The 63,959-nt window shown below is 36.3% G+C and overlaps 2 protein-coding genes across 2 annotated transcripts; one reads left to right on the top strand and one right to left on the bottom strand.

Annotated features, from left to right (window-relative positions):
- Window positions 1-4,040: 4,040 nt before the first annotated feature.
- On the bottom strand, window positions 4,041-23,359 carry LOC121420167 (GPN-loop GTPase 1-like). The gene is made up of 11 exons (XM_041614712.1): window positions 23,171-23,359; window positions 19,158-19,251; window positions 18,304-18,448; window positions 16,700-16,778; window positions 15,785-15,879; window positions 14,343-14,535; window positions 12,853-12,935; window positions 11,434-11,473; window positions 9,426-9,528; window positions 7,723-7,809; window positions 4,041-6,813 (listed from the first exon to the last, which is right to left on the bottom strand). Exons 1-11 carry the CDS (start codon window positions 23,336-23,338, stop codon window positions 6,701-6,703), a joined length of 1,200 nt encoding a protein of 399 aa, XP_041470646.1. The 5' UTR covers window positions 23,339-23,359; the 3' UTR covers window positions 4,041-6,700.
- Window positions 23,360-29,029: 5,670 nt separating this feature from the next.
- LOC121420166 (phenylacetaldehyde reductase-like) lies at window positions 29,030-49,310 on the top strand. The gene is made up of 8 exons (XM_041614711.1): window positions 29,030-29,108; window positions 36,077-36,278; window positions 39,999-40,180; window positions 41,435-41,572; window positions 44,377-44,583; window positions 45,805-45,885; window positions 47,492-47,613; window positions 49,065-49,310. The coding sequence occupies exons 1-8, from the start codon at window positions 29,090-29,092 to the stop codon at window positions 49,182-49,184; spliced, it is 1,071 nt and encodes a 356-aa protein (XP_041470645.1). The 5' UTR covers window positions 29,030-29,089; the 3' UTR covers window positions 49,185-49,310.
- The last annotated feature ends 14,649 nt before the right edge of the window (window positions 49,311-63,959 follow it).

Raw genomic sequence — 63,959 nt, 5'->3', positions numbered from 1 at the left:
GATAAAATCAATTTGGAAATGAACATGGAAATGGACTTATTGTTGGAATATCATATTACCATGTACGTGTGTCAATTTATGATATTTTCAGATTGACAGTCTAGTATTTTAAAATAGGTGTTCCTCATGGATCTACCTTTTGTTCATTAATGTTTAGCCTCTACATATACTTGATATCATGATTCTAATAAATGTTCTTCTGCTTGAAAAAATAACAACACAGTGTCATACAATTTGCTCACAGTGTCCAAAACATGTTCACATAGTAGACTACGTGATCGCAAAGATGTGGGTAACATTGCGAAAATGTTCAAATGTAAACTGTGAAGATAGTTGTACACTGTTGACTGGACGCATCTACTCTATAGTGTGTGTATTTGTAGTGTGTAGGTTACACATAGTGGAAGGTGCGATTCGCATTCTCAAAATAATCAGGACCCCGTCTTACAATAGGTTACGATCGATCCGATCAACCACAACTATGAAAAGCCAGCAACATCTAAAATGTATATTTGTTCAAAATCTTTTTAGATGTGATGTGAAATCATACACTGATTGTTTTCTTGAAAATTTAGTGTAGTTGTCTGTGTTTACAAAGGACATTATGAAAATTTCTTGGAGAAAAATATGAAATTGTTGGATTTCGATATAGTTTAAGATGATCGCATCAATCATAACTCATTGTAAGACGGGGCCTTGATTTAAGAGTAGGCCAATGATGATCATTTCACATTTGTATTTTTGTTTCTCTCTTCTTTTTTGTTGGTGTTGATATTGGGTTTGGTTTTACCTCATTTGCATCTTTTACAAATCAAGATAAAAGAAATCTATTCTTTCGTCAAACACGTCTGAAGGCTATCATGGTGAAGTATACTCGAATATCGTCTAACATTCCCATATTAAAAAAAGTGTAGTGAGTTGTTCATGTCTTTCAGCCGTTGGATTCCAAGTTCGGCTTGTAGCGCATTTGTCTCGGTGATGTTGAAACTAATTATTACTCCCGCTGTTGCTGACCATATAGCCGCTTATTAAGAATCGTACCACGTGGCCCCACTTCGGTCGAGTGCAGAACAATAAGAATAAATTCCTTGTTGAAGGGAATTAAGATGTAGTATAAGAACCAAAGAAACTTTACTCCATGATAGTTTTATTTACATTTTTATGTATGTATATAGTTCTTCATATTTATATTTCAATGGCCCGCATTCTCCAGCCAGGATTAACTCAGGCCCTTGCCTTACTCTGTGTGAAAGTTATGGAAAGTCAGATATTTCGAAATTGCATTTACATATTTCTATATTCACTTGGCTCTTTCTTCATGCCTTACAGATGAAGAAATTTTTAAGTAATTATTCCCACATCAGTTATGATCGGATTTGAGTGTTAAAATAATGTGCTGACAAATTGAACTTTTCCTGTTAAAGATATACCTCTCACATTTGGCTATCAATAGTTAGGGGAAGGCGGGGTAAGTTGTGACAGTTTTTGCCTTTTGCATGTTAGAATTGATATGATCAATAATCTTGTCGAAATAAGTACCTTGCCTTGAAATTTAATTCTTCTGAAATATTTTCCACCTATATATAACTTTCTATCCCCACACTGAAAGTCATCGTGACCTTTGAAAAAAACGATGTCAAATGGTTCAACTTGCCCCTATGCTCAACTTACCCCGCCTTCCCCTACACATCAATTTTAGACCAGAGTTTGAATTAAACCCAATTTCAGAATAGGGTCAATATGTTTAATGATTTATCCAGGCACTTTGTGCTGAACTTGACCGCGGTGAGGTGATCGGACATCCGGTAGGATTGCACTGAGCTCTTGGATGCAGCAGCTCTAGCTAAAGCCAGTTTAAAATGTGCCTTGGAACAGCTAGCTCTAAAATTCATGGCACGATATGAAATTATATTAATGTATCTTTGTCATGTAAAATCTCTTGCAATACGTTTAAAGTGCCCATGAAATATCAATTGGATGTTCTTTTAATGGATGAAGGGATTAAAAATCTATATTTATTTGTAAAAAAATGAATCACTGTATATTTTAAGATGTATTCATTTTACTTTCGCATGGTAAAAAAATGTTGTTTTTGTTCAATTAATTTATCAACTGTATGTAGTCAAAAATTAACAAATCAATCGGTTAGCCAATTAACAAACCTATGACTGAATCAAACAACCAATGAATTAATCAACAAATTCATTAACCAATACATTTACATACATAATAATCAATTGAAGGAGTAGTTCACCCTGACAAAAGGTTTATTGTAAAAATAGCAGAAATAAATATTTAAAAATATTGCCGATGATCTGATAAAATTCATCCAAGCATAAGAAAATTATTATAATTTTTTACTTTTTGATATGTAACGTCATTTGCAATCAGCTCTCCTACATATCGTATTGTAAAAAAAAAACAATGAAATGTCGTTTCCCAGATAATTGAATATATGGTTTTACTGTACCTTCAGTATCAACAGGTGAATAATTTCGGACCCCGCGTATTTTATATTACACAACATACAGGGAAGCTGCTCCTTTATGACTTCGCAAAATCTAAAACTTGGAATTCAAATAACCTTCTTAATATTGTATGACTTATCCTCAAACCTTCATCATTTTTTCTGCTATTTTTAACAACAAACTTTTCTTCAGGGTGCACCAATAAATCAACCCATCGATTAACCAATCAATAAATAAACCATCAAAACAATCAAGAGATGAAACCATCAGCCAAACAAAACATCAATTAACTAACCAACCAACCAATCAATAAATCAATCACCTTACCTATGAATCAACCAATGAACCAACCAATCAATTATTTAATCAATCAACTAATCTATTAACTAATCAACCAACCAAACATTCAATCAACCAATCAATCATTCAATCAATCAACCAACCAACCTATCGATCAATCAACCAATCAAACATGTAACTAACAATTCAATGAACAAATCTATTATTCAATCAACCAACCAACCTGTCCATAAACCAATCAATCATCTTATCAATTAATCAACTAACCAACCAACCAACCAATCATCCATTCAATCAATCAATCACTCAATCAACCAAATTAATTGACCAATCGATCAAGCAATCTTCAATCAATCAACCAAATTAATTGACCAATCGATCAAGCAATCTTCAATCAATGAACTAATAACTCACTCAATCGACCAACTAATCAATCGGCCAAACAATCAACCAATAACCAAACCAACAGTCAATCAACCATCCAATCAAGCAATCAACTCAGTACTAAAACAATCACTGGACCAATCTAACAATCAAACAAACATTCAATAAACTTACTGATCCAGGGCATGGCATCATATATCGAACTGGTTTTGTTGTCAATCTCAATCTTATATCCCATTTTCTTTCATGGATGAACAGTGACACTTTGTTTAAAGCAAATAGAACACAATTTATTCATGTTCACATATTATATGTACACATATCTACAGTACATTTGATAGCTCACAAACTTGATGAGAAACTTGAAAAGTTGTCTACATTACATGTAGCTCAAATGGATTTCAACTGGGGACATAATTCAAATAAATAACAAGAAAATTTTTCAAGAAAAAGAGGAAAATTGTTGACATAAATTTTTGTTTTCTTCACATTGAAATAGGGAAGAGTTAAAACTGTTTTAGATTGGGAATCTAGCCGATCCAAGAGCTATTGCAGGGTGTCCTTGGGCCCATTTCATAAAGCTGTTCGTAAGTTAAGAGCGACTTTGAGAACGACTGGTGATCCTTTCTTATGCACTAAATAATCACCGACATATTATTATGGGGAACATCATTTACCACAAGAAAGGATCACCAGTCGTTCTTAAAGTTGCTTTTTACTTACGGACAGCTTTATGAAACACCCACCTGGTGGGACAGGGCAGGGGATATGGTCATCCCATTTCCCCCTCATTTTCTTAAACTTTGCAATGCAGCTGCTGCAGCCTATGACACATGGTCATCTCTTGCCCAGGAGAAGGACCACATATTTCACAAATTGCCACCTATGCCCCATGCACTCTCACCCATAAGAAATCATTGTTTGTTCTATGGAAACAATATACAAATGATGCATGCACATGAGTTCATTATGAGAAGTTGATGCCGGAGTTGAGGCTCTGTTCAATCCATTGCATAAAGCCGTTAGGCTGAGTGCAATGGATGGAACATGGGGTCAATGAGAGCAGATAGGTCGCAAAATGGATAAATGAAGACATGCATCATTTGTTATATACAACTTTTTGATATTTTTTTTTGGGAAAAAAAAAATATATTTTGCCATTGAATTGTCTGGCACCTCATTTTTCTCTGATAACATGATTATCATGATTATAAAGTGCGCAAAGTCAGCCCTATTAATGCGCTTACTTCCATTTGCGCACTCATACATACATATAAAATGTATGTAAACACACATGCTCAGTGGTACACACTGCGGGAAAGAGCTCAACCGTGCAATGGAGAAATAAAAAATGCACCGTTGCCGTGCAATGAAAAATTAAATTTGCATGCAGCAAGAAATGGGTCAAATATGCAGTAGCTTTTAACTAATTAAATAAACAAGAACCTTTGTATGAATTGTATAAACAACATTAATTTACATAATCAAAGCCGTTTGATTCTCATTGGCTGCAAGCAAAGATAAAGGGAAGACTCGACAGTCAAAAGATTGTGTAATGAAACCCTTTGGAAGGCCGCCTGGCAGTAGAGAATGGGTATATTTTGCATATCGTCATGTGTTGTGTAAAAAACATGAGGGGTGAGGGAACAAGCAATTTTGACATTTCAAGATTTGTTATTCTTCCAAGAATGCTTGCAAAATGAGAAATATATCTTTCAGACTTCTTGGAAATGGGGGGTGGGATTATCCCCATGCACCGCCCCTGCGCCCTCTTCTTCGTCCCCTCTATTCAATTAAATTCAAATAAACATTTATCTTTTCCCACATCATTTTCCCCAATACGTTTTATACACAAGCCCACAACAATATACAATCTTTCTCTCCCTAACGGTGTTGGGCACCCTCAGTTTCCCCATATATTTTTTTTTAAATATCAGTGAAGTGTCCAGTCTTTCCCCTGTATTGTGTTGGCCACAATGGACTACTCTTGTTTTGGTGGTAGCAATTAGGATGTGTCATCAGTGTGTCCGCACAGCCCTGCGAAGCAGGGGTACTGAATCTCCCCACCCCACCAAGATTTTACTAGGTACTGCTTCGTGCTTGAAGCTTGCTGATATATTCGTTTACTCGCACAGAACACTATTTGCAAATCAGTACTTGGCTACATAAGATTATGATGTCACATATCACCCAACTGCTTGCAGGATGCTAACTGGCCAGTAGGCCTATCGATTGCGCAGAAACGTTGTTACTGCTAACAATGCGCTAACAGAAGCCCTGTTAACAATTGGCAATGTCACAGCGTGCCTGATGTCATAATACTTTATTTCCACCTTGCAATTAATGTTTGACATCACAATCAGGGATGCCACTAGGTGTCCACCAAAAATACTGAAACTTATCGCTGGCAGGGACAGTGTCCAAGAACAGTGAATTGGGGCATGACCCCTTTGTTTGTGTTTTTTTCCAAGTGGCTTCTAACCTTGTTGTGATCGATGATTTTGAAGTCAAGGTTTGAAAAAATAATGGTAGTTGTTGTGTGTTGCTCCTAGAACGCTAGATCAAAAGCTTCAGTCTCTGTATATTGGTTATTCCGCTGAACCGCGTTGGCTCTACTCACCAATACATAGACTGAAGAGTTGTTGGCCCGTACGTAAAGACAACATATCAGCAGTAACGTTAGATCTAACATTCAGTGGAAATCCGATTTTCAGAACGTTTTTTGTACATAAAATGTCACATTATGAAAAAATAATTCGTTCATTACAATTACATCTAAATTTACGAGAAAATATATAAAAATCCGAAAAAATTAGACCGCAGTTTCGACTAATTCCTTTTTAAATGATGATCAAAACATAGTCATCCTCGATCTTTTTGTTGGTCATCAAAAGTTGCCATCTTGGATGATGTCATCATCCTTACAGACGTATTTACCAGTCGCTATATATCACGATTCGTGCCGCTGCTTTGCGCTTGTCTATGTGCATGAGTTCGGAACTAGTCGCTCGCATTGATTGGGCAGGATATCAAAAATTCTAATTGGAAAGCCTTGATAGAAAGATAACTAGATGAACGTTGTGGGTAGTGCACGCATTTATAAATCATGTACTGTATGATAGCAAATATTTCTCACTCGGTCGATCGACATGCATCGCAATCGAGAGAGGGGGGGGGGGAGGAGGGCTTTCCAATTTTTTTAATACACAAAAAACAGGAAAAGTCGGAATTAAAGACGGAAAAGTGGCACCCCTGATCACAATCGAAATGATGTGAATGGGCCTCCTATTAACGCCTTGTTAAGCTAACAACAAAACTGCAAAAGCTGGCACTGATGAGTAGCTAACTATTGTGATGTCACACATCATCTGACTGTTAGCCACTTCCTGATTGGCTAAAAAAAATTTAAATCAAAATATGATGCCATACATGTTTGGAGCTCTGATGCCCTTGGTGAGAGGTGCAGCTGACTATTGTGATGTCATGTATCACCTGACTGCCTGGAGGAAGTTGATTGGCCAGATGAGTAGTTATTAACCATTGTGATGTCACGTATCACCTGATGGCTTGGAGGATGCGGATTGGCTGGATGAACCTGGATGTGCTCCTTGGCTTTGTAAGAATCTCTGGAATGATTCAGCTTCTTTTAGCTCATCCTCATCTAACAAAACAAACAAAATATGATTATCAACCGACTGCCTACTGGAACCAGGCGATTCCTGTACAAAATCTATGGGAAATAAAGAATTCAGTTGTCAACGAGCTAAGGGACATGTAACATTATTTTCATTATCATCCATTGGGTCATAAAACAGACAAATCATACAATTTACATGAATCAAAGTTAAATAATTAAACATAATTAAATTTAAAAACAAAGGAGTAGAGAATAACAAAAATGGTTTACCATGGATATAAAATCCATTGCGAGTACCGTTTTCTGGAGGCATTACAGCCCTTATTATAAAGAAAGCCATTACAATTTTACAAGATAAACTCACGTGCTGGTAACAACAGCCAATAGAATGTGCATAGTATTGAACAGAACTTACACAGATTGATGAATAAAAAACTATAACATCTGCTAAACATTTTTTCAAGAAAATTTATAATTACAGAGTAATGAGTGGATGAAGAACAGAAAAAATTACTGAAAATAGGCCCTGATCTAACATTGTGTTAAAATTAAGATACGATGTATATGCAAACAATCGTACACTTCTTAGGTTTCTCATGTTTCTCATACTGTGTGCCCTTTTCATGTTGCAATGGTAATAATAATAATTAACATGAATTTTATTATGCGCCATCTATATAGATAACTATTCTGAGGCGCAGAGGGATGGAGGGATTACGGAAAAAAAAATGTTTGCATGTTTGAGTGTATGGTCAGATCAAATGGTAGCTGTTATTATGCTTGGATTTGTGTCAAAAGTGGCTCTCCATAGTTATATCAGAACTTTAAACCAAAGACGAAACTAAAAAAGAAACTGATTTCAGAATACAGACTACACATCAGACCAACATTCAAAATAAAGTAGAAATATATTATTATCAAAAGAAATCTTACCATCATCATCAGAATCTAAAGTGATTTCTTCTTCATCATCATCAGGACCTAACCTCAGTTCAACCGATGGGCCTTTGATGTTTGCATCTGAGTAGAGAACAAAAAACAAAGAATAAGAACATATAGAGAAATAGGAATGGAGCAGACAGACCAGGGCCCCGTCTTACAAATAGTTACGATTGATCCAATCAATTGTAACTATATGGAAATCCATCAGGGTCAAAAACTTTCTCCGGAAATTCACAAAATGTCTTTTGCAAACAAAGGAGAACACACCAAATTGTCAAGAAATCAATGAATTAGTGGATATACATTCATATCTAGAATTTATTTTCAATAAACATGCATTTTATATGTTGACTTTGGTGGCTTTCCATAGTTGCAATTGATTGGATCAATCACAACTCTTTGTAAGACGGGCCCCTGAAAATATTCATTGCTGACAGCAACCACCTAAGGTGGGTGTTGACACAAAATAAATCTTTATTAATCTTGGATTATTCTAATAAACAAAGGCGAGAAGAGGCTTTTAGAAGTAAATTATAATAAATCAATAGAGCAGGGATGTCAGTCAGTTTTACTCACTAATCTGTATTCTGATTTTATTTAAACTCTGGTTTAAGCTTTTAATTATGGATAGCCAACAATTGTGACCTAAATTTCGAACAATTGAGGTTCAGTGTATCAGCTTATTTGACTCTCAAATCATTCCAAGTTGTTTGGATGGAAAAACGATATAGTTGTCTTCACCATATAAGGATTACGAAGGAACCTTTTAAACATAAGAAACATGCAATGGAAACAGAAATTTGACATGTCTGGCTTCCCGTATTCATAGGACTGAGTTTGACCAATGGTCTAAGATAAACCTGACTTAAGATTACGGATCACTGGGACTGAATATAAACCAGACCTTGTTAAAGAACCATGAGTGCTCCAGGTCTGAATCCCATGTCATGTTTTCCATTAGCAAGAAATCTACCCATATTGTGCTACACTCAACCCAGGTGAGGGTGAATGGATACCCGGCAGGATTAATTCTTTATGCAGCAAACTTTACCTTTAACTTTTCAAAAAGTAGATTTAGCAATTCTCTTGGGTTTGTACAGAGACCTCCTAACTCAGGTAGGCAACAGTTTATCTTTAACCCTCATTAATTAATTGGATGCCTAAATGAGTATCTCTTTATTGGGATATAGAGATAGGCATCCAATTAATTGATGAGGGTTAAAGCTAAACTGTTGCCTACCTGAATCAGGTGGTCTCTGTATAAACCCAAGAGAATTGCTAAATCCACTGTTCGAAAAGGTAAAGGGGAAGTTTGCTGACATAGCCGCTTTGCAATTATGTTAATGTTCCAAACCATGGTAACAGGCCTCAGAGGCCAATCAAATTCAGGGTTTCCATGGCAACTACTTGCAAAGTCCTTCATAAAGCATGTTCCTTGTTTACAATCAATGCCTAATTTTGCGAAAGGTGGCAAATGAATTCAATTCATTTCTGTGGGCTTTTGAGTTGTTGCCAATAATAATAGTAGCAGTAGTGTAATAACAATATTAATAATTATACTACTACTACTACCACTACTACTAATAATAATGATAACAATAATAACAATAAGATGAAGAAGAAGAAGAATTTATGAGGCATTTAAAACATTGCTTTTCTAATCACTTTACATGTACAGTTGATTTTATTATTACCTTCTTCCACTGATGCTCCTGTAAGTCCGACCTTTGACCCTTGACCTTTGCCCCTCTTGACCTTCTCCAACTTTCTTTGAGCTTCTTTGGCTTCTGCTTCCATCTAAACACACAGGAGTGAATGGGATCAAGAGTAGAAGGAAATTCAATTCATATGAAATGATACTTCAAAACTTGATGGGTATTCCTGGGGACCGTTTCATCAACATTTTTGCTTGACAAGTTGTGAGATATGACATCTTTCCTTGATTCTGATTGGCTGAGAGGCACTGTTACTATCGGATAGATGGATAGATGGGACTTGTCGGATAAAGTGTCCGACAAGTACTTTCATGAAACGCTCCCCAGACTGAAAATCATACGATCTACGTATGATAAGAGTAAAACTCAACAAGCAAAATGATGAATTTTCAACCAATTTGATCAAAATCTGAAATGATACAAAATTATAGAATATTGAATTGTAGGGGTTGTTCGTGAAAATAGTTAAATGCGTGATGTCATAAAAATAAAAGGTTGGCTGATGATTTAATGTTCCCCTCTTTCATTTTTTTTTCTTTAATTGGAAAAAAATGTCAGGCAAATAGTAAGATAGTTATAAATGCATTGTGACACTGAACCCCCGACCTATTAACTGAAAAACAGGGATTACAAGTATTTCCTCTGGGTTTGAGAAGCTATTAAGTTACCAAGAAAAAATAGGAAAATAATATCGATGCTAGAGCTCAAAATGAAAAGAAAATCACAATTCTTGCCACCAAAGTCTGAGTGGCTGAGATGTCCAGCGATGTACAAAAGGGATAACTACTCCATTTCCTTTACAAAACTTTTTTAAAGGTTTACTTGGAATTTATTTTGGTATTAAAAAAAAACACATTGCACACAATTTATAAATAATGTTGATTGATACAATAATTAATAACATTATAGGACATTGAACTACGACATAAATAACTTAGCTCTGACCTAGATTCAATGAATATTGGTAGTAGAATAAAGAATTGAATTTGATAAAATAAAGATTTAGTAATATAATCCATTTATTTATTTATGTATTTTTTTGGGGGGTGGAGGGGGAAGTGGTGGATATGTCTAATATGGTATATGTTAACCGTCATATAGTTCACATACTTCATGCAAATCCATTGAATCACCTCTGCTGCAATCAGGTTACTATACAATCCCTATATATTCACAATATATTACATTATCATCTATGCAGAGTGTTTTAGCAATGCACTAAATCAATTGCCCATGCAGTATCAGAGCGTATCCCTAAAAGGGACCGAAATCCGACAAATATCCCATAGGTTCCTGTACAAAATTTGCCGTTGATTATGAAAGCATATTCAACAGTCTAGTGTGCACACGCGAATGCGTGAAATATACAGCGCGTACAACAATGCGGTGTGCAGATCATAATTACGCACAAAGACATCATACTGAACTACATGAAAAAGTTGCATGTCAATGACCAAACTTGATCCTGTGATGATGCCACAATATGAGTGATATAACTTGTTGAATAAAATTTCTCCTTCATTTTTTTTGGGGGGGAGGGGGTGGGATAGATGATAATAATTATATTGGATGGCTTTATTTAATGAAATACCAGAAATATTCCACTCATTAGGGCCAATATTCCACTCATCTGCGATTCATGGAATATTTGCCTAAACTCTTGGAATATTTCTGGTATTCCATTCTGAGCTATCCAATCTAATATAAATATGCTACAATCACCAGAATTTGATTCATGTCCCCTACGTAGAGGGACATGTACTTTGGAGGAAACATTGGCTGTAATAATGACTGGCATCAATCAAATGCCGAAAGGCTGGAGGAGGAGGGGGGTGATCAGGAACCCTTTTTTCATCCTAATTAACTGTTTATCACCCCCACAGAACTAAGTTCTTTTGATTGGGATTACATGCAATTGAATGCAATATAGCAATAACAATTATATAAAAAGAAAATCAGCTAAGTATTATACTTCGTCTAAATATACCTTTTCTCTTCGTAATCTCTCATACTGCGGCTTGTATTCACTGTAACATAAGAAAAACAAAATGCAACATCAGTATCACCTGTTAGAGTCGAATATAAATAAATAAATCAATTCAACTCTCATCTTCATTATGGGTACAGACATGAGCTTAAAGAGAAATTCCAGTAGTTGCAGTAAACACTGATTTCATGAGAAAGTCTGTAAAACAAGGCTTAATTGTCAGTATATCATCGAGGATCTAGATCTGGTACAATTACATTAACTGAACTTTGTGAAATCTTGAAATCTACGCTGAAAAATGCTCACCCTGAAGATCCCCAACACAGACAAGCGCACGTGGGACAATGTATAATTATTGCTTAGAGCGTCGGGCCCGACGCTCTACCCGAATCCTGTGCTTATTTGCTGATTTCTCAGCAATTACACAATTTCTTCCAGAATCCTTTGGCACATGCTTTTTATTTATACAAACAGACACTTTGGTGGTCATTTCATTGGATTCTGTACGAACTCATTTTGATATCGTTACCAAAACTAGCATTTACCTTTAATCTGAAAAATGTGATTGGTGAGAATACACTCCTTTGTTTTCAAAGACTTAGAGGCAATTTTGTACAGAAATATGCTGAATAAGGTCACAGGTGATAATGTCTAAAAAGCTTTGAAACTCAGATGAAATGAAAATGCATTTACAAAATCTTAATCAAATCTGTATTCTTTAATCAACAATACATTTGTTAATTTATGCCTTTTTTTTCAGGAAATTGCACAAGCTCACAGAGAATATGACATAATCAACAAATTACGAGAAGTTGACTTTCAATCAAAGCTCTTATGAAATTCATCACACTGATTATAATGATGGTAAGTTTCAGGCATCAACAAAATGTACATTTCCAACTATCCTTGGACAGCAATTAAAGATAAAGAATTTGAACCAAAAGCATTGTACAACACCACCCCAAATCCTCTGAGCAGTGACATACTCTTGTAATATAGGCTCACTTGGAAAACACACTAATTCACTGCTCATTACATTCCTACTGCCAACAATTAAGTTGAACAAGTACCTTTCATCTCAGAACAATTAGGTTCTATATGCAAATAAAATTTGTTCTGTGTTTCCAATAGTTATCAAAAAAGGTATTATATCTCGGGAGCGTTTCATGAATGGACTTGTCAGACCTTCTGTCTGACATCTACCATAGTAACAGTGCTTCTCAGCCAATCAAAATCAAGGAAAGTCGTTAGATCTGACAACTTGTCGGACAAAAATATTGATGAAACGCCCCCCTGAAGACTAGCTATCTATAACACAAGGTCACTTCGGGAACACACATTGTTTTGGTCAGTTAACCAACCCTCCCTCCATAAATCCAGAATAAATCTCTCTGGGCAGCTATGAAGGAATGAACTTACGTCTCATATTCTTCAACAGCTTCAGTGACGGCTTTAAAGAAGTCTTCCATTCCTTGTCCCGTTACAGCTGACACACCTACAGCCTGAAAGAACAGCATTAACATAACTAGAAATATGTAGGCCTGGGACTTTCGGGTATTTTTGTCTTTGGGTACCCGTGGTTTCGGGCGGGTACCCGAAAATCATGTCGCATGAAATATGACTGGTGGAAAAACCCCATAGGTGACGTCATCCAGCCACTGAGACGCAAGCCAATTTATGAATGAAAATAAAGTGCCCCATGCAGTATTCCATTGAAACAAGTCTGCAATACTCTGTAACCTCGTAACAAAATTGACCTAGCATTCCACTTTCCTATATTTCATATGAATTATAAAAGGTATTTTCGTAGGATCTGTTTTCTCACCGATACCACACAGGTAAGCAAATTTTGATTACTTCTTGCTTTTCCGTCAAAATCTTATGAAGTAAAGTTGATATTACATCGTGTTCGTTAGTTTGTAGTATCTATCGCTACATGCACAAAGCTAAAGTCAATTGATATCCGCGTTTCGGAGTGTCGAATGCACCAGCCAATCACGATCTTGCTACCATTTTCGGTTTGTGATGAACTGAAAATGGTAACACCAAAGTGATTGGATGGCGCTTTGTATGACACTTCTTTATGCATGAGGACTAGTGGGTAAAAAATGCAAAATTGTTGAATGAAAATTGAATATCAAATATACAATATAAACATAGTAGAGTGTAAGACACATAAGTGTACTGAAATTGTCGAATGAAAATTCAATATTTTCAATTTACATTACAGAATAAATAGAATATGAAATTCTAATAACTTTTAAGTGTTCAAGTTGAAGTTCTGCCATGTTTTAGATATTTGATTTTAAAGTAAGGTGATAAAATAATTACATTAAATAAAGTTTGTTTCTCTGGGCTGATCGAACATTGTAGTGTTGTCTTCATTCGACACTCAGTATGATGGAGAGCATTTTGTGGTGGGGTTCACTATAAAACTTTTGAGCATAACTGTATGGGGAAACTTGCTATCATTTGCAAGTCAACTTTGGGTCCCAATCACACATCTAAGTCTTGCAACTACTTGCAAATTTGCACCCGATCGCTGGTCTACGCTTTGAAACAAGAAGTTCAAATTGATTAATAATGGAAATTGGTCTATCATTTGTGCCAAGGCGAAAAATTTCAGTTGATTACAAATTCTTTCTTACAACACCTATAACAGAATTTGTGCATAAAGTCATCTGGTGCTGCACAGTGGCTGCTGGGCCAACAATCACATGAGCGAAATGAATTTTCAGAGAACTTTCTATTTCAGATTTCTATTTCTAACAATAAAACATGGATTGTCATTTTCAAGTCATGCATTACTTTATATTTGAACAGCTTCATCGCACACCAACTCTTTAACATCAGACATGGAACAAATTGTTATTATAATGTTAATCATAAGGAGAATTGCTCAAACATACCCTGAGATTTTCATAGAATTCATCCAAAACTAGGCTCATCGATCGTGTCAGATTGGACGCGTAAGATGTCTCCTGGTTCAATGCGTCCTGGAACGTCTCAAAGTCCCTCATCCATTCCATGGCAAAGTCATGAGCAACGATGTCAATCTTATTCATCACAACGATGAACGGTAGCTTGTATTTGTACAGGATACTAAAAATAAGATTTCAAAAGATTCTTGTAATTAAGACATTTTTATTATTTGAATGTAATGAAGTTATTTCTTACTCAACAAATACAATTTATGATTATTTATAATGAATGGCAGGAATTACTGCGTTGTTTCAAGTAACAGAAAGAATGACTTATGTCACGTTTATTCACTAATATTCATTTTTTTGCATTAAGGGTAGCCTCATTAATCATACAAAGGCTATCCTTCAGGAACCTTGGTAAGGAATTGATCAATCAATTCCAACTTTACAAATGATATTTACAATCATCTGCAAACAAGTTTCTAAATACACTAAAAAATATTCTATACAGACATTAATATTTATGCATAACTTTCCGGCAAATTTTGTTTGTTATGATCTGAAACTTTTCTAGATACTAAGCAGAAAAAAAGAAAGGATATAAAGTGGAAGCGTTGTGTCATAGGTATTCTGACTACCGCAGAGGGTTGTGTGCTTGAGACCCACCATGGCCGAGCGTCCTTTGGCAAGGCTTCAATCCACTCTTTGCCACTCTCCACCCAGGTGCAAAATCAATAACTGGTATGATGCGAAAGCTATGCTTAGCAATTTAATCTTGGAATGCTACCCTGAGAATGGAGGAAAGTGCATACACTGTGTCCGGGCATGCCAAGATCCAATGACCGAGGTAATCAGAATTACATGTTAAGTGCTTAGCTGTGCAAAGCATAAAGCATTATACAAATCTAACTATTATTAATATGTATAAAGAAATAGGTGTAAAGATTTTCTAACAGGGTCATGGAATATCAAAATGGTAATTCATAGCCTTTTATAAGCTACACCTGACTCTAGGCACAACTGGTGGGTGTTTCATAAAGCTGTTCGTAAGATAAGAACGACTGGTGATCCTTTCTTTGGTAAATGGTACACACCATAGATGGTTAAGCGCGTAAGAAAGGATCACCGGACTTTCTTAAAGTCACTCTTATCTTACGGACAGCTTGATGAAACACCCACCTGGTGACCTATTCTTCTATGCTGTGTCAGATTCTCCTATCATTTCAAGTTAAAATTTATGAATTTCTGTTGTATTTGTCAAATATCATGAGAGCCAAAGGAAAATTGAAATATGATATTTTTAGGTCAGAACAACTTGTCATATTTCATAAGGGCCAAAGAAAATTCACTCCAACTGTGTCAAAACAGGTGGGTGTTTTATGTAGCTGGTCGCTCAGAGTCTATTCAATGTTAAAGAGACATCTTACCTGCAGGCATATAACATGTTGGACATGAATGTGACTGGATTCACGCTCCGTGCTGTATCCATAACATAAACTACCACTGTGGGAAAGGTAGACGCCTGACAAATAATCACAGAAAATGACTGATTGCTATTACTTCACGTATCATTACCGGTACATCATATTTCTTGCCATATTTCATGAAAATGAGAAGTAAAAGAAGGTTCTCCGGGGAATAATTTTCCTGATATCGTATTGCAATTTGCTTCACAATTTTGAAATAAATCTTTTTGTATAGCATATTTTCACATCGGACTGTACAGCTTGTAGTGAACTTTTCTCTTATGACCAAAAATTCTAATCAAATTTGGTAAGCAAAATCATTCCCTGGTTGAGATATACATGTACATTCCAGGTCATCTTATTCTTGCTTGTGTACATACACAGAGAATAACGATGAAAGCCCAGTTCCTAGAAGTACCCGGTAAGTCCTACCATCCCCTAGCTAGGCCCAGCAATTGGCAAGCCCCTGTGTTTTACTTTAAAATACAAAACTCATCTTAGGGTAATTCTATTTTCTTTTAAGTGTTCCTTAAATCTGTAACAGCTATATAAATATGAGACGACGTCTTGTAATATTTTTCACTCATATTGTTATGTTTATATTATGTTCAGCTATGTTCAACTATGAAACAGACATCAATATATCAAACCCTTAGGGTACTGCGTTGGTTGGCCTCGAATGCTCCCTTCCTCTCACTTCAAAATCTTTTCTATTGCCAACACTGGCAATCTTGCAGAAAAAATATAAATTGCATTATTCTTGCAAATTGGCCCCGCAGTCATGCAAAAAAAAAAAAAAAAATTAGCCCATGCCAAGATTTATGACATTGCATGGTTGCTGTTTTTTTTTTTAAACAAATTGCAATATATATTTACCAAAGTCTCAGAGATGATAGCTCCTGATGCTGACCATGTGAAGACTTCAATCTGTCCTGGGGTATCTAGTATGATGTATCTAGGATTCCCGATGAAAAAAAAATGTATATTTTATCAATAACACAAAGCATTACTATAACATACTGCTATGGTGGTGTGGCTATGTGTTGATCATATATTTTTTTTAAACCATGGGTGCGAGATTAAGGTAGATGATTAAGGTGAAATGCTGAACGTTCTTTGACAGACGCCTCAGCTACTATGTTGATTGCACTTCCTGATTAGATGAGATATCAAAGTGACTTCAATTATTGTTCAAAGTTTCTCTTCGTACCATAGTTTCTCTATCTGCCAGTGAATGCAGTGTCCAATATCAATAGCCTTCTTGTGTCCAATTTCATTTCACTCTCAACCTTCCAATACCTTTTGCAATATAGAAATGCAATCTACTTTTTGTAATACGCTATAAAAGAATTAAGTATAATTATTATAATTATTATTATTATCATTATTATGAAGTCAATAAATTTAATGGGGAATTAGTCAACCTAACCTCTCTTTGAAGATGCATGCAGATACAAAACATGAGTCTCTTTCTACCTGTTGCGTGACTTAATAAACCAAAGACCAACCAAGATAATTTGGTGGATTCACCATATGGTGCGCCATGTATCCGTTGCAGCGGAGAGGACAAATTCGCAATGCCTCATGGGAAAGAGTCAACATTGGTTGGTGCTATGCATTCATGCGATTATGCTGTGCTGGCTGACGCAGCTCGATCGGCTTGCATATGCTAAGGTCCAAGAGGTTGGAAAGAAATTTGCAATATATTTCTTTGCTAACTGCAGACCATTTTCTGTGAATTCTTTCTACGCTTTTGCCAAATCCTTTTCAGTTTTGAAGCATCACATTCACATCACTGTGCACTAGCTATGTGCGCTGCCTGCGCCTGCAAGCGATGTCTACCCTAAAGTTAGAAATATGGCATGTTCACTGTAACAGATGTACATTCATCATCCATGACAATAGGTGGTTTCAGACCGCCTCGAAGTTCGCCAGTTCCAGGTATTCTCTGATCGGGAAATTTACCCCGATCAGAAAATACCAGGTATTTTGGTAATGTGAAAGCAAACTACTCGTAATTTCCCCGAAAGAAAATACCCGCTAAATAGTAGGTACTTGGCGAAATTACGAGAACTTTTGTGGGGATTTTTCCAAGGTCGTAGGTATTTTGGCGATGTGAAAGCAAATTACGGGAACTTTTAGCCCAGCGTGTCGTTGGGCGCGGCGGCGTGGGTGGCTGCTGGGCTAGTGATTTTGAATCTCCCGCCTTGCCTGCTTATCAGACCACACTGCGCATGCTCGTAACTTCGGGAACTTATACCGAAGGATGTGTTTCGGGGCGGTCTGAATGCAGGAATAATTAACGGGTATTTTATAGCCTTAAAAAGTTCTCGTAATTTAACGGGGATTCTTGTGATCGAGGCGGTTTGAAACCGCCTAATATAGTGGCGAACAATATTGGATTTAGTCTCTTTAATAGTGAAATTGATAGTCCTTGCAGATTTATTTTCAATTATCTTTAAGGTCTGCCGCTGTCTTACTTTGTTTCTTTGCTGCGTTTCTCTGCAAATCCCATGACTTGATCAAAGCGTGTAGCGAAAAGATTGAGTGACGTCATGATGCCTCCATTAGGACCTAGACCGTACTGCTTCATAACCTCCTTGTACTTGACAGTGTCACGGATATCTGAGCGGAAAGCAAGCATTGCGTCAATTAGTGTAGACTAAAGCATTTATTTGATGTTAAAAAAGTAGAAGGAAAATATGTGACAATGCAACAAAGAAAAGGAAAAGAAGAGGACAAAGAAGAATAAGAAGAAAAAGAATTACAAGTAGAAGTAGAAGGAGAAGAAGAGAAAGAAGAGGAGTAAGAAGCAGTCCTGAAGAAAATAAAATAATATAAAGACATAAACAATGAAGAAGAACAAAAAAGAAGAAGACAAAGAAGAAAAAGGAGAAAAAAACATTACAGAGAATGATTCAAATATTGACTTGTATTGCCAAGATAGAAACACTCTGTGTTCCCCATCTGTCCATTTATTGGTAATTCCTTTTCTTACACTGTACATGTTCTACATTTCAATTAAAATCTAAATATCATTATTGTAGCCAAATTGCATTCAAATGCATATAGTGTGTTTGTGAGATGAACATGTGACATAGAAAACGTTTTTCACACCAGAAGGGAAGAAAATATTTGGAACAATTACTGACTTAATAATCTTTTCATGTCAAGCAGTAACATGCCTCAGATAATTCATTAGGCTTCTCACTCTTGACTTGGATGCCCTTGCTCACCCCCCCCCCTAAAAAAAAATAACTTTACAAGCCTCGCATTTTACTTTTACAATGGAGACAGGGAGAAGAGTATTTTATGAGAGAATAAATATTCTTACCAATATTAGTAGGGTATCCTACTTCATGAACAGCCGGGTCTAGGTTGATGATGTATGGTGGCTCTTTATTTGCGTACAAATGAGCAGTCAGGCGCTATGTCAGAAATAAAGTAATAAACAGTAAATGTATGATTGAATTTAAGTATTACATAAACAAGTGATAATGAATAAATCATGGGCGTCTCTGAATGTCTGCAATGATCTATTTTTAAGGGGGGGTCTAAAAATAACCCTTATAAAAAAAAGTAATTTTTTGGTTGGCCACGATGACTGGAAAACAGAAAAAGCTTCGACCCTGTCCATTACTCCCCCAAACTTGGTTATGAGAACGCAGGGCCAGATTCAGTATTTTCCAACGGGGGGGGGAGCCAATTTTCGGAGGAAAATTTTGACACACACAATGGCAATGTTTGGCTTATTTCCTCTTTTTCTTTGGGACAAATGCTTCATTTTCTTTACACTGTCAGTTTCCATTACACCTATTCATCATATAACTTGGCTCTTAGGTAAATTTGATTCTTCAAATTACTTTTTTCTAAATCAAAAATAGAGATTGAAAAGTGGAAATTGTCTTGCCATATTACTTTCCACCAAACTATGCCCAAATTACAATTTTTTGAACACTCTGATGAATACAAAATTACTACCATTGAAAAATAATTGCAACTGAATGGAACAGTATTTTTGTTCACAAAAGTGATATTTTAATGATATTCTTAACTCTTCATGCGTTACGTTCGCATTATTGCACATCCGTAGGCGTGTTTCGTTCGCATTTTTGCACAACCACACATTTCCCATAGACGTTCCCTGTCCCATTGTTTTTCGAACAATGTATAGCCTGGCGTTTTTGTATACCATACATGTGTACCGATCGATCGCGCGTGCGACATTAGTTTAGCGTTCGACGGATTATCGCAGTTTACAAATTACAGAAAGGTTGAGTTTTCCCAAAAATCAATACATCCTGATTACAGCCAGGAAATTCATTGAAAAGATAGGATAAAATCAATAAAACCCTCCTCACAAACAATACCATCGCCAGGTTTATTGTTAGGAGTCTGTGAATCATGGCACGAATGTGACTGAGACCCTAAACTAATGCAACACACAGGGGGTTTACAGGTGAACGCATGAAGAGTTAATTGTTTGCTGTATACAGCAATGGCATACCCATAACCTTGTTCATACTTAGACAGTTGGCAGCCGTCTGTTTCGAGGAGTTTTATTTATTCATTTTCAAAAATTTCTTCTCATACACAGACGGCTCGTATCCTGCAGCCACCATTAGGGGACTTACAATGCAAATCCCCCATCAAGGCTCTTTAATTTTTGTCGTGAATCAAACTTTTGAAAATGCGACCAAAATGCAAATTAATATTCCCTCTTAACATTAATTGCCAAAAAACAGGGAAAAATTCTAGTTAAAAGGAACAAAAACAGTCCCTTACCTCGGCTGTCGTGCAACTTAACTTCCCTCATCCCACTCATTCAATGAAAGGACAAGTCCACCCCAACAAAAACTTGATTTGAATAAAAAGAGAAAAATTCAACAAGCACAACACTGAAAATTTCATCAAAATCGGATGTAAAATAAGAAAGTTATGGCATTTTAAAGTTTCACTTATTTTCAACAAAATAGTTATATGAACGAGCCAGTTACATCCAAATGAGAGAGTTGATGACATCACTCACTCACTATTTCTTTTGTATTTTATGATATGAAATATTTTGATTTTCGCGACATTGTCATGTAAAATGAAGTTTCATTCCTCCCTAAACACGTGGAATTCCATTATTTTAACATTTTGTGCTTCAGGCAAGGAGGTCCTAATTGTCAAATTCGTAAAAATTGAAATATTGTATAATTCAAACAATAAAAAACAAAAGAAATAGTGAGTGAGTGACATCATCGACTCTCTCATTTGGATGTAACTGGCTCGTTCATATAACTATTTTGTGGAAAATAAACGAAACTTTGAAATGTCATAACTTTCTTATTTTACATCGGATTTTGATGAAATTTTCAGCATTGTGCTTGTCTGATTTTTCTCTATTGATTCAAATCAACATTTTTCTGAGGAGGACTTGACCTTGAACAAGGTTATGATATAACCTTGTTCTCAGTTACATCACCATGTGTGGCAAAATAAGGGTGGCAATGTTTGGCTTATTTTTTCTTTTTCTATGGGACAAATGCTTGATTTTCTTACACTGTCAGTTTCCAATATAGCTATTCATCATATAATTTGACTCTTATTAATTTGATTCTTTAAATTATTTTTTCTTAATTAAAAAAAGAGATTGAAAAATGAAAATTTTCTTGCCATATAACTTTCCACCAATAGAGGGCGTCCACAAAAATATTCCCAAAATTCAAGTTTTTGAGCGCTCTGGTGAATACAAAAATTATTCCTAAGTTATTAATGAAAAATAAATTGCAACTGTATGGAATTTAGTAATATTGGTCATGTAAGTGATATTTTAATGATTTTTTTAAAGTGTGTGCTATGTACATCATTGGCATACCATAGTCCTACCTGTAGTTTCACTACAGGCAGGATGGCAGCAGTAAACAAGTGCCTGCCTCATCCCTGTTTTATCTACATGTAGCCAGGGGCGTTGTGGGGAGTGAAAGTTATATACTGTACGTAGCTCACTCCCCACTAACGCCAGGAATCACCGTACATGCCTTTGCGTGTCGGACAGGATTACCCATGGTGAACCTAGACCTAAATCACCAATTTTAGTTATAGTTTTTCGCCCAAAGTTATGTACATGGGCAAGTTTTATGTTTACCCCCATTTGATTAGATTTCTTTTATTTTTTATTAAATAAATAGTCGTAAAATTGAAAGAAATTAAGAGCAATAGCGTTCACTTACCCCCGTCTGTTTACGAAGCCATTTTGATTTCTTTTGTTATGATACCTAGATACACACGCGTGCAGAGCTGCAACTTAGATTTTAAAAATACTGGCATTTGTCAATAAAAATCACGATTTGTAAAATATTTGTTTCGGTTGAAAAATATCATGAAATAATTTATATGATATTTATCGATAAAAAATTTTTTTTTGCGATTCCTGATATCTATCGGCAGATGCAAATATTTTTTAAATTCAAGTTGGCAGTCAAACCGCCAACCTGGATTAAAAAAGTATTTGCATCTGCCGATAGATATCAGGAATCGCAAAATATTTTTTTTTATCGATAAATATCATATAAATTATTTCATGATATTTTTCAACCGAAACAAATATTTTACAAATCGTGATTTTTATTGACAAATGCAAGTATTTTTAAAATCTAAGTTGCAGCTCTGCACGCGTGTGTATCTAGGTATCATAACAAAAGAAATCAAAATGGCTTCGTAAACAGACGGGGGTAAGTGAACGCTATTGCTCTTAATTTCTTTCAATTTTACGACTATTTATTTAATAAAAAATAAAAGAAATCTAATCAAATGGGGGTAAACATAAAACTTGCCCATGTACATAACTTTGGGCGAAAAACTATAACTAAAATTGGTGATTTAGGTCTAGGTTCACCATGGGTAATCCTGTCCGACACGCAAAGGCATGTACGGTGATTCCTGGCGTTAGTGGGGAGTGAGCTACGTACAGTATATAACTTTCACTCCCCACAACGCCCCTGGCTAGTTTGATCCGAATATGGCCATTTATGATTGAGTCCCCTGTAGAAAGTGTAGTACAGCTACAGATCGTGCTGTTAGTGTTAGAACTTCGGTCTCTGTAGCTGTAAATAATGACTAATGGTGAGTGAAGCCAACAGAGTTCAGCTGAACAACCAACATAACAGATACCGAAGCTTTTGGTCTAGTTCATACTGAATGAGTGGATGGTAACACTCATTCAATGAACAAGGTTATGGATGGTAATGAATTCTTGGCTTGAGTCGAGTGATGTAATTTGAAAGGTAAACCATGTAAACACAACACAATAATCAATATGTGGTGCATGGGCTAAGCATGGACGCATTTTTTTTTATTTACCTGAACAAAAGTCGTTTTACCAGAGCCTGCCATCCCTAATACGATTAAACATGGTGGTTTGGTGTCAGTATTGTGCAATCCCCCAGCAGAAGCACCTCCATTCTCACCGTCTTCGCTGCCAACTCTGTCGCTCTCACGAGGTTCAGAAATACCCATGGGCGTCGCCATTTTGGCTTATCAAGATATCGCGCATGCGCTGCTTGGTTGGTTGGTTAATGGTTGGAACGTATCATTTTTTTGGCTCGTGCTTCGCACTCGCATCAATTATTGTTTAGATAGATACCCATCCTGTTCATGGTCACAAAAAACCTTTAGAATCTTAAGTTTTGTGTCGGAATATCAAAAATTTTCAGCTCGTGTTCGCACGAAATGTTTAGAAAGATAACCATGTCGTTAAAATAAAGGTCGCAAAAGTGCTTAGAATGTCCAAATATTAGGTCAAAATACACACACAAAAAAATCAGCTTGCACTTCGCGCTAGCATTAATCGTTTTTATAGATAACCATCCTGCTCGTGGTCACAAAATTGCTTAGAATTAGTCGATTTGACAGTCTCATAGGCTCAATACACCAACCTAGAAATGTTCTTTTCGATGAAGTTTTTTTCTTGATTCGTGTTCCTAAGGGGTCCTAGAACAAATTCAGCTTGGTTGCCAAAAGTTGCCGTTTGGGGAATTTTGCTAATTTGCATAAATCCAAAATGGCCGCCAGATGCCATCTTGAAAACCTAACTTTTGAACCCCTGTCCACAAAATGATGAGTAATGACTCGTTTTAGGGGTTTAGAGATGTGTAGAACTGATTTCTGTAATCATTTTTGCAATATAAGGTCATCTTCAGGTCAAATCCAAGATGGCCGCCATATGCAATCTTGAAAATTGACTTTTGTTACCCTTGCCCAAGAATGACGAGTAATGCCTCTACTTAGGGGTTTTGGGGTGTGCAGAATCCATTTCTGCTTTCTATTTTGCAATATAATGTCATCTCCAGGTCAAATCCAAGATGGCCGCCATATGACGCCATCTTGAAATATCAATTTTTGAACCCTTTGCCCCAGAATCATGCATAACAACTCTATTCATGAGTCATTAGGTATGTTGATTCAATTCATGTAGTTATTTGGCACAAAGGATAATCTTCAGATAAAATCCAAGATGGCCGCCAACCGCCATCTTGAAAAATTACTGTCTGAGGCTTATACGTGTTAGAACTAATGTAAAGGGATTTCAGTAAGATACTCATTTCTTTTATTAATTCTCAAGTTTTTGTCCCAGAATCATGAATAATATCCCTCTTTTCGTGAGTTATTTGGTATGTTTATTCAATTTCTGTTCATAATTTTGCAATGTAGGATCATCTCCAGGTCAAAATAATCCAACATGACCACTAAACGCCATATTAAGAAATAAAAAAAAAACTACTTCCGAGACTATTGAACCTTGAAGAAGTGCTGTCCCTAATAAGGTTGTTGTTATGTATTGGAGCTCATGTAAGGGGATTTCAGTGAGAATGATTCATTTCTTTTAATCACTCCATTTTTAGTTCGAGGTCAAGTCATGTCTAAGATGGTCAGATGGTTGATAGATTTCGTCATTAACCGCTTACTTTAGAATTAAACCATTCAAGGTTTGGGCTATGATTTCGGGAGTTTTTATCCCTTTTTTATTTCTGTGCAACCATACTTTTCCAGTGAAATGACTTTAAAGTATTATTTGAATTAAAAAGTGATTTCTCCGTATTTTTTTTTCAAAAAATTGATTTAATTATTAACTTCCTTTATAATTATTATTGGACTTTTCCTCCTGACAAGAGCCATTGACTTGGTCAGCAGGAGTGCACTCTTTAGCCTCCTGCAGAAGATAGGCTCCCCAAGACTGTTCCACGGTCAGGATTGTTCTCATTCGTGAAATGTTTTACGGAAACGATGTCGCCCCTGCCTCTCAAGAAGTGGGAGTACAAGACCTAGTCATACATAACAGCTGCCTGTCTTGTGCATGTAAGGGGTTTGGACCATCCATCAGACTTTGAGACAGTCAGAAATCCTGATAGACTCAAGACACCGACTGTCCTCCAGATATGTATATCAACAGCACACACTCGTCTGGTTATGGTGGACTCCTCACCTACCTTGGACCGACTATATGTCTCTTGTCCCCTTTCACAGGACAAGCATATAAGCATCAGGATTGTAAAATCTGTCACAGTCATGGCCAAGCTCCTGCACGGAAGTAAGTCCTGGAAAACGTACGCCGACCAAGAAAAGTGGCTAAACACCTTCCATATGTCAGCTGCCTCGGACGTATCATGCACGTTAAATGGCAGGACAAAGTGAAAAATACAGAGGCCCTTCAGCGTACGTGCTAGCACCAAAAGCTTATTCTCGCTCCTTAGTCAAAGGCACCTCAGGTGGTTGGGGCATGTTTGCCCCATGAAACCTTGGCGAATCCCTTCTTGGATTCGCCAAGGTAAGGTAAGCTGTGTGATTGGTCTCACCCCATCGATAGATCACACCTCCGTTTTAAAGACACATGCAAATATGACATAAAACTTGCCGGCATAGACACTAACACTTATGAAGGTGTAGATGATAGTCGCCATCCATTCTATGGAGAGCTACTAAGTACAGGGGTCAAGACGTCAGAAAATAATCGGAATGCTAAATTGGCAGACCAAAGGCCTAGGAGGAAGGCTAGGGCAGCATCTCTATATAAACGTGTCTCAGCGCCATCCTCCTTCATCTGTAAAAATTTGCTCTGGAGACTGCCACTCTAGAGTGGAGCTCTATAGTCACTCTCGAAAATGTAAGGCCTAGCGCTACACCATCGTCTTTTAAGGCGAACTGATGCCTACCAATCATTGGACACATTGATTTAGAAAAATAATATTGATAAAACTCTTTCAAATTGAAATAAGACCCTAAAAGCCCCTTTTAGTACAAAGGTATGAATGGACCTTAAAAAATACACTCGAAATGGATAGCCCAAACCTAAAGAGGATTCATTCTAAGTTGAGCAATTAATGTTGAAATGAACTTGAGAATTAATAAAAGAAATGAGTATTCTTACTGAAATCCGTTTATATTAGTTCTAACACGTATAAGCCTCAGACAGTAATTTTTCAAGATGGCGGTTGGCGGCCATCTTGGATTTGATCTGAAGATTATCTTTTGTGCAAAATAACTACATGAATTGAATCAACATACCTAATGACTCATGAATAGAGTTATTATTCATGATTCTGGGGCAAAGCGGGGTTCAACAATTGATATTTCAAGATGGCGTCATATGGCGGCCATCTTGGATTTGACCTGAAGATGACATTATATTGCAAAATAGAAAGCAGAAATGGATTCTGCACACCCCAAAACCCCTAAATAGAGGTATTACTCGTCATTCTGGGGCAAGGGGAACACAAGTCAATTTTTCAAGATTGCATATGGCGGCCATCTTGGATTTGACCTAAAGATGACCTTATATTGCAAAAATGATTACAGAAATCAGTTCTACACATCTCTAAACCCCTAAAACGAGTCATTACTCATCATTTTGTGGACAGGGGTTCAAAAGTTAGGTTTTCAAGATGGCATTTGGCGGCCATTTTGGATTCATGCAAAGTAGCAAAATTGCCCAAACGGCAACTTTTGGCAACCAAGCTGAATTTGTTCTAGGACCCCATAGGAACACGAATCAAGAAAAAAACTTCATCGGAAAGAACATTTCTAGGTTCGGAAAATGTCAAATCGACTAAATGTTCGTTTGTTAGGTTCAGCTCCCACTCCGCGCTCTCATTAAATGTTTAGTTAGATACCCCTTCTGTTCAGGATTACCAAAAGTGCTTACCATGTCTACATTTTAGGAAAGAATATCAAGAATTTTCAGCTCGCGCTCGCATCAATAATTGTGTAGATAGATAGGCCTACCCATCCTGCTTGATGACCAACAGTGCTGAGAATGTCGAAATTTTAGGTCAGAATATCACCCTTTTTTCAGCTCGCTTCGTGCTCGCATAAAGTGTTTTAGATACCTATCCTGTTCATCATTCATTTTAATGGGGGCATTTTTTGAAAAGTACACAAGGACGCCGAAACTAGGTAAATCCCGTAATGCGTCTGCCTTATTAGATAGGCCTATCTCGTGTAAGGAAAACTAAAATGTATTTATATCTTCAGACTCTAGTCATGGTAGTGTGGACTACCCCGTAAACAAAAAAAAGAATAAATACAAAATCAGCTTTAAGTAGCCGACTGGGAAAATGTAGGTGAAAATATTCTTTCTGTCCCCCCCCCAAAAAAAAGGATATATATATATGCTATGATTCAGCCGCCAACGGATACATTGACAAGGACCGTGTCTAGAAATAAGGTATGCATAGTAAAGTTTCTTTAGAATAAAAACATGCTTAAATCCTTGGAATTGATTTTCACCTCATCTGCAGATAACATCGATTTCAGATTGCGTTTAAAACTTTGCAAAGTAGATGACATTTTGATAGAACTTTCAAGGTGGTTCCGTACTGTAGGCCTAATCTGTCCTATATTTAGGTTTTCGCAATGTATTCTTTTACAGCATGTCTTGTACAGTGATCACGAACTGACATGTTGTAAACTATTGGTGCCATGTCATGCATTGATTTTTACATCATCACTGCACGTCCAAACTTGGAAACATGTCTGAATAGGCCTCCAACATTAAACATGTCTTTTGAAGGAGCATCAAATCCTTCTCCCAACACTATACCTGCAGCTCGTTTTTGAACTTTTTGTAATTTGATAGCCTTTGTCTTTGAAATATCTCCAACCAAACGGAGGAACAGTAATCAAAATTGAAGAACGATAGCATTAACGAGTTTCAGAGATCTTGTTGGAACATAACTCCTTGCTCCCTTTATTACATTATTTTTTGAGCAGGTTTGAATACCTTTTCCACATGTTCTGTCTATCGCAACTCCTCATCAATAAACACCAAGGCACTTGACCTCCTTAATTCTTTTCAGACAACTACCGTCTAGCATGTCTAGTGTGACAGAAAAATCTTCCACTCCATTTAGAATGGACCTTGGTCTAATAAGAATCACATTCGTCTTACCAGCATTTACTACGATTTTTAGTTAGCCATGAAAATACACTTTTCATACTTTTGGTTAGCTTTTGATCCACTTATACAGTATAGCATTAGTTCCACTGATTGTAAGAGTTGTGTCGTCAGCATATTATCAACAATGTCATCATGAATACATTTTGGTAAACTATTGATAAAGATAGAATAAAAAGTGGTCCAAGGATGGAGCCTTGTGGGAATCCTATTCTCACTTTTGACGAATTTGAAGTAGTCCCTTTAGAACAAACCGTCTGCTCTCGATTACATAAATATGATACAAACCATTGGACACTGCTATCAGAACAGCCAATACTTTAAATTTTAGTAAAAAATACTATGGTCAACGGTATCGAATGCTTTTCTCATATCGATAAAAGCAACACCTGATAATTTGTCGTTATCGATATTCAAAGTGATGTGAAGATTATAAAGTATCACGGTTTTTAATCCCATCATGGTATCCCGTTTTCTAAACTGCATAAATTATTAAGACATAATCAAACCATGATGGTAATTAATACACTGATAAAAACGCTGACTCATTATTAAGAATTCATGTGATGTTGATTCATTATGTATATAACGTCTGGTGAGCACAATGAATGGACAGGAGAATGATTTCAAGTTTATTTTTGTCTGCACGACCGTTTACGCACACTGCAGAAAGGGACAAGCACCTATAAATACAAACCAGCAAATTCAATACCAAGTACAAGCTTGCTAGTGCGGAATACATGCAGCGAAAGGTGGAGTTGCGTTATAGTATACCGATTGGATAGCCTCATCTTGTTATTGTTTAGGAAAAACGCCTGATTTTACAAACGATGACTGAAAACGTTGGGAGTAAGTAAAAAGAACTCCTTTTTTCCAATTGTTGGTAAATAAAATTTGATAATGACTTGTGTCAAAAATACCATGGTCAACAGTATCGAATGCATTTCTCATATCGATAAAAACGAAACCTGATCATTTGTCGTTATCGATATTCAAAGTGATTTGGAGATTATATAGTATCAGGGTTTTTAATCCCATCATGGTATCCCGTTTTCTAAACTGCATAATTAATTAAAACATAATCAAATCATGATGGTAATTAATACGCTGATAAAAACGCTGACTCATTATTGAGAATTCATTTGATGTTGATTCATTCATTTAATCATTCATTTAATTCATTCATTTAATCATTCATTTAATCAACCCCAAATTGCTTATTGCGCAGAGATCCATAAGACACCATGGTCCTGATTTGTGGAACTCTCTACCAGAATCTATAAAAAGATCCACGTCTCTTTACTCATTTAAGGCAAACGTTAAATCTATGTTGATATCAGAATATTTGAAGTAAAATTTCTGTGTCGATGTGTCATCATTAAAGCATCATCACCATCATCATCCTTTCCATCGCCTTCATCTTCACCATTTCACCATCATCTTCATCCTTATCATCTCCATCTTCATTGCTCAAATTACATTACTGCTGTTTTTCATGAAATGTACTGTATATCGATTCTGCTGTATTAATGTATTATATTAATCAATGAGTTTTAACCTGGGGTTGTCATTTTTTCAAGCAATCTGCTTATGATGACAATCCTTCTCCTGCAAATTGTAAATGTTAACTAATTTGGTATGCGATCAGTTTTGTTTGTAATGATAATTTTAGTACACTTAGTTATGATTCATGCCAAAAAAGTTCTCAATATACTATGATTGTTATGTTATGGAAAATGTATTATATACGAATGATGTAATTGCAGAAGTAAACAATAAAATAAAATCAAATCAAATTATGTATAAATTACGTCTGGTGAGCACAATGAATGGACAGGAAATTAGAGGTGATTTCAAGTTTATTTTTATTTGCACGACCGTTTACGCACACTGCAGCAAGGGACGAGCACCTATCAATACAAACCAGCAAATTCAATACCAAGTATGGTTGGATCGAACCATAGGCGGCGGAAGCGGGGGGGGGGACGTTTCCCCTCCCTAAATTTGAGGAGGGGGGACGGTCCCTCCCCTAAATTTGTTGTTGATGACCTTATTTTTTTTTGCTTGTCAATTTATTTTCCTACGTCCCCCTAAAATTTTTGGGTTGTGAACTCTTTTTTTTTTTTTTGCTTGTCAAATTTTTTTTGTTTGTCCCCTCCTAAAATTTTTGGCTTCCGCCGCCAATGCAATGGTTGGAACTACCCCTTATCGACCACCTAATCTTCTAAGCATCGTATCTGCAAAAATATTCATCAATTTTATCCGGGGGGGCACTTCCATTCACAAGTGGATACCATGCGCAACCATGGGGTCTCGAAAAGCACCCTAAACTCGTAATTTCCATATTTTGAAAATGCACCCCTTAACAAGTATTGGCGTGTGAAACCCTACCCTTAACAAGTATTGGAAACAAAACGATACTCTTGGCAAATATTCCCTGAAATGAACCCCTAAACAAGTACAGGAATGTTTTATTGTTAGGTTCCTTCGGTCGTCGGCTTTACCTTATTTGGTTTAGTACGACCCCAGCTTCTACACCTCGCGCAAATCGGACTTTAAACACGAAGTGTTGGGGCAAAAAGGACATCCTTTATAAAACATTTTAATTTTGTTTTATCATCCCCGCAAATTTGACTCTAAACACGTAAATTTCCTAGCAAAATAGATACCCTTTTTTCATTATTTTTGTGTTTTTGACACCCTTATCACGTTACGTACGTAACGTGCCCTATCGTGAAAAAGACATCCTTTTTACGTGTTTTTTGGTTGCGCATGGTATCCATTCGTCAATTTAAGCGGCCCCCCGGGACTCTTCCAAATCAGTTCTATGATGTCAACATGCTAAATGATCGTCTCACTACTTCCATTGCGAGCTCCGGGACAAAATTGATTCGATGATTGACGACGGATATATTTGTTCTAAAGCCGTTTCCTATCGGATTTATATACTAAATTTCTCATTAAAAATGAAAGAAAATATAGGATTTTCTTGAAAAAGCCTCAGGCAGTCATTTTCAGATTGAAAAAAAAATGGTACCCCATGTCTGCGCACTCATTCACTTTGCACCCTATTCGGGTATTTTGATAACAAATGCTGCATTTTGAGGCCGTCACATGAAACGCCCTAAATTCATTATTTTTCCACCATTTTTAGTCGGATTTTTTTTTATGAATACCTGTCTATGTATCGCATGTGTAAAGTTGTTGCTCGTTGCGTATCTTCTTTTACTAGAATCGCGCAAATACGCGGGTGCGCAGACTTGGGAGACCGCGCAGACATGGGGGAACTGACCATACAATTTTGATTAATTCTACTAAATTTTTACTTTTTGTTGCTTCTTTTTTTCTCGTAAAATCGATTCTTACCGTTTCTATGGACACTAGCTGCGCCTACTCTCCCGCGCGTATCGTTTGTAATACGCCCAATACGCAATAACTATAACGCGCGCAAGGCGGTCGGCTTAAAAAGCTAAGAGGTGGTCGATGTACATGTGGAAGTTTCACGTAACGTAGTGCAGAATACAGCGAAAGTTGGAGTTGCGTTATAGTATACCCCACAATATCGATTGGATAGCCTCATCTTGTTATTGTTTAGGAAAACGCCTGATTATATGGTAGGGGGTCCTAAAGCTGCGCGGGTCCTAAAGCTACGCACCACTCATCGCGCGTGCATGCAGTTTTCAATGGCAAATGCGCACTGTGTGGAACTGTGACTGCAGAGTGATGAACAATTCCTATTAATTTTTTTCTACAGATGCTGCAGTAAATCTCTAAATGCAGAGAAAACCAACAACTGTTAGGAAGTTTGGAGTTATATTCGCTTTAATTTTATTTTATCCTATAATAATTTGAATATATTTTAGAAATTGAGCTAGGCACGGGAAATACTATTTTTTGCATGGTAAATCGAGTGCGTAGCTTTAGGACCCCTTCTACATCGGGCGGCGAAATCAAGAGGTGTTCGAAAAACACGACGGGATTTTCGTATTAGTGAGTTTTGTGATATTTTCTACTTGGTTAATGATCTTTAGAATATTTGCCAGAAATAAGTGAAATATAATTTGTTGAAATATTAAAATTGGGACAGTTTTTATTGTTTGAAAACAAAGTGCGTAGCTTTAGGTCCCCCCATCATACGGTAGTCTACGACTGAAAACGTTGGGAGTATGCATAAGTAATAAAAACTCCTTTGTTCCACCCCAGAGATGCCAAGTTCAAAAAAATGTTATGCGTGAGATTTTCATGACTCGACGTCTCTGTGCGCGCGCGGCCAGTACTTACACTCGTACGTTGCGAAAAGGCGCGCGCAACGCGCGCGCACATCCCATGAGAAATGGGCTTCAAAACTATGCGATGCACGCAGCGCACGCGATTCATCGTATCACGTATACGTACTAGCGGTGCGCTGACTGCACTCTCGATTCGTCTCGCGTGCCTGGCTAGACGCGAAGGCGGTCGGCCAGTCGTATAATCTGGCGAATAATGCTACTTTTTATCCTTTTTTTTCTGTCGGGTCCCGATGCGTGAGAAAAATGGGTGCTATGCGTGAGATCGTGAGACGGACCCTGAATGCGTGAGTCTCACGCACAATGCGTGAGACTTGGTAGCTCTGAATTGTTGGTATGTAAGATTTGATAATGACTTGTGTTGTCAACAGTATCGAATGCTTTTCTCATATCGATAAAATCAAAACCTGATAATTTGTCGTTATCGATATTCAAAGTGGTGTGAAGTTTATAAAGAATCGGTGTTTTTAATCCCATCATGGTATCCCGTTTTCTAAACTGCATAAATAATTAAAACATAATCAAACCATAATGGCTGGTCACACCACCCGAGTGGAGCGGAGAGAAAAAATCATCGCTACCGTTCACCATTTTCGATTTCGATTGTTTTTTGGTTTTTTTGTTAGCGAAATTCGACGGTCGAATTTCGACCCTTACCGCTCCACGACCGCTCCAACAACGCTCGGGCGTTGTGACTAGGCCTTTAATACGCTGATAAAAACGCTGACTCATTTGATGTTGATTCATTCTGTATATAACGTCTGGTGAGCACAATGAATGGACAGGAGAATAGAGGAGCAAATTTCAAGTTTATTTTTATTTGCACGACCGTTTACGTACGCACACTGCAGAAAGGGACGAGCACCTATGAATACAAACCAGCAAATTCAATACCAAGTACAAGCTTGCTACTGCGGAATACAGCGTAAGGTGGAGTTGCGTTATAGTATAACTCGCAATATCGATTGGATAGCCTCATCTTGTTATTGTTTAAGAAAACGCCTATATACAAACAATGACTGAAAACGTTGGGACTTGAGAGTATTAAAGTAAAAAGAACTCCTTAATTTCTTTCAATTGTTGGTATATAAAATTTGATAATGACTTGTGTTTCTTTTCATCAGTATTGCATAACCACCCCGGTGATTTTTCTTGATTGAAATGGAAGAGAATCTCGAGAGGGAGGGAGGGGTGCGGATTTGAGGTCGTCTTGTTCCCCTAGTCAAATCAATTAAATCACGATTTTCTTTTTCAATTGTCATTTTTCAGTATAACAATTATCATCTTATCTTGGTACCGCAATTGTCTATACTACCACTACTACTACTCCCAAAATACTCATCCTCTAACCCCATCTTCTGCTACTAACTACTACCACTACTACTACTCCTAAATACTCATCCTCTAACCCCTTCTTCTGCTACTAACTACTACTACTACTACTACTCCTAAATACTCATCCTCTAACCCCTTCTTCTGCTACTAACTACTACTACTCCTACTCCTAAATACTCATCCTCTAACCCCTTCTTCTGCTACTAACTACTACTACTACTATACTCCTAAATACTCATCCTCTAACCCCTTCTTCTGCTACTAACTACTACTATGCGTCCCCCCAAAAACTAAACACTTTTGAAATGGCTGCTAAATAAAAAGTGTAGTTCTTTGGGGGAAGGAACTAAAGACATGCAAAGCCAATAAAGTCAACTTTAAAATTAATGACACCAAAAAGAAAAATATTTATGCTTGAGCGAGCACTGCCAACACTGAAAAAGGGTATGGAAATTAGGGTGAGCCGGAATTAGCCTTCCCATTTCTTTCAGGTTTGTTTGTTAGGTACTAGCAAAGTTGAGAGTTATTTGGCGAATTAATGGTCAGTTGTGATCAGTTTGTCGTTTGTGAAAATTTAATGCGTTATTAAATTGAAATTTAATGAATGAGCGATCATGAATTGCAATTTTTAGTGCAGAATTTTATCTTTATCATGTGGATCTCAACAATGTGTTCATGAAAGTCAGGAGAAGACTTATGGAGGTGAAGTACGTTGATGGGATATAGGTCAATAGAACAATAGCAACCCCTCTCTCCATCTCACCCCCTCCCCCCCCCCCCCCGCTTCTCTCCTCCTGGGAGACCAAGCTAGGCTGGGCGTGCTTAGTCCTTTGGAACTTGCAAATCTCATGGCGTTAAGCAAACTTAACGAGTGATAATTTTTTTTTATTGATACTGGCAAAGTTGAGGGTTATTTGGTGAATTAAGGATCAGTTGTGATCAGTTCGTTGTTTGTGAAAATTTAATGCGTTATTAAATTGATATTTAATGCATGAGTGAACAAGAATTGTAATCATAGTGTAGCATATTCACCTTGTGGACCTCAGAAGTGTGTTTGTGAGTCAGAGTAATGTGAGGTACATGTTACAAGCAAAAGGGCGAGATATGCTAAGACTTAGTTAAAAGGGCATTCCTCGTTTTTTGGTCCTTTTGCAAATTAAAAGTCACATACCCTCCCCTATGGGTAAATTATAGGTGAAAATGTTGTGTGTCTCAAGGGACGAAATGACCCATACGACACGCAACATTTTAAGCTCTAATTCACCTATAGATAACATATTTTTGTTGGTTGTCAGTTTTTTTTGCATGTCTCCCGAGTGTTACCGTACTTTAATATTACCACAAAGCAAAATGAAGTTCTTCGTTCATTTGGACAGCAGGTTGAAAAATGTGAAAATGGCTGGTTTTTCTATCATGGAATCGAACTAAGGGGGAAAAATCACCCCAGAGGTCTCAGGGCAACTCCTGGAAGCTGGCTACATGGTCAGAGAAAACGCTCGAATTGTTACTAACCCAAGGAACAAGTGTTGTCTCTATTATTCTGGAGCGTTGTGGCCCAGTGGATAAGTCTCCGGACTCTGAAACAGAGGGTCGTGGGTTCAAATCCCAACCATGGCGTTATTTCCTTCAGCAAGAAATTGATCCACAATGTGCTGCACTCAACCAAGGTGACATAAATGGGTACCTGCACTGTAAAAACGCTGTTTAAAATTTTCATACAACGCTGTTTACTATATGAACCTTACAGTAATTGTTTAAACAGTTTAAACAAGTGTTCAAAATCTTAACAACAAAGTTTAATTTTCAATATCTAATCTTCAAAAAATTAAACATGATTGTTTAAACTGTTAAACAACTACTGTAAGGTTCATATAGTAAACAGCGTTGTATAAAATCTTAAACAGCGTTTTTACTGTGTGGCAGGAATTTATTCCTTGAAACGCAACGCGCGTAACAGCTGCACTGCTAAAGCCAGGGTAATTATGCTGCATATACTTTAGAGCGCTTAGAGACTTCTGACAAAGCAAGTTTAATTATTTTTATTATTATTATCCTTACATGCACATTTAGGGGTGTGGCGGGTGCGTCACATCTTATAGCAATCCCAAGAAGCCAGATACATGGTCAGAAGAAACATTCGATTCTCACTAGCCCAAGAAATGATAATAATGTTGTCCTTCTATTAATTCATTGCAGGAGTTTTGGTAACGGGTGCATCTGGTTACATAGCAACCCACATCGTGAAGCAACTCCAGGAAGCCGGTTACAAGGTCAGAGGAACGGTGAGGAGTCTCTCCAATCCCAAGAAAGTAGGTCCTCTCAAGGAACTCTGTCAGAACCCTGCCCATGAACTTGAACTGGTAGAAGCTGACTTGAATAAAGATGAAGGATGGAAAGAGTAAGGGACATTCACTGTCTCCTCCCTTCTTCTCTCTCTGCTCTTTGGTCAGAATATTTATAGTAGATATTCTACTTCTTCTTATTAATAAAGGTGAAGTCCATCCCAGGAAAATGCTGACTTGAATGAATAAAGAAAAATCAAACTAGCATAGTGCTTAAAATTTCATCAAAATCTGATGTAAAATAAGAAAGTTATGACATTTTAAAGTTTCGCTTATTTTTCAAAAAACAGTGATATGCGCAACTAGGCGAGTCAGTCGATGATGTCCATCACTATTTCTTTTGTTTTTATTGTTTGAATTATATTTTTTTTTTATATATTTGGCAATAAGGACTAACTTGACTGAAACATAGTATGTAACAATGCTAATGCCACATGATAAGGGAGGAATTAATCGTTGTATCACTTGGCAATAAGGAGAAAATTAGAATATTTCATGTAATAAAATACAAAAAAAGTGAGTGGATGACGTCATAGTCTCTCATTTGCATACCAACCAGGATGTGCATATTACTGTTTTGTGAAATGAAGCGAAACTTTAAAACTTTCTTATTTTACATCAGATTTCGATGAAATTTTCAGTGTTATGCTTGTTGGATGTTTCTCTTTTTATTCAAATCAACTTTTTGTTGGGGTGGACTTGTCCTTTAAGTGAACTTAGCGAAGTAAGGTTTCTTTTTTTCTGTGTATATGTTCAATCGTCATTTTTTTTACCTATCGTGATAATTGTCAGATCTGCAAGAATGAAAGTGTGAGTGATCATCCCATAGAGATGTATATTATTGACACTAGAGGGCGGACTTCATCAAATTGCTGTGATTCCATGTTCGGGGCTGCCGCCATCTTAAAGAGGGCAAGAGCGCGGATTTATAACACACGGCTCTATGGGAGAATATCACATATTTCACTTTTTTACATTATATTTTCAATTTAATGCTGTATGCAACGTTAAAATCACAAGGCAAAACATTTTTATGTTAAAATATATGATAACCATGCATATTTTATAAAGGAGATGGACTGAACATCCAGAAAACGGGGGGAAAATAGGTTGCTGTACGTGCATTTCATGAAAGGACTTGTCGGACATTTTATCCGACAAGTAGAATTTTATCCGACAGTTACCATAGGAACAGTGCCTCTCAGCCAATCAGAATCAAGGAAAGATGTCAGATCTGACAACTTGTCGGATGAAAATATTGATGAAACGCTCCCCAGGGCTTGGTCTAAAGTTTCCCCTCCTTTCAGTTAATTTTGAGGAAATCAAAGTAGAAATCATATGGTGAATCACTTAAATCCCATTAAATATAATACTGGAGACTATGCGACGTTATAGCTATATTTAACACCACGGGTGTTAAATCTAGCAGCCCAATCAATAAAGGACCTCACCATCTGGTGTTGGAGTTACACTGCCACTGGTGTTAAGATTACCAACATTAAGGATGTTAAAATATATCAACACCAGTCTTGGTGTTCGATTTGAACACGAGTCGGAGAATGTTATGAAGTTGACAACATTTGGTGTTCATTTGACACCTTCGAACACCTGCAGAAACGAACATTTAAACGAAAGTTTAAATCACCCATTGGTGTAAAAAAAAAATACCAACACCACTTACACCAGCTTTGGTGTTGTTTCACGGTTCGGATTCACACCATTTGGTGTCCGATTTCAAGTTCTTCAACACCTGCAGCCTGACGGTGTAAATTAACACTAGGGTATTTTTCTTAAAATACCCCAACAACAGACAGTGTTGAGTTACTCCAGTGAAGTGTAACTTCAACAATAATTTTTGTTAAAATATTTCTATCCAACACCTGTCACGGTGTTGTTTCAACACTTCTGAGTATTTGGTGTTTATTTTACACTCTAAGTGTTGTTTCAATACAGTATATTGCTTGAACACTGAGTGTCAAATGAGCACCAAATCAAGAGAACATATGAACACTCTAAAGTGTTAAGTTGACCTTATCTGACACCCTTGTCACGGTATATGCTATATGATGGCTAATATATTGTATCAGTCGACCTCGTCGTTTTCCCCCGTTTTCTGGATGTTCAGTCCATCTCCTTTATAAAATATGCATGGTTATCATATATTTTAACATAAAAATGTTTTGCCTTGTGATTTTAACGTTGCATACAGCATTAAATTGAAAATATAATGTAAAAAAGTGAAATATGTGATATTCTCCCATAGAGCCGTGTGTTATAAATCCGCGCTCTTGCCCTCTTTAAGATGGCGGCTGCGCAATACATGGAATCACAGCCGCATTACGCGCGCGTCAATGCGAGCGATTACTCTAGTGTCAATATACATCTCTATGGATCATCCATAGCCGCACGCAACGGATTTTTTTCACCAGAATTGTGCACAAAATTCTTCGAGTTATCTATAGATAATGCAAAAGCGCCCCGTGACACGTTGGTTTCGGTCCGTTTGCTCTCGTCTTTATTTGAAAATGTTGATGCGTCTTGTCCCCGAGAAAAGTTATCTCCCGACTCTTTTTTTGCATATCGTTGTGATAATTGTTTTGTGAAAAATAAACGAAATATTATCATATCTTTATATTTCATCTATTTTGCATCCGATATCGATGAAATTTCCAGCGTTATGTTTTTTCATTGTTATTGCATTTTATTTATGTATAGGAAAGTTTCTTTCAGTGATTGTTGCAGATGTACATGTATGGAAATCCGGAAATGTTTATAGGCCTACTTGGATGTAGGAATGTCGACATCGGATAAAGCCAGACTAACCCAATACACGGGAGGGGGGGGGGGGGGTTAGGGAGCGATCAATCTATTCTAATGAAATTAGTGAGGGAAGAGGGAAATAGAAAATAATCAAAAAGGTGGGTTTATGAGGGAAATCAGTGGCGGACCGTGATCCGGAGGAGACAAATCATTGAAGGGGCACAGCATTGTTCAGACACAATACAGTGCTCCTCCAATGCTTTGTCTCCTCTGGTCACGGTCCGCCACTGGAGGAGAGGATGAAAGGGATGTGTAATTTCATTGAGAAAGATGGGTGGCGTCTTGCATCCTCACCTCCTCCATCAATACACACTGGAGCCAGCTTCGGTTAAAATTTACGAGTTGGGTGCATTCACACTTTACTGAAGAAACTCACACACACCCCGAATCAATAAAAAAAATCATAACTCAGTTTCAGTTTTATTTATTTTTCTTATTTCCAACAAAGTAATAAATATGTATCATGAATACCAAAACAATTGAAAGAGATATGTATGCAATAAATCAGAATTTTAAAACCAGAGGCTCTCAAGTCAGGTTTAATTTAAACTGCGGTTTATAGTTGTGGTTTAACAATTGAACGCCAATCGTGACATAAATATTTAACAGTAGAGATACAATGAATTACATGTATGCAGCTCATTTGACTCTCAAATAATTCTTAACTGTCTGGCAATGATAAATAAGATAGTTGTCTTCGCAAGTAAAGAATTAGGAAAGGACAGAGTTAACATGAGAAGCGTATAACACTGACATTTTGGCTTCCCATAATTTTAGCACAGAGTGAGTACATGGTCTCAGTTAAACCTGACTTAAGAATACGGGCCAAAATGTACATACTCCAATGCACTAGGAAATAAATCAGTATTCTGAAGAAAGATGTATAACTTATAGTGCTTGTAGCTGGAAATAAAAGTAATCATTCATTTCATGTTGTTGTTGTTGTTGGTATAAAGAGCCGTGCAGGGGTGCAGTCATGTTCTCCATACAGCCAGTCCTTACCCTCTGGCTGCTCCGAAGCATGAAGATGAACTCATCAAGCCTGCTGTAGAGGGTACAACAAGAGTTCTCCAGGCGTGTAAGGAGGTGGGCGGAGTCAAAAGAGTTGTGGTCACCAGTTCATGTGCAGCTATCAGTGGTAAGACGGACTTATTTTTTCTCTATATTAAAGGGGGTACTCCCGGCTAAAATATGTAACCATCAATCGAGCAATAAGAGGAAAATTTCATCAAAATCTGATGGCAAATAACTAAATTATTGAATTTCAAATTGATCAATATTTTATTTTAAAATATACTTGTATGCACGCCGTATTACATGTTCTCACTTAAAAATTTTGTATGTTTTTACATGAAATCATATATTTCGAAATTCATCCATATGTCCCCCTGTAACAAATAAGTCGTATTATTATACTTTATGGATAAATGATTTGTTATTATTATTATTATTATTATCATTATTATTATAAAGTCTTATTTATCCAGGGTAGCCTCATCAGTGACGTGCACTGTTCTCCGAGAGGGCCCTGCTACATTTAAACACAATTTGTCAATTCAATCTTTTCATTATTGGTGGACAACATTTGAATAAATAATATTTTTTTGTAATACAATACAAAATGATAAGTGGGGATATAACATCTTCAGCGTGCTCAGTACATATTCATGAGGTCATGCTTGATGCTTTACAGAAATAATGCAAACATTTAACAACTCATTCCTTTATTAGTCCTTGTTCGATTTTGATGAAACTTTCTGTTTTGGGGGGTCTGAATTTACTTTATCTGTTCATATAATTTTCAGCCTGGAGGAGGGCCTACCCCTTAAACCTCTTACGAGGGACTTTTTTCATATCTTTTTCTAATGCAATATGCAAATCACATATTAAATAAATTAAAGTTATTAGTTGATAAATGACATAAATTCTCAGAAACTTGGCATACAAACAAATTTCACTGAATTCCAAGGGTGTATGTAAACTTTCGGCCTCAACTGTATATACACACTATATATGTCCACACACTATGGTCCACACCAGGCAAGTTTTGAAACAACACCCGGGCTCCGTAACACAAAGATTAGCGATCATTCGCCAAATGAACTGACCAACCAAGATCAATGTTACACGCGCATTTGTCACAAAATACTGACTAGGAACCAATCAGAAGTGTTCTTTCATATTAGCTATTCATCGCAAACCTTTGTGTTACGGAGCCCAGTTTGGATTAAAACCGATGCTGAAACACTTATCTGATGTCAGACCAAAAATCAAACTGGTGTGGACATATTTATTCCAGGCTGGTGTTAAATTAACTTCGGTGTTTTTGTAGTGTATGATGAATGGGTCATTAATTTCATTCAGCCGTGCGATTTTGTGATATTTCTTGAAGATCTTGCTGAAACCCCTAAAGAACCTTTGACAGAAGAAGTATGGTTAAAAGTGGAGAAGCTGGGTCTAATAGATGCGTACTCCAAAAGCAAGGCACTCGCTGAAAAAGCCGCATGGGATTTCGTTGAAAACCTTCCAGGTAACAACTATAACCTTATTTTTATCCCCAAATTTGTTTTGCTAAAAATAAATCCACAATTAGTATGATTACAGCCAATTTGATCAACCCCAATCTTCTCCTCGTTCTCATGATAATTTAGGACAGTGGTGTACCGTGGCTCACGGCATGGGGGGGGGCACCACCAAAAAAATTTGAGTCGCTTAGTGAGCGCGCGAAGCGCGCCCAGTTTCCAGGTATACTGACCTAATAGAGTCATTTTAAGGACAGTGCCATTAAAGGGATATGTATCTCACTAGTCAAATAATGCGAGTGCGAAGCGCGAGATTAAAATTTTTGATATTCAGACCTAAAAAGGGACATTATAATCATTCTTTTGTAATCATTTTACGAACCTGTCTCGCTAAATAATGCGAGCGCAAAGCGCGAGCTGGAATTTTTGTAAATATTGACCCAAAACAGGAAGATTTTAAGGACTATATTTCAGGAATCCATTAAGGGTATACACATCTCACCGTAGTCACTAATGCGAGTGGCAATAAGCACTTGCTGATTTTGTTAACATGCACATAAAGCACTTGTAATAATGAGCTGAAAATTTTGGAAAGTCAGACCTGAAAGGGGGCATTTTAAGGCTTGTTTGTAGGAATTCACGAAGACCATACGTATTTTCCTAACCAATTATTGATGCGAGCGCGAATTGCCAGCTGAAAATTTGTTATATTCAGATCAGAAAAGGGGACATTTTAAGGACTGATTCTAGGAATTCATGGACAGCAGACATTGCACGAATTCACTACTGCGAACCTAAGCACGGGCATCAAATGTTTTATATTAAGAACTTAAAATGGGGCAATCACTTTAAGTAGTTTTGAAAAAGAAGCATACTATTGGACATAAAACAATAACTCGAAGGGCGAGGAAATATATTTGACATTTGGGTGTAAATTGACTTGAAACGGGAGGTTTTGGTATAACAGGATTATATATCTCGGTAAACAGACAATGCGAGCACCAGGAGCAATGAAGATATAACCCCTGAGGAAATTATGTTTCATAAAGTTATTTTTAAATTGTTTCTTATGTAATATAACATAACATAATTATGATATAATATAATATTATAATGAACAATAATGTCCTCTTCCCAATACGATTCTCTTCCTTTCTCCCTCTTTTTCTCCTTTTCCCTTTTTCTTTTTTTTGGTCGGCCGATTGGGCGTCACGTGCCCACCCCCATTCCCTCCCCCAGTAGTTACGCCACTGTACTGATTTAGACTAATGTCATTTATTAAAACTCTATACCCCCCCCCTCCCCTCGGGAGCTTTAAGCCACATTTAACAACCAACCTTGTCCATGAAGCGGAATCGCTCTTTCAAAGTTCTCTCCATCTAAAAAGGGACAATTTAATTATTAGGAATTCATGAAAATCTTCATGTTAATGTAATAATCCTAATATGACAGCTCGGAAATTGTTGATATCAATTCCTGAAAACTTGATATTTTGAGCACATTTGTAATTATGAATTTGATGTATTGGTTAACATATTTCAACAAATTAATGAGAGCGCAAATTGCGATGTGATGTAAAGGGGATATTAAATAGTTTGTTTTAGAATTGCTTATTATATAGAGGGAATTATCGAGGTATACATTACTCACCAATCGAAATGCGAGCGCACAGTGCTGGCTGATAGGTTTTGACAATCAAGCCTGAAAATTAAGGGATATTTTAGAACTTTATGGAATAAACAAAGAGAATAGGTACCTATCCAATCATGTAACGGGAGCACACTGCGCGAGCTGAAAATATTGATACTGAGGCAATAAAACGGAAATTTAACAGAAATTTTTTGAACAATCAAATTATAAATCAAACAAAATAATTACAGCTCGATGTCGGAGCTGAAATATGTTTTGTATATTGACTTCAAACTTGACATTTTTAAGCTCCATACATGCCATATCAGCCTAGTGTGGAAGTCCTATTTCATCAAACATGCAATGCAAGCGCGAAGTGCGAGCGAAAATATTACATAGTAACATGAAAGGTTTTTCATTTTATTTTCCAAGTTGTCCTTTCACCTTGTTTCACTATCTCTTTTTCATCATCTTATTTTCTCCTCTCTTCTCCCTCCTTTTTTCTATCTCAAATGCCCCCTTTTTTCTCCACCAATAGGGAGTCAATGGCCCCTTGAGCCCTTTGGATCCGCTTATGTAAATCTGGCAAGGAAAACAAGGTTTCACTGCAAAATGAAGATCTTTTGTTGCCAAGAAATTTGATAAGCCAAAAAAGGGGGGTTTCAACACAAGATGTTGGTCATTTTAAATACCTTTTTTTTCTATATGACACACCTACCAAAATTCCAGGGGGTGCTGCCTATTGGAAATGATACACGCAGCACCCCCTGCATGGGGGATGCTTCAGCAGTATCAGTACCCCCGTCCAGATTGTGATATGGTGTAAATATGCGACACATAATTGTAAGTGACTACGTGCAGCTCTAGGCGCCAAATCGCCAATAAAAATATGGGGGAGGGGGCAAGCATATTGATTAGCCCCCTCAAGTAATTTTGACATCTTGAAAATTTGATAATATGCAGTGCAAAAAATATTGTGTTTTAAAGAGCACTGGAATGCATCACAAAACCATTGAACTTGGCATAAAAATACTATCAATTATATGATTAAAACTGTCAATTTTTTTCCGATGAGCTTTACGCTAAATATCATACTGCCACCCCCTTCCCAAACATGATTTAGGCCTACCTCCTCATAGTTTTTTTTACTCATTACTTCACTGATGCTTACTTTTATCTGAAGCTGATTCGAAGTTCGAGCTGGCCGTGGTCAATCCATCAGTCGTCTTGGGGCCGGTATTGTGTGGAGGAGCAGGTACCAGCGTAGAGATTGTACGACGTCTGATGGAACGCGATCCAGGCATGATTGCAAAGCTCAGCTTCCCGGTGTGTGACGTCCGTGATGTCGCTAAGGCACACGTCATCGCAATGACACTACCCGAAGCAAATGGTATTTTTCTATCCATAGTCTGTAGAAAGTGACCAGATCGAAGTGTTAGTTGTGCAAAACAAATTGAATGATTTATCATATTTTCACACCAATTTAACGAGACAGATTTTGTTACAACTATAATAATAAAAAACTTTTTACATACAGCTGACTAACTAGTCACGGTCTGGTCATTTTAACCATCTTATCCTTAGGGTGTGGAAAGGGGTAGGGGATTCAATTGTGGTAGGTTCTACCTCAATATTCTAAATTACATTTTTTACAACAATATTGGTTTTCTGCTTACTCTATTTCTTTTTTATTCATACCATTTTTAAAAGCCACATTACCAAACTTAACTTGTCTTTGCATTTTACATAGATGTGTTCAAATAATCTGTTCGCGATTGTAAAGACTTTGATGAATATCTATTTCCGTTTGTAAGAGCACAGGTTGACACATTGTGCTGGCTATGTGTAAAACGTTAAAGTGTCAAATATAAATTGTATGACTGTGATTACACAGTGTGTGAGTGTTCACAGTGCTGTACTGCTCATTTTGATAGTGTGAAGATAATTACACACTATTGACAACAGGTCAATGTGAATATTCACAGTGTGCTAACTTGATGGACTATGTAAAGACGATATTCTCTGCGTAAAAACACTCAGATTTAACAGTTTAAAGATTAATTCCACATAATGTCTGTTCAATGACTGCTCAATAATGTTCCACATAAACTATTCCACAATGTACCTTTCCGCACTGTTGAACACTGGCCCGTGACGTTCCACACTAGTACAACACCCATCCTCACTGCTCCATACTTTTCAACACAGTCTCATACTGTTCCTCATTGTTCCATACTATTCTACACTGCTTAACACTGTTCCACACCCTTCCGTAGTGTTCCTCACTGTTCTGCACTGTTCCATAGTGTTCCGTTCGGTTCTACACTGTTCCATGCTGTTTCACAATGTTCTGTACAATTTCACAGTGTTCCGTACTGTTCCAGTGTTTCGCACTGTTCCACATTGCTCCGTACTGTTCCTCACTGTTCCAGTACTGTTCCTTACTGTTCCACACTGTTCTATCTACACTGTGTTCACGCCAGCAGGGATATAGCAAGAATAATAATTGTTAGCATCGTTTAGTTTTCATTTAAAACATTTTATTTCATATGTTTGGAGGATGATTTGAGAGTGCCTAGTTTAATCTCTCATTGTCTGTCTTTTTATTAAGGTAATCGTCATATCATTGCTCCATACACAATGTGGTTTGAAGAGATGTCTCAAGCACTGAGAGAAGAGTTCACTAAACAAGGTACGTAAATAGTCTCGTTTCTAACCAAACATCAACAATTTTACGGGATGTGTTAAGGGGGGATACCATGACCCTTAAAATGACGTCTTTTTCAGTGTAGTAATATTGGTATAATGAAATAGCATGACAAGGCCTCTTCCTTCTTTTCGCTTTCCTTTTCTCCTTATTTCTCCGTCCATCTGTCATTTTTTAATACTTTAAATATAATATAATATAAATGATTCTAAGAGCAGTGCTCGGGTGTTGTCATAGTTTTAGCAAATATCATATTACACTCTAAACATTATCGCTCAAATTTTAAAACAAAAGATGAAAATGAAAATAACCTTCTGAATTTTCTAATATTTGTTAAACCTTTGAACTATAAGCCTAAGCGATCAGTCCGTGCTAGTAAATCAACCGCCCTTCCAAATAGCCCCCCCTCCCCCCCCAAAAAAATATCTTAATTTGAACGAAAATTCCAGTGAAAAATAAGGGTAATGACGAATTTTTAGTACTTTAGTGAAACCAAACTAGAACATGATTAGAATCACGAACGCAAGTCATAATCACGAATTCAAATTCTACCCCGGATGTGAAATTACGGTACGAATTTTGCATGTGAAAGACTTGACCTCCAAAACATTTTTTTAGAGGGGGGGCGATTTGTACGTGACATTTCAAGCACTTACAATGATGATTCAAAATTCATGTGTGAAAAGGCCCTAAAAAGTTACTTGTATATTTCGATCCATCATGGTGTCTTATCCAGACACAGAATTAAAAATACCAGGAAAATAGCCAAAATAAATGGATACATATTATAATCCGATATATAATAATTAACTTAGTATTAAAATTAATTTTACGCAGAACAGAGGGACATAAGCCCTATAGTTCATAAATAAGATTACTTTGGTTTCGTTAAGTTTGGTTTTATTCACCGCATGAAAATCAAAACAATGTACACAAAATGGAGAATCATTTTGAATGGTGACATAATATAAATACAAAGATCTTTCTAGAGGTCCAGTGTGGTTGAAGTAAGGACAGATCAGATTGTTCAATAAAAATGGCGTCTGGGCAAAGCTTTAAAAAATGGCGAGCTTAATTTTCGTGTATGTAATGAAAATCTGATTATGGAATAGATTTTGACTCAGTATCGAAACATGATATCGTATTTCACCCTTTCACTTTGCTTTCTTTTTCTCTTTTCGATTTTTCTCTTTTTACTAATGGTAAGAATTTATTTCCAGGGGGCAGCCGGCCATGGCCCCAAGTTCTCATTCAGTAGTTACTTTATGGCATTGACTAAGAGATAAATTACGTTCATACGGTGCCTAATTAGGAGCTCTGCGTGACAAGAACTAGCTTGACTCTGTCATCCAATGTTTAAATCACATGTTGCGATGACCCCAGTATTACCAACGTAAACCATGGGAGAGGTCACACTAACTTTTGAGTGACTTATCCTCGAAATTGAGACAGGGACCCCCTGCCTCCCAAGAAAGTAGAGAAAAGCGTCTTGACATCCTAAATCCTGTTGTTTTTTTATTTTTATTTATTTATTTATATCTACGATATAACATAATATGATATGCCTTAATATGATAATTATTCCTGCCAGGATATAATCCACCGACAAGATTGGCTCCATTCTGTATGCTCAAAGTCCTTAGCTGGTTCGACTCTTCCACGAAGAAGATCGTCCAACTTCATGGTCAATTTCCGAGGTTTTCCGATCATAGAGTGAGTACAACAACCCCCTTAAAAGTATTGTTTAACTTTGTGAGCAGCTGATTTAAAATAATTCTCAAACCAAGATGAAACATGTGTACAACCATTGAGAATGAAAACCTAAAACTACAAGGCAAACACCGATTTTGTAAATAGGCGTCTTATAGACACCTAAATACTACACATAAGTGTATGGGATGATATTAAGATGGTGTTTCCGGTCACTTTATATTTCAATTTTTAAGCACTAAATAATTATTTTCAAACGCAATTTTTTCTGGGCTTCATATTTGTAACATATCACAGACACAGGTGACACGTGTGACCTTCTAGCTCAGATTTTTTAAAAGTCAAACCAATGTTAACCTATCACTTTAAACCTGACTGAATGTAGGTGGACGAAGGGTGACGAATACGAATACGAAATGCACGCGAAGAAACGAATTCAAATATAGACTTTATGGTCGATGAACAACGTATTAGAACGAACATTAACGAGTGGCAACGAATTGCAGTGAAGCCATTTACGAATCGATACGGAGAAGAATGAATACGACCGAATAACAAATATACAAATCGCATAATAAATAATGTCACATTATACACCATTGTAAAATTCACGATTTAAGTTCATCGCTGAATGGTGTAATAAAAAAAATATTTTTACACTATTATTGTATTTTAAACATAATGTATATCTTTTTTCTTCTTCAATGGTCACTGCATGATATGTATTTATTTATTTCTTTGTTATGTATTCTTATCTAAATGTAAGCTCGAACACGTTGTTAGTCTACTGACTTTTGATGAGTATTGTTTTATAAATTCGAATTGAATTTGAAAAAGATATTTTGTTGGTAATTTATCACTATTTGGTGTTACGTTGAAACACCGTGGTGTAGGCCTATTAGTTTTTAATACCTAACAATGTGATCCCACCATAACACCCGCCGGTGTATCCTTACAGCACCCTAATTTTGTAGGTATTTTATTTCAAATGAAAAGTGTGTAATAAATCAGTGTTCTACTGATCAAGAGTGGACCTGGGGCCTTATAAAGCTGTTTGTACGTTAAGAGCGACTTTAAGAACGGCTAGTGAACCTTTCTTACACGCTAAAGCACCACAAATGAACATTTAAGAGTGAATTTAATTAACAACATGAAAGGATCACCAGTCGTTCGTAAAGTCACTCTTTACTTGCAAACAGCTTTATGAAACACATACCAGGAACGACTGCATGATCATATACTCATTACTACATAGAATATCTTTGTAGATATCTATATCCAGACGAAGACAGTCATGCTGATTTTCGTATTAGAATAAGAGTTGATCACCTGCCAAATTAAATAAAACTTTTGAAAACATTTCACACTATTATATTTTTTTTTCAAGCTCACGTAATGTTTGTATCGAAGTCACACTAATCAAATTCATCGATTTCCTTTCTTTTCCGTCTCAGCTTCGTCAAGTCCTCGGCATCACACCTTACGACCCAAAGGTGTCTCTCGTTGACATGGCATATTCGTGTATTGATCGTGGTTTCATCGTCAAGAAGACTGGATATAAACCGCGAGACTAAAAATGATAAATTTGACAAAATTGAGATGCCACATCGACTGCGGCAGTTAACAGTACAGATGGTTAAATAGTAATTGAAAACATGAACATCTGATGCTTAATTAATATTATCATTATTATTACATAATAATTGGCAAAAAAGGGCACAATTGATAATAAAAAGCTAATGATAAAGCAACCACAAAAATCTAGAACAGGGTAGAATAATTACTAAAAGCCTGAGACTATTCACGTGAAAGATAAATTAATTCACCATTTTACATTTTCGAAACTCTAAGACAGATCAATCAAGCACAAAAAATTATTATTGTAACGTAATTAAAAAAAACACTTGAAAGTTTTTCCCTTGTTTTCGAAAGGAAAAAAGAGAAAGAAAAAGAATCTTCTTAAATTATTGATTGCATCATTTGATATGTGTTGAATAATGTAAACTGGTATATCTGCCTTTCAATAAAAATAGAAAAAATATAGAATAAGAAGAATACATAATAAACTGAAATATCTGATTAACATACTCTATATCTCAACAAACCTTTCCTTTGCATATATTGTATAATTACCTAATTACCATGATTATAATCTAATTTCATCCATTAAGTTATTCTAACTTAAGAAAATATTATTATGATTATTGTTATATTGTTATTTATTACTATTACTACAGTTTTTGCTATCAAATTAATCATATTTTACATGTTGTGTTATTTCTAAGGATTGGTAAGTCATCTTCATGTACCTGCATATTAATTGCAAAATGATGCAACACTATATTCCGTTTGACTTGAACTTGGACTGAGAGGTTTGATAACTTTTGTTATATAATTACATTCGGAAATTAATTTAGTACATGACGTTACTACACAAAAACTGCATTAACTAAGTTGCTGCTACTAACAAGACAATCATGGTATTACATAGTCGTCTGGCTCGCCCTAACCATTAACTCGTCTCTGTGGTCTAGTGGTTAAGGCACCGGCGTTCAAAGCTGGGGGCCCGGGTTCGATTCCCGGCAGAGACATTTTTTCGGCATCACCAATATTTCCAAAGGGTAGATAGCTCTGGGGAACCTTGATTTAAGCTACGCCTACCATTGTTCTCTTCATCCATTTCTTTACAATATTTAAATAAACAAGAGTTGCCAAAAGCTGTTGTACATGTAAAAGCTTTACACACACACACACACACACACACACACACACACACACACACATATATATATATATATATATATATATATATATATTTATACATAATGATTTTGCTGATTCGATAAAAAAACATACATGTATAAACCCCCACCGGTAATCGGAAAAAGTGAGGTTACAACCTATATTTCAATACATTATCTGTTGATAAATCAGTGAGAGGTCGCGCAAGTACGTGAACCGATAAATCAATGTGTTATTATAATGTCCATCAGAAGGAATTCAACAACTTAAACAAATTCTGGAGAAGCCACATTTTCTAACAAAGGGGGATTTCTCTTTAAGGTCAGTATAAGCCTACCTTGCAATTGAGAGCGCTTCGCGCGCCCACTAAATGACTCAAAATTTTTGCTAGCCCCTCCCCCCATGCCATGACCCAAGATACGCCACTGACTGGACCAATATAAAAGGGTTCGCTTCTGAACCCAAATCAGATTGGTTAGCGATTGCAGAATCGATATAGTAATATGTGTAATATTACAATTTGGAATGTATATTTAGTAGACTTATGAGTTGAAACTCCAAATAAAAATGATTGCATATTAAAGGTAATCAAAAACTTTTATAGATTCGGTCAAAATATCAAAATGCGTGATTTTCGACATATTGTTCAGATTTTACACTTAAAAAAATACTTTCAAGCAAAAGTGCACTTGACATCCGCCCGTACATTATTCCTCAGTATTTCCGCAAGGCTTTAAGCTGGGATGCTAAGAATTTACAAATTTTTCTATCCAAAGTATAAAAACTCGTTTTAGTATGTACTTATACAATTTAATTATCTACATAACGTATGGTATTTTAAATTTTTCATTCAAAATGCGCACCTGGTAAAATACACATTGTCTCCTTTCGGATAACATAAAATGAGATATCTTCCATGTTACTGAAAAATTCTTTTAATATTTGAGCCATTAGGACATTTACTATACATTCGATGGATAAACGAATTTAAATCAAAGAATTTAAGTTGCGTAAAAAATACTTCAAACTATTGACAGTTTACGCAAACTTTTATTTTGAGGAAATTGCGATTTTACTGTGCTATATGTGTGTGTAATATTCAAATTTGAAATGCATATTCATGAGACTTATGTTTAAAACTCCAAATGAAAATGATCGTATATCAAAGACAATCTAACATTTAAACATATTCCGTCAAAATATCAAAATGCGTGATTTTTGACATCCTTTCACATTTTACGCTAAAAATTACACTTTCACGCCGCAAAGTGCGCTTGGCACCCGGCCGAACGCTATTCTTGGGTATTTTTGCAAGACTTTATTTAGCTGGGATGCCAAGCATTAACAAATTTTGCCGTTGAATCATTATCTAGACCCTGTTTTATTTGACATTTGGCGGGTCAACTAAACGGCGAATTTCATTATTTACTCGAAATCTATGATTCCGTACAGACGCTTGGTGATTCTGGTTTGTTAAACTGATAATACAATGACTCAACTTATTTTTGTTATAAGACAATCTGTATTGCGTTAATCATTTGAAATAACGCCTTTCTACAGTGCGTATCAAAAAAGTTTACACTTTGAAAAAGCCATGGGAATTAACAAATATACAACATGTGGGTAATTTTTTCACATATAATTATGGGTTTGGGTCTCATCTATCCAATGAAATTAAAAATTTTGACAGAATGTTTCACTTGAGTGAGCACTGTCCATTTTTGTAAAGCTCGCAGAAATCTGTTTGCGCAGAAATGCTTGTTTTCACGCTGTGTCAAGGGGAAAGGGCGAAATCAAACTTACCCTGGGAAGCATTTCTCATAAATTTCCCTAGCACTTTTAGCCAATTGACATAAAACGGATACATTCAAGCATTTTGTAACAATTTTGCCGCCCAAATTTGAAATTTCAACACTTAGTAAGCACAACCTTTACCCTTTTTGTGCCAGCTGGATCTGAGGACATAACTGAATCTGAACAAAGTTTATATCAGACATCTCCAGCATTTTTCACTAAGTTTTTATCATTTAAAGTTGGTTTACATTTCATTTTTCATTTAATACTTGTTTCTCCACACTTTTCCCAAGCTTGGCAACGATTAACAAAATGAAAATCAAGCCTAAGCCATTTCACGTAAATCACAGCTCAGTGTAAAGCAAATATTGTCACGATGGACTCGGTGTGTGGGGGAGTGGGGTGGGGCACAATGCACTCTTCGAAGTGTTTGGGCAAGGAAACACGTTTAAAGAGGTAAAAGATATCTTCAAATAAATTTTACTAATTTCCACGTGTTCTTCATGATTAAGGTCTACTTTTATTCGCATAACTATTTCAAACCACTGGACCACACGGGCTGTGTGGTCCAGTGGTTAGAGCATTGGACTCATAATCGCAAGGTTGTGAGTTCGAATCCCAACTCTGCCATTGTCTCCACTTTGATAAAAAGGCCCAAGAGTGATATCTGTCGTCTATTACGTCAGCCACTATGACTGATTGACCTAGACGTTAAATGTTTCCAAGGTAATTGGTTATATACCAGCTTGGCGTTTACCAGCAAAAAAATGCTGTCTGCTGAGTTCCTACGGGAGTTACCACAAAAAGAAACAGAAAGTTCTGTGCAAATCATTTTTCACCAACTTTTCAAAAGTAAGTGGTGCTCACTCAAGCGGAAATATTTTTCGACAGTTATATCGTCATTTGCTTAAATGGATCTGTACCAATACTAAAATGTGGAAAAATCGTCAGGATATTACTTATATATAATTTTACAGGATTTTTTCTAAGTGTAAAATTTTTTTTGATACGCACTGTATATGGCGGCAAATATGCAGCAGCGATTCCTCATGCTAGATTTGTGGTAATTCATGTACAAAAATACTTAAGTGATTTGATAATGCTTGGGTTAAATATTCATTTGAATTTCTTTATTGCACCAACATGGCGAGTGTAACTACATAGATACTACCTTAAATACATTATCAATTTGATATTTTCATGGGACTTTGTCATGGATTTGTTGATGATATCCATCAAATGATGAACATGTAGATATTATCTGTGTTTCTAACCACCCCCCCCCCCCCCTCCCGCACACCGATATATCTGATAAAAAAATGTGTAAATATTAGCCCCGATTTCGAATGGACAAAATAAAAGAGACGTTAAATGTTATTGGGTAAAAGCAAGAGAAAAAACTAATGAAAATATTGTTGATATACATGTATAAAATGGAAAGCAGTTGGTCAAATGTGGGACACTGAGGAAGGCCACAATATATATATATGACTCCGTTCTGACATAAGTATGATTATCAATGAAAACACAAGTTTCTATATCATTTTTCTTTATAAATTTTCATTTTTCTCACAAGCTAAATATCTGCAATTCATTTGTGTAGTCTATACCTGGAACAAACAGATAAGGATTGATGGAGGATGTTGATGATGTTGATGATAGTAATGGTGCTGATTAAAATGATAGTGAATACGATAGCGATGTTGATAGTTATGATTGCGTTTAAGATGATAGAGATGATGGTAATTGTATTGATGGAGATGATCGTGACGATGGCGGCGATGATGATGGTGATGAAGGTGTTGAATATGAAAGTGAAAAGATGATGAAGATGTTGATGATGGTAATAGTGGTGATTAAAATGATAGTAAATACGATGGAGATGTTGATAGTTATGATTGTCTTTAAAATGACGATGGTGATGATGTGGTTTTTTATGCTGGTAATGGTGGTGATGGAGATGATCGTGAAGATGATGATGATGATGATAGTGATGAACATGAAAGTAAAGATGATGGTGATGATGATAGTGATGAAGATGAAAGTAAAGATGATGGTGATGATGATAGTGATGAAGATGATAGTAAAGATGACAGTGATGATGATAGTGATGAAGATGAAAGTAAAGATGATGGTGATGATGATAGTGATGAAGATGATAGTAAAGATGACAGTGATGAAGATGAAAGTTAAGATGATGGTGATGATGATAGTGATGAAGATGATAGTAAAGATGACAGTGATGATGATAGTGATGAAGATGAAAGTAAAGATGATGGTGATGATGATGATAGTGATGAAACTGATAGTAAAGATGATGGTGATGATGATAGTGATGAAAATGATAGTAAAGATGATGGTGATGATGATAGTGATGAAGATGATAGTAAAGGTGATGGTGATGATGATAGTGATGGGGATGATAGTAAAGATGATGGTGATGATGATAGTGATGAAGATGATAGTAAAGGTGGTGGTGATGATGATAGTGATGGGGATGATAGTAAAGATGATGGTGATGATGATAGTGATGGAGATGATCGTGAAGATGATGGTGATGATGAAGATGAATGTGAAGATGATAGTAAAGATGATGGTGATAATGATAGTGATGAAGATGATAATAAAGATGATGGTGATGATGATAGTGATGGAGATGATCGTGAAGATGATGGTGATGATGAAGATGAATGTGAAGATGATGGCCATGATGATAATAGTAATGATTGTAGTGGAGATGACAATGATTACTGTGGTGGTGCTAATTTCAGAAAATGGTTGTGGTAATATTACTGGTAGTCATCATGGCAGCTATAATTGTAATGAAGACGATTATGGTGGTGAGAAAGGTGTAGTGTAGATGGCAACGAAGATCTAAATTTGGAAGATGATAGTTGATCGCCATCACGTTGACTAATGTTACTGTGATGTGATGATGGTCATTGGCGCAATGTTGCAAATCTAAATTTTAACTCTAAAACTAAAAGTATGCACTAAAAAAAAAATGGCGAGCAAATTTTGGGTGGCGTATACACCTGGAGTAATTTTTTGAGTCCGGCAAGGGAGATGATACTGAAGTTGGCCAGTGGTAATATTACTTAATGATGGTGATTTAGATGATAGAGAATCAATGGTGGTGATTGTGGATTGTGTTGAAGAACGGTATAATGGTGGTGAGAAGGGGGTGGGGGCTAGAATATATTTATTTGTTTTGACTATAGAGAGAGTGCCAAAGTGTGACGTCACAATTTTTAAACCAATTTATACCATAATTTGGTTGAGCATGTTGAAAGCTCCAAAACCCAAATTTTGATGGAAAACGGTAAATGGAACGACACGACATGATATAATATATAACAAAAAAATTGCCGCTAACAATGGAGACTTCTGAGACACCCACGGCACACCTAAATTTTGACTTATTTCATCATGCAGTTTTTTTTCAAAGGTCAAGTCCATCTCACAAAAATGTTGATTTGAATCCATGCATTTTTAAGGGCGGAAATCTATCCCCAAAGGGAGGGGGACCGGGGGCTAGAAAATTTGACAAGCAAAAAAAAAAAGTTTTCACCCCAAAAGTAAGGTCATCTCGTTCAAACTACATGTTTTATTTCGATTTCTTTCCATCATAAAAGACCAACAGTAGTAGGGGGCATTTGATATTGTGTCCCTCTTACTAGTTTAGGTAGAGGGATGCACCCCTTGGGATTTTCGCCGATGGTTAAGCGCGCACCGAATAAAACAAGACTTCACTACCTCTGATGCGCTGCGAGTAAAACATTAATGGACAAGTCCACCCCAACAAAAACTTGATTTAAATAAAAAGAGAAAAATTCAACAAGCATAACACTCAAAATTTCATCAAAATCGGATGTAAAATAAGAAAGTTATGGCATTTTAAAGCTTCGCTTATTTTCAACAAAATAGTTATATGAACGAGCCAGTTACATCCAAATGAGAGAGTTGATGACATCACTCACTCACTATTTCTTTTGTATTTTGTTATATGAAATATTAAATATTTTTATTTATTCGTAATTTTCATGTGAAATGAAGTTTCATTCCTCCCTGAACACGTGGAATTCCATTATTTTAACATTTTGTGTTTCAGGCAAGGAGGTCCTAATCGTCAAATTCGTAAAAATTGAAATATGATATAATTCAAACAATGAAAAACAAAAGAAATATTGAGTGAGTGACATCATCGACTCTCTCATTTGGATGTAACTGGCTCGTTCATGTAACTATTTTGTTCAAAATAAGAGAAACATTGAAATGTCATAACTTTCTTATTTTACATCCGATTTTGAAATTTTCAGCATTGTGCTTGTATGATTGTTTCTCTATTGATTCAAATCAGAAATATTCTGAGGTGGACTTGACCTTTAAAAAAAACTGCATGAGGAAATAAGCCAAAATTTACATATCAGAACCAGGGTGACCAGATTTCACAGAATGAAATAGGGGACAATCGACAAACAAAGATAAACAAAGAAGCCCATACACAGTTTTAGACTTGTGAAAAAAATATAAAGAATTGGAAGGGAGGGTGAACGGAAGAATGAAGGAGAGAAAGAAAAGAGATGAATTGAGAAGGGAACGAAATGACTAAAAAAAATAACAGAAAGTTAGAATAAAAGAAAAAATAAAAGAGATAAAAAAAGTTTCCGTCATTTTTTTAAGTGAACATAGAAAGAAAGAAAGAAAACGAAAGAAAGGAAGGGAAGATGAAAAAATGTGTGAAAGACAAAATAGAGGAGAGAATTAAAGGAAAAAGGGTAAGAAAAGGGAGGAGGAAAGAAATATGTTTCCTTCATTCTTTGAAAGAAAGAAGAAAAACGGGAAATGGTGGAGGGAGGAAGGAAGGAGGAAGGAAGGAAGGAAGGGAAAGAAAGAATTAGGGAAAAGGATTAGAAGTAAAAAATAAAATAAAGGAAGGAAGAAAGAGAGGGAGAGGAGAACGAAAAAAAGAGAAAATAATGGAAGGAGAGAATTAAAGAACGAAAAGAAACAGGAGAAGAAGAAATAAGGAAGCCAACCAAAATTTGATATAGAGAAGGAAAGTAAGAGAAAGAAGGAAAGAAAAAAAAATGAACAGAGAAAGAGAGACAAAAAATGTTCAAGAAAAAAGATAGGAAATAAAGATAGATGAAACAAAAAATGGCAAGCAGGAAGGATAGGGTAGAAAAGAAAGAAAGAGGAAAACAATTTTACTCTTCAAGCAAACCCCAAAAAATCTAATCATCTAACAAAAACTCATAATGTTATTTTAGGTTTTTAAAAATGCATTTAAACAATTTTAAAAAGTAAAGTGTTTTAGAAATGAAACAAATTTCAAAGTGAAACATATAATATTGTCAAACTTAAAAAATAGATGAAACATCTCCGCATCGCCTATACACCAAGACTCAAAACGAAAGCTGAAACAACTAGATCTATGAAAAGTCAATAACTTGTTCCTCCGATTACATCTCCAAATCATTAATCTGAGAATCAATAATATAGTTATAAGAATTTCCCGTCAATTTTGTGATTATTTTGGTGGAAACACTGTTTATCATGTGAGATTATTTGCACCATTGAGAATTCGCTCCGATCCTACATGTCTAGCTATAGTAGCCTGCCACACACAGGCAGGAGGCCAGGTCGTTTGCACAGCAGAATTTGCAAAAGTTTACAGTTATCGATTTAATGGTTGTCTCTGCTTCGTCATCTGTTGGTTATTTAAAGAAAATTTGTCACTTTTAAATGTATTAACTACAATTTGTTCAATGTTCTGAAATACGGGACAAATGGGCGTCCCGGGAAGGGTTTGTCGGGACGCCGGGACAAAGGAGCAAAATACGGGACGTCTGGTCACCCTGATCAGAACTTGAAGGCAACATTTCACAAGGAGTGGCTGAATCTCGTCAGTTTGAACCGGACGAATTCCAAGATAAGATCCTTATACGTCGGAAGCTTAGATCCAGAGTCTTATGCAGATACTCCCGACCTTTCGTTTGAGGACGCACACACTTATTTACCACGGTAGTTCATTTTGGAAGTGACTTTTGGGCCCGTCGTCATGGTCGTAAAACTCCGTCCTGTAATAATGCAAATTGTGTGACATGAGATTCTTTTTTCGTTTCGCATCTGGAACGGAAACTTCAATTTGCGTTTCGTGTGGAAAATTCTGGTTGCTACTATGGCAACAGCGATATATCCGATTTAGGACGACTTTCCAAATCCAAATTTGGTTGCTCCCAGAGCTCGAGAAGCCGCCCGGGCGGCCCACTTCCATTGAATGGTGGATACCAGGCGCGACCACTCGTAAAATGGGAAAGGGTGGGTAAGTACGTTACGTATAGGCCTATGTAGCGTTATAAGGGTGTGAAAAACGATGATAAAAATATTTTAAAAGGGGATGGTTTGCACTCACTTGTAGGGTGTCACAACCCAAATACTTCTTGAGAGATGCATTTTCATAATCTGGAAAAGACCTTACTTTCCTTGTTTAGGGTGCTTTTCGAAACCCCATAGTCGCGCCTGGTTTCCACTCATCAATGGAAGTGAACCCCCCGGCAAACCCCCCATTTCTGCGGAAAAGTAAAACATACTGCCCATTACATCGTGTGCTAGAGGCATATCGTTTGTGTAGAAGGTGCAGGCAAATGAAAAAAAAAACTCCGCAAATTTAGACGGTTTATGGCCTGTTGCATGCTGTGTACATGTCAACGAATGCGAAATGATTCGGCTTGAGAGGTGATATGACCCATGGAATCAATTGCCAGTGATTCACAAATGATGCACATTAAATGCAATATCGTTTCGATGGACTGTAATGATCTTTATCTAAGCCTTAATTCGGTAAGTTTTTCCTTACTCAATATGTACTCGATTTGTTTGAAAAACCACTTTCTTATCCATGTCATAATTTACATTTCGCATGTCTCCAGCCAGCTGGAGTCATAGCCATGATACAGGTATTGTCCCGCCGCGAGCTCAGGCACGCAAATGGCATGGCATGGCATGCTGGTATCGTATGAAAGAGTTTTGCACACGAAAAGCAAGTTCTATAGGGCATGTAACACAAAGCTTGGCAATGACTGTAGAACAGTTTTCTACGTTTGATTGTATTGACTGTAATGTGCAATCAATCTAGAAAATCGAGTCTATGATTAATCGTTAACTTTTGAGTTACCCGACTCTAATCTTGCGTTGTAGAGGTTTGCGAAAGGTGCCTATTGACAACGCTCAGCTATACTCAGGCCCAACCTGTCTTTTCTTCTGCAGCTTTGAGATCCCGAAAGAAAACTAACAAGGAATTCGAAGGAGTCCTGAAATTGAACTTCCGCCACTTCTAACACCTACCATGCTATTTGAAAATTCACAAGAATGTGACCAATATAAATTTCATTCCCAAATAGTCATAATCCATAGGCATAAATATGGTTAACATTTCAAATAATGGTTGTTTTCCTTACTCCCATTTTCAAGTTTGAAGTTTCAAAGTTGCATTTGTTCACCAGATAATTGCATCATATGATACATGCTCTCTCATATTCTGCACGTTTTCATTATTGAGTCTACTACTATTCGCTTTGGTGTGATCAAGGACACCTACAAAGTCAACATTCTCATTAACTATTCAACAAATATCCATTACGATTATTTTTTTTCTGAACAAAACCTTTTTGGTATAATTTACCAACTTTCTAAATGTTGCAGCTTAATACTGTATAATCCAAATTCGTGAACTCTAATCTTTAAAGGAAACCAAAACCCAAGAAGAGAAGTAATCTTATTGGAAAGAGTAAAATGAGAGGAAATAAAAAAAAAGTTTCATCAAAATCGTTTATGAAATAAGCAAGTTATAGGAATTTGAAAACTCTTGTTTTACTTTCTATGGGCATCCTCAAATTGGCAAACGTGCTTCAAAATGGCTGATTTGGGGACAACTCTCCTTTTTTTGTACACAAATTTTCAGATTTTTCTCATTATCTTTCAAATTGCATCTTGCTTCCTTCTGAGCACAACATATGTCATGGGAAAATAAATCCACACCATATATGTCAAGGTCAGGAGGAGATAATTTGAAATATGTAAAATAAAGAGGAACATCTGAAAATATGTGTTCAAAAAATATGTTTGTCCACAAAATCAGCAATTTTGAAGCACGTTTGCCAATTTGAGGATCCACATAGTAAGTACAACAAGACATTTTAATCGTCCATAACTTGCTTATTTAATTAACCGATTTTTATGAAACTTTTTTAAATTTTTCCTATCATTTTACTCTTTCCAATAAGATTGCTTCTCCTCTTGCTTGGGTTTTGGTTTCCTTTAAAACCGCCGAGCGTTCCCAATTGTGATTATACCTTCATCATGTTTGTAAAATTCACAATTCATAGTCTTTGCAACGTCAGACTTACCGCTTGCGTTCAGCATAACAGCAAAGACAATAACTGCAGCCTCTGTTTAGATTATAGGCTGTATTCCGTTCTCCCAAAATATATCAGGCCACATTTTGACACGTCGTCACTTTTGTCAATTCCCTCAATTTTTTTCAATTGTATGTTTCACGCTTATCTTTTTGTATTTTATGTTTAACATCAGTTTCTTCTTATCTGCCTTTAAAGTCTTTAATGATTAAATGCCATGTTTTCCTCATTTTACTACTTTTCCTTGTCCAAGTGTTGTTTTATTTGGTATATTTGTTTGTTTAAGAAGGCTGCACATAAAATCATTTGATTGTCATTATCAAAAACAAAAAATTGGTAAAAGTCGACTGACTGAAATTCGCTACTGTCTGCTGACAAATATTTGCATATCATGTTCATAAAGTTTATCTGCCACAAGTCATGACTGGTTATGGTTATGACCTTTGTAGCAATTTAAACATCATGCAATAATGTGATAAGTGGCGGGATATAGATTTTCCATCGGTTAAAGTGAAGTAAATACTGCAGGCGTGGCTTGATTAAAAAAAACATGAGGAAAAAGGGGCGTCTTCAAGATGCAGCACTATCAAATATTCATTGCTGCAACTGGTTACTAGTATCTGACCATGCTGACGATGCAATTGGATTGCATGGCTTATTCCTGCGCCTAAATAGGTAGTTGCTGAATGCTTGAACAGGTTGAATGCTGTTTCACAGATGTATAATGCCGTATTACTTCTATGTTCAAGGTAATATTTTTCTTCTCGTTTTTCACCAAACACCAATATTTGACATTTTACCGACAACGTCCGTTATATTCAGATTCAGACATCGTATCATATTGCACTTTTTATCCTTAATTTTTTTTAGTCCTTGGTCGTAAATATTTTAGGGGTTCCATGACCACCCTAAACCACTTACTTATCTGTCCGCCAGTGCGGAAAATGACAAGTTTTCAGTACTACAATATTTATGAAATTGGGTCAGGCTATTAATGTGTCGATCGTTAGCTAATGCAGAAAAACGCGGATGTGTTTTAGGTGATAAATTGATTTTAATTTCCAGTTTAAATTTGTTATTTGTGAATACATTTGCCCTTTGAAAAAGCTCAAAGCCGGGCTGTTTGCTGCCCCCTTATTTTTATTCTGTATCATTTTTTTTTCATAATTTGAGTTCACGAGGATTCGGTTTCTGGTTTCAATTTCATAGTAAAGAATTCGAGAGAAGACGACAGAAAGTCTGTCACCTCACAATGAAGAGGTTACCAAAGTTCTTAATATCCTAGAAGCAGATCATCAGGAAGATTGGGTGAGTACTTAATAATCTATATAGACAAAAAAAACAAAACAAAACCCAAGGAGAAAAGCAATCTTTTCTGAAAAAAAAATGAGCATGAGAGGAACAATTAAAAGCAAGTTTCATCAAAATCGGTGATGAAATAAGCAAGCTTTTGACGTTTAAAAGGTCTTGTATGGGGATTCTCAAATTGGTCACCATGCTTCAGAATCGCAGATTTTATAGACAACTCACCAGGGGCGTAGATAGCGGGGGGGATGGGGGGGATGCATCCCCCCAGAATTTTAGGTGGGGGGGATGGTGTGTACAATCATCCCCCCCAGGTTTCTGTGGGGGAAGAAGCAAAACTATACAGTAATAAAGCAATGAATGCTAGTTAAAATCAATCAATAATAATAGCAGTAATAATCATAACGTACAGCAATGACAAACATGATCAAATGGACTTTTATTCAGAGTCAATCATCTTATATGCATTTACAACTTGCAAGTTTTAAGTAATAACAACTGTCTTGCGTCGTCATATACATTTAAGGATCGTTATTCAGAGTTTCACCAAGTACATTTCCTTATAATAATTATGTATTTGCAAAGGAGATAAGTTCAAAATATTTCATTACAGATTTAAGAATGTGTCGCTTAATCACTCCCTTTCAGAGCAATTGCTTTCATAACACATTAACACTGTTCAAACGAATTAATAAGAAATTACCTATACACGTACACTGACCCTTTTCCCTGCTGGTCATGTCCTCAACCCCTACTTTGCAAAGGAAAGGTGAAAATTTTCAGTCTCTAAGGAGCGAATTAGTAAATGAATAATTTTGGAATGAAATAATCCTTTACTGTTAAGGACTGTTTTGCAAAACTATATTGCAGTGGGGTGAAAATAAACGTCTTCCAGTTTCAAGAAGAAGTAAGTCGAGGCGCAATGTATTTTGGAATTACTTATACCAGTGATTTCTGTACGTGCGCAATCTTCTAGGTTTGAAGGTTATAAACTGTTACATTTCCTTACCTATGTTTTTATCATAATCATCATAACAAGGTACATAATAAGAAATGAATCGAAATTATAACAAGTTACTATCTATACAGTTTACTTCCGACAACCCGGTGAGGTTTATTTCATTTCCATACTTAATTCAATCAAGCCTTTGTAATCATGGTAATTTTAAACAGAGTGTGCTTATCATTTTAGTGTCCGTATATCTGCACGTGGATAAGAAATATAATGTTGAGCTTTTTTATTTTACCCCTATTACTATAATTGTAACTGATATTTTTTTAGTTATTTGGCTGTTTATTTGTTTATTCCTTTAGTTGTTGATTCATTCGTTTGATCATTAACAATATCGCTACTTTTAAAAGAGTATACTACTATACTAGTAAAATAAGGAATACTAGTTATTCCAGATCATGTTTAGCAGGACTGTCATGACCAAGATGATAACTAGACATCCGACAAATGACATTTCTCTTATGATCATCTCACTCATTGTCATTAATCAAACAAAAGATTACTGCCATGAAAAATGTGCAAGGAAGTTTGTTTATTACTGGATGCCCTGTTTATTGCTGAAAGCAAATTGATTAAAAGACACACGAGATAATCCATGAGGCAGATCGTGTTATTTTGTTATCTTTAACTCGTCTGCTTTGGCCCATGATATTTTGTTTTTATCGAGTACGTTATCTCCTTCATTCTTTATATTTATATATTAATTATATATATATATATATATATATATATATATATATATATATATATATATATATATATATATATATATATAACAAGTATGACCCAGCTAGGGATCATCCCCCCCAGGTCTAAGGACCTGTCTACGCCACTGCAATTCTCCATTTACTTTGTACTCAAATTTTCAGATTTTTTCCCATCATCTTTCCAATTGTATCTTGCCTCTTTTCGGTCATGAATATGTCATGCGAAACTATGATTCATACCAATTATGTCAAGGTCAGGAGGGGATAATGTGAAATATGTAAAATCAGGGTGGGGAATCTGAAACTTTGTGTACAAAACAAATGACAAGCCGTTCACAAAATTAGTGAATCTTTTAATTTGTTAAGTTT

The sequence above is a fragment of the Lytechinus variegatus genome, chromosome 8 (genome assembly GCF_018143015.1).
Source record: "Lytechinus variegatus isolate NC3 chromosome 8, Lvar_3.0, whole genome shotgun sequence".
Taxonomy (NCBI): domain Eukaryota; kingdom Metazoa; phylum Echinodermata; class Echinoidea; order Temnopleuroida; family Toxopneustidae; genus Lytechinus; species Lytechinus variegatus.
This window is presented reverse-complemented; position numbering and strand designations above follow the sequence as displayed.

Excerpts from the sequence above, each read along its gene's own strand:
- LOC121420167 (XM_041614712.1), bottom strand. The coding sequence starts at position 23,338 with ATGGCGACGCCCATGGGTATTTCTGAACCTCGTGAGAGCGACAGAGTT. Across the intron at positions 11,474-12,852 it reads GCTGTTGAAGAATATGAGAC|TGAATACAAGCCGCAGTATG; the intron begins GTAAGTTCATTC and ends CTTATGTTACAG. Across the intron at positions 6,814-7,722 it reads TTTAGATTCTGATGATGATG|ATGAGGATGAGCTAAAAGAA; the intron begins GTAAGATTTCTT and ends TTGTTTTGTTAG.
- LOC121420166 (XM_041614711.1), top strand. Across the intron at positions 44,584-45,804 it reads GACACTACCCGAAGCAAATG|GTAATCGTCATATCATTGCT; the intron begins GTATTTTTCTAT and ends CTTTTTATTAAG. Across the intron at positions 45,886-47,491 it reads AGAAGAGTTCACTAAACAAG|GATATAATCCACCGACAAGA; the intron begins GTACGTAAATAG and ends TATTCCTGCCAG.